We start from the raw sequence: 72089 nt of genomic DNA, 5'->3' as shown, positions 1-72089 counted from the left end.
TCACCAAATCTGGTTCCAGGAGCTGAAAGCTGGCAAAAGAACACTTGTTACCTTGTGTTCCATCGTCATTGCAAGCAAGTGAGGTATCAAGCCAAGAGGTGCAAAAGACGGTCCAAACCAGTTTCAAAAGACAGAAACAGATGTCAAAGCTAGGACACTGTGTGAGTGAAAAGAAAAAGATGCGAAAGCCAAGCTAGGAATCCCAAAAGCAAGCAAGAGCCTGGCTGTCAGCTGCAGAGGGGTGACTGAAGTTGGTCTGGTGTGCTTACTGTCAACTGTGTCGTGCATTTGTTTCTTTGCTTTGTTGCATGCATCCCAGGCTGGTCTCAAACTAGCTAACAACGACCTTGGACTCTGACTCCCCTATCTCTGCATCCCCAAAGGATTGTGCCTGTGCCATCATGCCTGCTTTATGTAACACTGGGGATCAAACCTGAGGCTGCATGCCTTTTATGTAGACATTCTACCAACTGAGTCTCAGCCGCAGCCCAGCAATTTTATAAATGAGACAGAGTTATGTGGAAATGACTTTAGATAGATAAGAAAGGATGAAGGTCAAGTGATAACAAAAATAAGTGAATGTAAGTGCAATGATTAAAGCTCAAAATGGACAGATTCCAATCAAAACAGAAATGTCAGACAGCAGAAACATTGCATATTGATTTCACAAAATTAAGGATTTGTATACATCAAAAACAGTCACACACTCACATATGATAATAGAGAGTCTGGGGAGATGGCTGAGACCTTTACTTCACCCTATAGAACCCACCAAAAGGCAGGCACAGAGTGGCCTATAAGCCCTGTGGTAGAGAAGACGGAGAAAGGCGGCTCACTGGGGCTTGCTGGCACTAACTAGCTGAGCCTTCAGTGAGTTCTTAATGCATTGAGACACTGAAAAAGAAAGGCACACACTCATGAGTACACACAAATGAAACAGACACATGCCAACAAGGAAGAAAAGAGAAAATAAAAGACTAGATAGTCATAGTCTTCCTTATTTGCCAGTGTGTAAGGTTGAGAGATATCAGAAGGTAGTTTTGGATGCTAATGCAAGTTAGGATAGAAAATAAATTAGGTACAACACTTTGGATTCACCAAGATAGGATAGATATGGAGTATTTGCTCTGAATTTGTCAAATGTAAATGAACTAGACATTGCTGATGTATTTAATGCCTATATATATTATGTATCGTTATTGTACTTATTGCATATAGTTTTCTTATATTAATTATAACCTTTTAAATTTTAGACAAAAAAGGGAAAATGTAGTAATATTTTGTTTATGATCTAACTAATAAAGCTTGCCTGAAGATCAGAGTGCAAAGCTAGCCAATCAGCCAGCCGTATAGGCCACTCAGTGAAGTCAGGGTTTAAATGAGTTCACCAAACCCAAGATAAAAGATAAATGGGTGTTTTCTTAGAGAAGAACTTACACAGATAAGAGTAAATAGCCACCGTGGCCTTCCTGCTCCAGATAATGTAGTCTCTGCTCTTCCAATGATCTCCACGACCCAAGAGAGAGTATCACACACACACACACACACACACACACACACACACACACACACACACACACACTTCTACCTTAAAGCAGTCAGTGAACTGCTACAAGTTCACTGGCAAGGCAAGATGCCACTACAAGGCAGGGGTGACACACATACTCTTAGCCATAGAGGCCAGGTAATGGTAGTGTACACCTTGAATCCCATTGCTCAGGAAACATGGGCAGACAGATATCTGTTAGTTCAAGGTTTCCCTGAGCTACATGAAAGTGATCCAGTCTAAAAGAGAATCAGAGCTCACACAAAGGTGATCCCAGCACTAGAGAGGAATGTAAGGCAGGAGGAGACAGGAGCACAGTGCAGTCTGAGGGTTGGTGGAGACCTATACAGTCTGGGCATGCAGTCTGAGGACAGGATCGACCATTTGGTCTGAGGATTGGTAGAGGTGAGAACTCTCTAGTGGTTGGCTTCTTTGCTTCTCTGATCTTCAGCTTGAACCCCAATATCTATCTCTGGGTTTTTATTATTAATACCAATTAGAACTCATGCTACAAGTGACCCAACACTGGAACAGAATTTACAAGTATGAAACCCAAAGTAAGGGTCATTCATCTTATTTGTATTGTGTGTTTGCAGATCAGTAAGAAAAACCTTAATGTTAATATGTATGTATTGTTCATTCTTAGTATCAAAGGAGTAGATGTAGTCTTGTAACTTATATTGAGAAGGTTACTTTTTAAATGACAGGCACTTCTTACAAGTTTCATTAATAAAACTTGTACAATGCTGGTAGGATATATTTTGAATAACTCTCCTGTAAAGCAATTATTTTAGGTACACCAGGGCCTTAAAACATCTCACAGTTTCTTGTAGTAGTTTCACACATAAACATCTGTCAAAAATGTGCTTTTTAAAAAGACATGAATTATGCATGTGGTTTATGTCTATAATCTCAGTAAAGGAGGATTACCATGTTCCTTCTTATGAGTTTCAGGCCAGCCTGGACTACAGAGTGAAGCCTTGTCTCCAAGAAAGAAAGGGAAGGAGGAAGGGAGGGAGGAAGGAAGGAAGAAAGGAGGGAGAGAGAGAGTAAGAGAGAGAGAGAGAGAGAGAGAGAGCAGGAGCAAGCCCAGTACTGCAAAACATTTTAAATAGAAAGGTGATTTTAGCATATATATAAGAGAGAAGAAATGTCAAATAAATCATCCTATGTTCAAGGTTTGGAACACGTAGATTTAAAACAGTATTGCTGAATCAGCCTCATGTTGTGACAGGATACTCACATTACAAACACCAAGACAGAAAGAGTAGACGTCAGAAAAGCCATGTGTGCAAGCACACACACACACACACACACACACACTTGCAATAAACAGTGTATCTTCGGTGATTTTTCCTTCTCTATTTTCCACCTTTTGTGTCTCGAGTTCAGTGTTCAGAAGCTTGTGTGTGGAGAACTGTCATCTCAATTTTCAGGAAGACAAAATTTATAATTAATTAATGCATGGATGTGATCTAATAAGGGAATAAAATAATCAAAAAGCTAACTTTGGCTGCTAATCTTCACTTCTGTCCTTCCTTCCTTCCTTTCTTCCTTCCTCTTTCTCTTCTTTCTTTCATTTATTCATTCTTTCCTTCTTCAAGTTTGCTTTCTTCTTCTATGGTTGTTTAAGTAAGATAGGATCTTGGCATGTAACCCAGGCTTCACAGCAATCTTCCTGTCTCTGGCTCCTGTTGCTGGAATTACAGATGGGCAATGCCTCATCCAGCCTTCTTTCTCTCTTTCTGTTGTTTTCTTGTATTCTCTGTTAGTGTTAGGGATCAAACCCAAGATCCCACACGTCAAGTAAGTGCTCCACAACTAAGATGCATCTTGAGGCCCAGGCACATTTTCAAACTTCAAAGTCTGAAACTTTAATAATTAATTGCTGAGCCAATAAAATAATATGAGGGAATTTTCACTTCTTTAAATTCTGCCTTTGGCCTGAGAGGATGGGTACTTTTAAATGCCTCTGGCTTCTAGGTTTTCTCTTTCATCCTTTGTAGCCTATTGGAAAAGGACCCAGCAAACTAGATGTCTTTGGGCACTTACTTGAGGGTCACACATCAGTACTTATTTGTATTTTTCCACTGGGCTTAGGGGAGACAAATGACTTGGTACCAAGAGCATGTGACTCAGCAGTTTTGAGGCTTGGGAACGCTGACTTAACTGAATTTGTTCCATGTTGAAAATGGGCCGTTCAAATCTACTCAAATATTCATGAAGTGTGTACTTGCCAGAGCTCAGTACATCTACACAGCCTTGCCCAAACGCCAGCCCTCCCCATAATCTCACTTGGCCTGTGAGCAGTGACCTTGTCTGGGTCCTTGCTGGCCCAAAATAGCTTCTACAGCTGCTGCATGCCCTAGATGCTCCCCAGAGGAAGGAGACCACAGTGGATCTCACATGAAAGTATGACCAGTCTCTCTGAATGAGACAACAGAAGCAGCAACCAGAGACTTACCTGGTAGCTTCCTGTGCCTCAGCCAGCTTGTGCTTCAGATTCTACGGGTGGTATGATTCCTTCTGACTGTGATGCCTACTTACACCAAAATGGTCAGCCATGGTGTCTCTAAGGGTCTTCCAGGACTGGGCCACATGTCCAGCAGTGTGTAGGAGCCAACTGTGCTAGAACCCAGGCCAGATAGCCCTCCTTGCACTCCATGAACGCCAGGCCTACCATGCTGACTTCCTTCCTGCTCACCCTCCAAGCCTGTAGAACTTGGAGCACCTTGCCACACATGCTGTACAAAACAGCGTCACTTAAACTGTTTTCATGGCTTGCTCTCACACTGAGATATAGAACTACTGAGAATTAATTGCCTGCCTGCCTGTGCTGCCATTTCCCCATCTGCAAATTTAGGCTAATAGGATTTTCTAAGACCCTTGACCACACTCATGGTAAAAGTTCATTATGCCTATTGCTATTCTTCTGGGGGAAGGGGTGGGCCTCATCTGTGTAGCCTTATGGAAATGGAAAGAGGATCCCTTAGCCATTGGCTAGGTGGATGAAAAGAAACAGAAAGTGAAGTCTGGAGAGAGGGCCCAGGGGTTAAGAGCACTTGTTGCTCTTCCAGAGGATCCAAGTTCTGTTCTTAGCCCCCACATTGGGCAGCTCACCCCAGACCCAAAGACATCCTGCTTTGGTCTCTGCCTGCACCCGGCGTGGATATACACAAACATACACAAAAGCAGAACATCCGTACACATAAAAAAAATTATTTAAAAAGGAAGGGCACAAAGCTTGAAAGGCAACTTGTGACAAAAAGTGTAGCTTTACTTGTTAAATGCTTCTAACAACCTTGTTTAATCCCATAAACATATTGGTAGCCCTACAGGCACTCACCTCTTTATTTCTATCTTCTTGACAATAAGCCTTATAAAGATAAAAGCTTGTTTTCTTCTCTCCTCTCGGGCTGCTCCTTCCGCTACATTGGGAACTGATAAGCAAGAATCCAGAAATTCTGAGAATAAATTCTCAGTTTCTTCAATTAAAAATACTTATTCACGGCCAGGTGTGGTGGCACATACATTTAAAAACCAGCACTCAGGAGGCACAGGCAGGTAGACCTCTGAGTTCAAGACTGGTCTATAGAGGCTAGACTGTCTACAGGACAGCCAGGGTTACACAGGGAAACCCCGTCTTGAAAAACAAAGAAACAAAAAACAAAAATAAATAAATAAATAAAAACCTTAGAACCTTATTCACACTATATTTCATCCACTAGGAGGACCGGAGTATTGAGACGACGTGCTATTGTGGCCATGAGTCATGAAATCATGATGCTAGTGAGAGCAAACAAAGCCCATTGTCTTCATTCTCATGAAGCACCCACAGTGAGAAGGGACACAGCACAGTTGGGTACAGGCGCAGGTGGGGAGGACAGGATTGCACTGACTGCTTAACATTTATGAACAATTATTCAGAAGTGGAGAAAACGTCTTGGAACCAGGCAGCTGTGCCAGGCTTGAGGAACATGGGAATGTTCCAAATGGGTCACTTTTAATATGGTTAATTTTATGTGATGTAGCTTTCACCTTCAAAAAGAAGAAAGAAAGAAAAGAAATATGGGAAATCTAGGTCTTAATGTGATGTCTTAGGGAGTAAAATGTACCTGCCACCAGCATGATGGCCTGATTTAGATCCCTGGTACCCCAAGGTAGGATAGAACCAACTTCCACAAGGTGGCTTCTGGTTGCTATATGTGTGCTGTGATACATACCCCTCTCTTTACTTCATCAAATGTGGAAAAAAAAAAAAGATATGGAAATATAGTAGTATATTTGCCTATCAGGTACAAATCCAAGAACTTGGGCCCCAGAACTGTGTAAATCTAACACAGGTGCTCACCTATGACCCCAGCACTCAGGAGCAAGAGGCTGGAGGGTAAGAAAGTCACCCTTAGCTTCCCAGTGAGTTCAAGGCCTCCATCCAGTAGGACGTCCAAACAAACAAAATGTATTTGATACATGTGATTCACAAATGACTGGGATAAATAGAATTTTTAAAAGATTTCTTAGTCCAGAGGCAGACACTTGGCCAAGTTCCTCTCAGTATAGCTACTGTCCATATGCTGCTTCTGCTACAGGCTGAGGCTAACAAGTGCCTTGGGCTTCACTAGCCAAATCTTACTCCCAAACAGCTCCAAATGCTACACTACAATATGGGACCTCCACTTTTTAAGGAAAACAAACAGATCTTTTGCAGAGGGGTTGACCCTATTATTTCACTGTATACGAATGCGTGTCTTGAATGCACGTATGTCTGTGTGCCATGTGTGTGCTTCCTGCCTGAGGAGGCCAGAAGACAGCATTGGATCCCAGAACTGGAATTACAAACAGCTGCATGTGCATCCTGGGAAAAGCAGCAGTACTAATAACCACTGGGTCTTCTTTGCAACCCCACTGACTGTGTAGGGAAAGCAAAGGGAATGGCTCACTTCATAAGCTAAAGGGCTGTTTGTGTTTCATCTGGAGGCAGGGTCTCTCTGTGTAGCCTGGCTTGGCCTTGAACATCATCCTGCCCCAGACAGGGCAGGAATTATTGGCAAATTGGAACACACCCAGCACAGCCTAGAGTTTTTAAAGCCATTGTCTTCCCAGATCCCAGGAATACCTTAGCTAGGTGTCAGGTTCATTGTTGAGGGACTACTGTGAGACTGGGACCCCAAGTTCAGAGACTCAGAAGCAAAAGCCTGAGTGACAGATAGACTTCTATTTGTATTACCATCGCAAAGTGCAATCCCATCAGCAGAGAATCTGTGGCTGATTTAGGAAGTAGAACAGAGGATTATCGGTTCCAAAGTGTATCCTGCTTCCTCCACTGACTAGATACAAAACTGAGTCTAGGCTCAGTTCAAGCTGGACTATAGAAGGACTTCTGGTGGTTAGATAAAAGCCAGCGTCCTCAGGAACCGGAGGCAGAAGGGACTTATGTCTCTCCTTTGGCATACCTGGGGCACCTAGCAAAGTCCATGCTGGCCTCCAGACTCCTTCAGCCTCTATTCACCCATGCTTGTTAGATACCCCAAAGCCCATGCTGGCCTCCTGGCCCCTCTCACCTCCCCCCGCTACCCTAAACTCCCAGGCTGCTCCATTTCATGGGCATCCTTCTTCCCAGCCACTCATCCTCCTCCTAACTGTAAGTGCAAGATTTGTCCATTCTCCCACTTCCTTAGCCACGGCCATGTCACTCCCCTCTGGACCCTTCCAAATGCCTCTAGATTCCTCCCTCCCTCTCTGCCTGTCTCCCTCCTTCCCTCCCTCCCTCTCTCTCTCCCTCTCTCCCTCCTTCCTTCCCTCCCTCCCTCCTTCCTTCTCTTCCTCCCTCCCTCTCTCCCTCCTTCCCTCTCTTTCTCCCTCTCTCTCTCCCTCCCTCCTCCTCTCCCTCCCTTTCTCTCTTCCCCTCCTCTCTTTCCCCCCTCCTTCTTTCTCTCCCCCTCTCTCTCCCACAATAAAACCTTCCCCCTAATCATGGAGCAGCCATTTGGGTGGTTTCTTTGCTGCACTTCTCTTACAAGCATGTACAAACCATTTCCTGACTTGGATTTTTGAGGTAAAATAACTAAACAAGGCAACTTCAAGTTTCTGGGTGGGGGCCAGGGAGTCAAGGAGTCAACCCCAAGACTCACCTAAATCAGCAATAGCTGATTATTGTTCTGTGGAATGTGAACTTAGAGGATCTGAATCTTGAGGTTTCCCAATAAATGGCTCACTTGAGATATGTCTGTGAAAGTTTTCCTCTATTAATGTTGGTGACTCATTTATAAAGAGATCACCATATGTGCCAAACACAGCAGGGTTACAAACTGGATCCCACTCACAGGCTGCCAGTTTGCAGCCCTCACCTTTAACCCTGAAGGATATACTCAGCAAAGATAAAATATTTCTCTGCATGAGAATCAGGTTATAGGCAGGATTCTTATCTCAAGATTTGGGAGAAAGTGAACAGTTCTAGTATTGATCAGATAGCTATTCTCCCTCATATTCCTGCGTAGGTTTGGGCATAATCTTGTCAAAGGCTTCCTTCCCTCTGGTCTCTAGGATTACTCTGTTTATTTTACACAAAGTGTGAGTGAGTGGGATGAGCCTGGCATTTGTGTGCAGAGCTCTGGATTTCTAGCAGCAACAAATGCTCTGATATGGCTTCTTCCCTCACCCATCTGGTCATACATACAGGGAACACTCTGGGGCCCCTTGTGAGTTATAGTGCTCACACACACACACACACACAGGCACACACACACAGAGTCACACACACACACAGGCACACAAACAGAGGCGCGCACACACACACACACAGGCACACACACAGAGGTGTGCGCACACACACACACACACAGAGGCGCACACACACACACACACACAGGCACACACACACAGAGGCACCCCCCCCACACACACAGGCATGCACTCACACACAGGCACACACACAGAGGCGCGCACACACACACACAGAGGCGCGCGCACACACACACACAGGCACACACAGGCTCACACACACACACACACACACACACAGGCACACACACAGAGGCGCGCGCCGCACACACACACACACAGAGGCAGAGGCGCACACACACACACACACAGGCACACACACACAGGCTCACACACACACACACACACAGGCTCACACACACACACACAGGCACACACAGGCTCACACACACACACACACACACACACAGGCACACACACAGAGGCGCGCGCGCACACACACACACACAGAGGCGCACACACACACACACACAGGCACACACACACAGGCTCACACACACACACACACACAGGCTCACACACACACACAGGCTCACACACACACACACACAGGCACACACACAGAGGCGCGCGCGCACACACACACACACACACACAGGCACACACACAGAGGCACACACACACACACACAGAGGCACACACACACACACACAGGCACACACAGGCTCACACACACACACACAGGCACACACACAGAGGCGCGCACACACACACACACAGGCACACACACAGAGGCGCGCACACACACACACACACACACACACAGGCACACACAGAGGCACGTTAGGCCAGGCCTGGGATAAGTAGATGATTAGATGTATTTACTGTCCTCCTGTGCATCTTGGGAGGAAGGAAGGGAAGACAGAAGTGCAGGGGCCTAGAATAAAGTGGGTATAAGCGATGGGGCAGTAAAGAAACTGCCAGGGTGGCTATTCTGTGATTAGGGACAAGATTTTTATTGTTGATGAAAGAGAGAGATTGAGGGGTTGGGGATTTAACAAGGTAACTGGCACACACACACAAAAGAGAGAGATTGATGTGTGTGTGTGTGTGTGTGTGTGTGTGTGAGAGAGAGAGAGAGAGAGAGAGAGAGAGAGAGAGAGAGAGAGAGAGAGAGAGCGCACCCAGAAGCATCTGGAAGAGGCCAGAGAGAAAAAGAAGCAGAGTGGACAGGCCAGAGCTGAGAGGGAATAGCAGCAAACAGCAGGAAAGAGAACAGTAAAGTCTCAGGAGAGAGAATAGTGAGAGTATGGGGGGGGGGGGGAGCGCCACACACACCCTTGCTGTATGGGGGGGTCTGGAACAGCGTGGGGGCTAGCACAGTGGAGGACGAGTGGGGGGAGGGGGGAGGCAGGAGAGCCAGGATGCTGGAGTGGGGGGGCTCTGAAGCCGGGAGACCTGGAAGCCGGCACGGGCTTTGATAGGCAAGCACAGGTATGTCAACGGAGAGCCATGTGTCCCTTCTGCCTCAGATAAGGAAATGAGTCGTTTTGGCAGATGGGAACCTATTTCACAAGTTCCTGAGGACTGATGGCATTTTTATCTAACGGCCAGAAATCCGCCTACAGTCTAGTTTGGGTGGGCCAAGACTGTCTTTTCTGAACATACACACTTCCTGAGACCTAAGGGGCAGCTGTGGAAGCTAAGGGCCTTCACCCTCAGGGGCTAATCCTGCAGCCACTGGCTTTAATAGGAAGGGTAAAATGTAAGCAATCGCTGAGAGGCAAACAACCACCAAGGCAGCAGATCTGCTCCCGAATCGAGGAGAAACACTATAAAGTCGGATGCCCCATCTTAGAAAACACTGGCAGCCTAAGTCCCAAGCTCCCCTCCTGTGGTCTCCAGCTAGGATTTAGATGATACCAGTGGTCCCAGGCTTCCCAGCATGGGAGAACAAATTCAGTCTTTCTGAGAAATGTGCACTGGCCACCTGGAGAGACCCGCGGAGAGGTCACAGCTCACAGTCAGCTTGGAAAGCTCACTGCTGGAAGAGGCTTGGGCAAACAGCAGCAGCCCTTCCCCCCATTTGTGTTCACTTACAGGTGTACTTTTCAACTTTATCTTCCTTTCAGGAAACCGTAGCATACACATCAATACATTTCTAGTGGCAACCCAGCTCTTCTAGAGATACCATCTGCTACAGAGTCAACCATCAACAGTACCACATTCTTCCCCATGACCTCCCATAAATAAGGGCCCGTGTGGACAATACCAACCAGCCTTGTGATTTTCTCCAGAGCGGGAGATGTGTCCTGGCCCTGCTGGCGTTGCTGCCAGCAGGAACAAGGGATGTCCTCTCCAATCTTGTCCCTCCCTTGAGGCAGGGCAGGGCCTTTGACATTTAGACTTGACCTGTAACCTGAAACTTGGCATTTCTCTTCTCATCAAGCAATGTTCGGGGTTCTTTCGTTTTTTTTTTTTTTTTTTTTTTTTTTTTTTTTTTTTTTTTTTTTTTGTGTGTGTGTGTGTGTGATCTTAAAACTATCTTTAAAAATCATTGTTTATTTTTATACTTTTCATGTCCCTGCCCTATAAGTGGCCCTGAGAGAATTCAACAATTTATTTGTGTTCTTCAAAAAGAATTTTTTTTTTTTTAAACTTGACAGGAAAGGAGGAAGGATAGAAGCAAACAAGAAAATGAGATAATATCTGATTTCAGCCATTTCTGTCTTCTCTCTCACGCAACTAATCCGTGGCTGACCAACTGGTTGGTTGATCTCATCGGAACCAGGGGCCCCTCTTGACTTCCCTCAGCTCTTTCCTGTCTTGGCTAAGAGGGTGCGCTGGTTCCAAGTAGGGTCTATTTTTGCCACAGACTCTCTTAATGGAGGGAGACAAAACTCGGCCTGACTCTCTTTGATTTCCTATTAGAGCAAGCAACGGGGTCTGTTCTGACCTCTTTAAAAGAGGTCAGACCTTTTTAAAAGATGTAGCTACTTCTTGTGTGCATGAGGGATGTGGTTGTGTGTGGGCCACAACACAGGAGTGGAGGTCAGAGGAACAACTTGTGGGAGTTGATTCTCACCTTGTGGTTCAGGGAATCAAACTCAGATTGTCAAGGTTGGCAGCAAGAGCCTTTACCCACCAAGCCATCTCAACTCATTGGGTCTAAGGAGTTCCTCTGAAGCCATAGGTCCACTGGTACATTGGACGACATTGCAGAAGGAGGGAGGGAATGGGTAGGATTCTGTTGCTCAGGCCATCACAGTGTTTGTGGAGGAAAAACAGAAGGAGTCATGGTGTACTATGAAGCTGCCTAAGTGGGAAAATGTAGCTAAGATAGGCTTCTTGGTCCTCACAGACACAGTGTTCCTATAAGGCTGAAGGTAAGTAAGAAAGATGCAGGAAGATGATCTTTTTGTTTGTTTTAACATGGACTGTTATAACATAGCCCAGGCTATCCTGGAACTTACAAAATAGCCCAGTCTGACCTCAAACTCTCAATCCCACCCTCCTTTGCCTCCCTGGGGACATCTGTGCTTCTACTTTGCCATACTTGTGTAAAACAATGCACTAGAGTAGAGCAATTGAAAGGCCAGACAAGGGACCAACAAGCAAATAACTGTCACCGGTCAGGATAGGTAGACAGTCTCAGCAAATCAGGACTCCTCAGTAGCACGGATCTGGGTTTAAATCTTGTCAGCCGCAAAGGATTCATCTGAAGATTAACTGAACCGTGTATGAAGCTGCCAAGGCACTTTCAAATGTAACTGTCAGTCATGGGGCATTGACTCTTCTGTGTGGCATTGCAAAATCTACCCCCAGGTGAGTAAGAACCTCATGGAATTGCATTTCCCAGGGACTGGGTGAGCCCCTGCTCCTATGGATGATGGGTGTGGCAGGAGAGCTCTATTCTGTTAACCTTCAGTACCAATCACTACACTTGCTTGATAGGCTGTTTGTCCCTCTCTGGAAGGAGAAAGGACTTGTTTGTGTTGATGGAAACTCTTCTATTTTCAGAGGTCTCACATTTCACCTACTCTTGAGCAGAATACTGGTTATTCCTGTTTGGCATGGTGCTGGAGGCTGGTTATGCAGGGAGCTCCAAGCAGACAAGGGCAGAGATGCACTATAAGGACACATTCCCCTTGAAGCAGGGGCCTGGCTCTCAGTGCTTCCCCACAAAGTCAGTATATTCCCTCTGCCCCCACTCAGTACGTACCCGTCTAGCAAACTCTCAGTTACCTAGAAGCCCAGAATGGGCAGAAAGTTCTCTGGAAGGCGGGCTCCCCTCTTACAGCTAAGAAGCACTACTTTTTCCTTTGTCATGGACTCTGAGTGTCCATGAGGTGCTAGGACCCAGCCCAGGGCTTTGCAGGTGCTAGATGAGAAAGGGCTCCTCAGCAGAACTACACCAACCTGTTTTACCTGTTCTTAGAACTAAAGCCACTCACAAACCCTTAACAATGAACTGTCTTTTGAAGACCTGACACATCCTGAGAAGTAGGATTTTGTAAGCTGAGCTATCCCGAGTGTGAGCCCTGAGTGCATTGACACTGGGATGTAGGTGACTGGCTCTGGCCCTAGGCTGACTTTATTTTCACTAAAGCTCACCAAGCTGGATAGTGTGGAGATCAGGGATTCTGCCTTGTCTACCTCCCATCTGGCTGTAGGTATACTGGGATTACAGGTGTGCACTACAGGGTCTGGTTATTACATGAGCTCTGGGGATCTGAACTCAGGTCCTTGGGCTTGTATGGCAAACACTTCCCCATGAGCTGTCTCCCCAGCCAATGACCGCAGGAATTTTTAGTAACCTTTAGTTATAGCTAACTTCATCATGTCATCTTGTGTCCTCAAGTGTTGTCCTCATCTCTATTTCTATTTTGGAACAATATTTTTCTTGTAGAACAAACTGTATTTTCTTTTTTAAACCCAAAGCATTTTCTGTTTAACTAGAAATGTGTTTCTACACTCCAGGCTCTCTTCCTTATACTTGCTAGTTCCTTTCTTGCTTACTTTCCTTTATAAAAATTCTTGATATCGTTTGGATTCTTTCCCCCTCCCCAAATGAACACACCTGACCACTTTCTGTATTTTACAAGACAGATCTAGCTAGAAGATGCCATTAAAGCTTAAATGGCCCATTATTGGTCATATGGATCTAACATCTAACTTAAACTGACAAGTTTCATTCATTGTACATATCCGGACCTTTTACTCTAGAGCATTTGCCCAACCATTTACAGAAGAGGTAAACAAAACTCAAATTCTGGGTCATAGTTAACTTTCAGTTTTTAAGGTCAAAATTATGATGGATGTATTCTAGGATGAAGAAACATGGATTGAAGGGGAGTTGCTCATCTTGTAGAGAAAGAATACAAGGTGCTCAAGGAGAACACACTCTTCCATTTGAGCCTTGTCAAAATGCCGGTGAATGACTGGGCCATCTCTAACCCTTCACGCAGGAGCCTTCCTGCAGGAAATCAAGTGTAACATGACTTACCTAACTCCAGATTTTCTTTGGCTGGCTGGCAGAAACCAAGCTTCACACAGACACTCAATAAGTGCCTCAAAAACTAAAGGACCCACCATTGAAAGTCTGCTAATACCCTTTAATCCAATACTGACCAATTTAATCCAATGCATTGACCTTATCACATGGCGATGTGGACACCCAGGAAATAGTTCATGAGCATAAGTCACTCCTGCCCACTTTAGAAAAGGACAGGTTAGCATGGATAGCAAGAGCAGGGGACCTGAGGCATATAGTATCTAAAATAGGAAAGCAAGGGACATCCAACAGGCGTGCAGAAATGCACTCCACGAGGGGAGCCGTGAGTACGAAGGAGCAGGGAATTGCATGCTCTCAGTTCAAGGAACAGAAAGCCATCCTTTGCCACAAGGAAATCCAATTGAAACCAGGAAGAAAAAGCAGATGCCACCAGGATCTATCCCACCCCTTCTCCCAGGTCTCTCTGAAGTAACTTTGGCTCATGGGTCTTGCCATCTCTGTCAAAATAATCTAGATGAAACACACAGAGCATAGTGTGGGAGAGAGGTGATTACAGGATGAAGTCAGCATTCTCAAGGGTAAGAGTGGACCTCTGTTAAACGGACCATTAGGTAGCACATTCTAGGTCAGCCTAGACACTGTATCTAAAGGCTCTGGAGCAAGCAGCTTTTCCCAAGGGTCTTTGTCCTGTGTGAATCACTGCCAGGCCTGCTTGGTTAGACTCTTACACAAGAGGGCAATGGGACATCTCTATTATTTATCAGAAAGCCTCCAACCCTATAATACTCCCAGCTTAGGCTCCTAATGCTAGTGCTAGTTGCCAGGTTCCAGGAATTATTCTGGGTATGAGTTCAAGACTGCATGTGTCCTCTTGTGGCCAAAGATGACTCAAGTCCTTAGACCGGTAATTGGTCATGCAGTGCCAACCTTTAAGTTTTACACCTGCTGATTATGAGGGGAGGGGTCCATTTCCTGCAGATTTCTAACTAGCTACCTAGGACCTTGTTGTGCAGATTGTATTGGATTCCCCAGGGCAGGGGCAGGAGATTTCTTACAAGAAAATCAGGAGGCAGGGGAGTAGGGACAGAAGCAGAGGCCAGGTGACTCAGGGCCACGGGACACATAGCCAGCCTCCTGGAGCTGCAAAGGACACAGACTCTCTCTCCTCCTCTGGACGTCCAGAGTGCATAGCAGTGCATACACATTTGTATCTTAAGCCATCAAGTTTGTGGTCATGTTAGAGTCATTGCAGGAAACCCACACACTGTGACATACGGAATAGTAAAAAGAAAGGGTCGTCAATGGCTTTTGTCAGTGATTCATTTATTTGTTGCTGTTCATGTTTCCGATTTCCATATAGATACGGAGAACTGTAAGTTGTTTTGTTTTTATGTTTAGAGCTGAACTCTTAACTACTGAGCTAAATGATCCCTTTCTACCTCCACCCCCCCCCCCCCCAAGTGCCTGTTAGTGTTTGGAAGTTGTTGGTAGCTGAGTTCTACCAGGTAGTTTGTGGTCAGACTCCAAACCTATGAGTGAATGGGCATTACAGATAGTCATATGGCCCCACTTTATAGACCAAAAGCAGGGTCTGGGGAGAGGAACTGATCTGGCCGGGGAACACAAGGAGTTCCAGGCCAGCAATAAAGCCAAGCCACAGCCCAGCCCTTGACTCAGCCCTCACTCTGCCCACTTCGCCTATCTCAGTATGGTTTTGTGTGCACTAAACACAAACATTTTCTATAAACAAGGTCATGGTTTGGTTACCATTTGAAAGGTGATACTTCCAGCTAGTGATGGTGCATGCCTGTGATTCCAGCACTTGGGAGGTAAAAGCAGGAGGATCAAAAGTTCAAGGTCACCCTCAGCCTTGAGTTTGTGGTCAGCCTGAGCTACATCAGGCCTCGATCCCCAGGTTTCAATAAACTGCTGTTCTTTGATGGGAGATGTCATTCTGTAAATATGTTTCTCATACTGGTTAATGAATAAAGCACTGTTGGCCAATAGGAAAGCAAGACAGATGGGACTTGGAGACAAGGAGGAAAGAGGAAGTAGTAAGGAGGAGTCAACATGTAGAGACTGGGGAGACCAGACGCCAGCCCTACTCCCCGGTAAGATGAGACCACGTGGAAATACTTAGATTAATAGAAATGGGTTAATAATTAAGACAGAGCTAGCCGATAAGAAACAAGTACCTGGCCAACAGCATTATATCAAATACAGAGTCTCTGTGTGTTAATTGGGGCGGTACAAGACCAGCGGCCGGCGGAAAAAAACCTACTCCTTACAGTTCTTGGTTAATAAAACCCATGCTTTTGGATGGAGGAGGGGCATACAAGCTCCCAGCTGGAGCTGAGGAGCTATTGGCTGCTGGGAGAAAGTTGGTTTCCTGTAGAGGTGTGTCCCTGGTAGGTGGCCCATCCTTAAATGGATGCCCCCCCCCCACACACACACACATCCCACACACATGGGCAGTACTAGTTGCACTCATTGAGCTATAAATTTTTTTTAAAATTAGAATAAGAGGTCAAGTAGGGAGGGGCATCTCGGGGCAGAATCTGGGAGGAGTTAGAAGGGAGAAGGGGGTGAGTATGACTGAAATACATTGTATGTATATGTGAAACTCTCAAAGAATAAATTAAAGAATCATATTAAAAACTTAAGCCCATGGTGTTACAACAGGTTTACTTGAGAACTGTGTATGTTATAAAAAAATTAGGTCAGTCTGCTGACCTTCAACATCTAGGCTTTGTACAGAAGTTCTTATGCTGGCAATAGTTTAAATATCTTCTAGCCAAAGCATGCATAAACCCATCCAGATTCTGACACACAACAGCAGAAAACAGGCCAAAGAACACACCTCTCCCAAGCCCTAAGATGACAAGCTTCACTGGGAAAACAACGGACCCAGAATTTCAGGGTATCTTCAATCCTGCCCCACCACCCTAGTAAAACTCCATGCTTAGTGGCCACAATGTGCTTACTCCTTTTTAGTCTGCTTTCCCAAATATGAGTCATTTTCTGTCTACTTGAGTGCCCACGATGTGTAACACTGATCGGTGTGCTGGAAATGCGAAAATGAATGGCTTCGCGGTCCATCCCTGGCCTGTGGAGCTCTTTCTATTTGTGACTCAACTGAAAATCCATGTGACATCCTGATCATTTCTCTAACCATTTCACCAGTGAAGACAGCAAACAGCAGTGCTCAGTGCTCAAGTAGGAGCCTGGAATGGTGCCACAGGCTGCCCAGGGCCAGGGCAGATTGGACCCCAGACCTTCCTTCTGTAAACTCAGTGGATTGCTGTGTCTAGAAACCCACTGCGTGAAGACTCTGAGCTCTCGCTTATAAAACAGAATCTCCGAGCCCAAGATGCTTGGGAGGGTGAGTGCCGTACGACCGAGTGACTGACGCAAGGTCAAGTGTTATCCTCCCAGGGACCCACTTTTCTATTCCCACTGTAACCTAAAACTAAATGGAGCTGAGTCCCAATGGCCTTCACTCTGTTAATCTGAGTGGCACATAGGTAATCATACTTCTGTAATGTTTCTGAAGTTATCTAAAGAGCCATCATAATCGGAAACACATGCCCTTGTGAACAGTGCTTTAGAAGACAGCCCTACAGCTTTGAGGCAGGGTGATCTCACCCTTTGCCCTTGCTGTGGTCTCTGGGAGGAAGTTAGGGCTTGGGCCCCTGAAAATCCCAGAGCTACAGAATGTCAAGTACATCCCATACATTGGTGAGGATAAAGTACCAAAGCCAGATTGGGGAGACCTCGGCTAACCTGTCCCCTCTTGCCGGTCCCTTGGGATATGTGTCAGACATCTACCTGAAGTGCGGATGTCAAGCAAAGTCTCTGGGGTGTTTCTAATTTGTGCACAGGATGAATCTTATAATTGGTTTGTTCCTTTCCTTGTTCCTTCTGTTGCGAAGCTTCAAGGTCGAGTCTGAGCATGACATTAGCAGTTACATAGCACTTGACGATCTGTGCTGATGATCTTACTCCCCGACTCACCTTTCCCTTCTTCCTTCTTCGTTTCAATTAGCCTGCTTTTTTTCTCCCCCAGCCAAATATTTATCAGTCTATTCTGACCTGTTATAAGTTAACAGATTAAATTATCTAAAGACATATCCATATGCTTGACAAGGAAGAGAGGGAAGACTGACTGAGAGAAAGCACACGCCCAATAACTATCTATACAAGCAGAAGGCTCCAGGTCTCAGCTAGTCGTCTCACACATATTTGAAAGAAACCCCTTTTATAGCCGAGGCCTGGCAGCTGACTGAGTCAGTTACTAGCATGCAGGAGGCACAAAGACAAATTCACTCGATTCTGGCTACATAGCAAGTTTGAGGCCAGTCCCACCCCAATTAAAAAGAAAGAAAGAAAGAAAGAAAGAAAGAAAGAAAGAAAGAAAGAAAGAAAGTGATATGTCTTTAACAACAGGGCAGAGCTGCCGACTAACTAGGAAATAAAAACATCCCCTAATTGTTAATGTTGCTTTGTGAGTAAGCTTAGATCAAATGTTGTAAATTCATCTCACTTCTTTCTTCCTTCCTTTTTTCGTTTTGTTTTTCTTTCTCTATGTAGCTTTGGCTGTTCTGGAACTCTCTCTGTAGACCACGCTGGCTTAAAACTCACAGAGATCCACCGGCCTCGGCCTCTGCCTCCCAAGTGCTGGGATTAAAGGCGTACACCACCACCACTGATTAGCCTTATGTTTCTTTAAAGTAAATTTTGGTGTGGATTTATGTGAGGAAAAGGTAGGCGTGTGTGTGTGTGTGTGTGTGTGTGTGTGTGTGTGTGTGTGTGTGTTACTGATGAACTCAAGGCCTCACAAGTGCTAGGCAAGTGTGCTACCACTAAGGTATACCCCCAGCCTTTAGGTTTCTCTTCTCTATTCATTTTGAGAATTTTTGCTTGGATTATGAGTAGACACCACAATACAGGATTTTATGTGGTGAGGACCAAACATAAATCTTCCCTCATGATGGGCAAGGACCCTGCCAACTAGACCCCAATCCCAGCCCCCAGAAACATTTTTTTTTTTTTTTTTTGTAATCTTATAAATGAAAAAGCCCCTATTTCAAAGTAAAAACTAAATTTGGAGGCATATAACTGTTTGTTGCCTTTGTCTAAGCAATACTCAACTAAGCAATGTCCAACTATAAGAAGTTACACATTAACTACATTTCTGTGGCAAATATACTAATTTTAAATACAAAGAACATTATAAGGGCTGCAGAGATGTCTTAGTGGTTAAGAGAGCTTCCTGTTTTTCTAGAAGGTCTGAGTTTGGTTCCCAGCACCCATTTCAGAAGACTCAGAGCTGCTTGCATTTTCAGCTCCAGAGGGTCCAGTTTTCTCTTCTGGCCTCTGAGAACACTCACACATTTGTAATGTTCTCCCCCCACCCCTCTCGGGCCAAAAGTGACACACACCTTTAACCCCAGCACTGGGGAAGCAGAAGGAAGTGGATCTCAGTGATTTCCAGATCAGCCTGTTCTGTAAAGCAGTGAGTTCAAGGTTAGCCAGAGCTACATAGAGAGACCCTGTCTCAATAACATTGTATAACACACACACACACACACTTTACAGATTTCTAAAATAACCTAATAACATTAAGGTGTATTTTTTGTTTGTTTTCTTTTGGATTTATTTATTTATTTACTTGTTTATTTAGTTTTTTTTTTTTTTTCCCCCGAGACAGTATTTCTCTGTGTAATGGCCCTGGCTGTCCTGGGACTTGCTTTGTAGACCAGGCTGGCCTTCAATTCACAGGGACCCACCTACCCTTGCTTCCCGAGTGCTGGGATTAAAGAACACTAAATTCTTAAGCCTGGGTAAGCAGCAGGTTTTCTTATGCTCCAACACTGGAGTAAGAAAGCAGCTAATCAAAGAAAAGTAGCTTGCAAATTTTAGGGATTTGTTTTTCATAGTTCTATATTTAGTGCCTGCAATGTAGGGGTGCAGCCAGCAAGTGTGTGGCGGTCAGACAACAGGTCTGCAAAGTAAGTTCTCCCCACCTTCTTGTGGGCCCCAGGAATAGAACCCAGGCTTGCTGGAGCAAGCACCTTTAACTACTTAGGCATCTCACCAGCCCCTGCTTATTTTTTTAACCTCATATTATGTGTGCCTTGTTAAGCTATCTCAGATCTTCGTTTTGAAACATGAAAGCCAAAAAAGATTTTGGAAGAGCCACAGAGGGATTATGTTCACCACCCCGAGGTGGAGTTTTGTAATTCAAACAGAATTAATCCGTCCATCTTTCTGACTGTAGGGAGACTCTTTTCCTCATCCTGTTGGTTTAGTGGCTGAGAGCTCAAAGTTAAACAGACAAAAGTTATACAACAGGAGGAAAGGCATCCACTTTATGTGTGTTAAGGCTTTTATCCACATGGGGCTTCCCAGAAAAGTGAAAAGTGGTACAAACATTTTCAACAAAGGCAAGTGATTGTGGAGAAGAAACTACACAAAGAAAAGGGCATTTGGGCCTCTAAAGATGGTACATTGCAGGAACACGGCAAGAAATGCACAGGGGCAAGAATTGTTTTAGGTTGTTTATGCAAACTTATCTGAAGACCAGCTCTTCAGCCCTGGGTCTTGGGCAATTATCTGGGCACAGATGGAGGGACATTTATATCCTGCTCTAGGGGAAGGGAAGACGGCAGAGAGTGCTCCCACTGTTTTTTCTTTTCTTAAGTACTTCCATCTCAATATCATCAGTATGCCAAAGTTGCATGTCCTGGGGTGGTATGTCCCTATCTGCTTCATGTTATTCTTGCCCTGTGCCTGAATTCAGAGAGACCTGACAATTCCGTGCCAAGCTACTACAATAGCCACACTTGTCCCGACAGGCACCGTGCTCCCTGACTAGGAAGCAGCCACATTTAGGCACAGGGCAAATCTCACATGTGCCCCTGTGACTCAGCCTAGAGAAACAAAGGCTGGGCAGTAGGTGCTAAGGGGGTCCTGGTAAAGGTTCTGAGCACCTGCTGAATGCATCTCCTTCTTCTGCTGCATACCCATTCTCCAGGAAGTTGTCTTCAAATTTGAGTGCACCTGAGAATCACCTGGAAGATCTGTTTTAACAGATCCCAGAGCCTTGTCCCCAGAGAGATGGCAGAAGTCAGATGCCCAGCAATGTGCACTCCTAATGAGCCCCCAAGGAGTGACTCTGTTGTGGGAGGAGGGTAACGTGTCACTGGAGACAGGTGGGAAGAGACAGCCTATGCTTATGTCTGTTTAAGTACACACTAGAAAGAAAATGGCCCATCTTTTCCATACACAGTCAGCATTAGCCGGGATTCTGGCTGGAAATAGATGGTGCACTTTAAAAAGACATGAAAGGCACTGTTTACAAAGGCGTGGGCTGGGATGATGGTGAGGCATCAAGCAGTGGAGGCTAGCAACAGTGGGAATCAATCACCACCCCTCTGCCTACAGGGACAAGGACAGAGTGCGGTATAGACAAAAGCACTGCCTAGCATATACAAGGCCTGCTAGGGATCGCACAGAAGCATGACATGATAGATGATAGATAGATAGATAGATAGATAGATAGATAGATAGATAGATCGATAGAGATCGATAGATAGATAGATAGATAGATAGATAGATATAGATAGATAGATAGATAGATAGATAGATAGATAGATAGATAGCAGATGGACAGACAGAGGAGGATGATAGTTAAAGCTGTGCCAATAGGAGCGAGCATCTTTTGGGGGGATAGGCTGAGTAAGCAGGTGCGCCCACCCTTTTTTGTTAATTTTTTAAAAATTGATTCTTTGTGGGTTTCACATCATGCTTCTCAATTTCATTTATCTCCCCAACTCTTCATATCCACCCTGTGTCCTTGCAGCCTTCCCTCAAAATAAAAGAAACCAAAATAAAACAGAAACCAAAACCAACTGATTAACACATGAAGAAGGAAGAAAGGAAGGAAGGGAGGGGGGGGAGGAAGGAAGGAAGGACCAGCTTTCCCATCTACCATAGGCAGTGAGGGGTGAGGATGTGGGAGGGCATCTCTCCTAAGATCACTCCACCAAATGGCAGATGGGAGGTGGTGCCCAACCTTTTGACATTGTGACATGGTGCTGTCATCTCTGTAGTTCACACTAAGGAACTGTACAATTGAGTTATTATTTTAAAGTCCCATAGGGGCTGGCTAGATGGCTTAGTGGATAATGAAATACCCAGTCTGACAACCTTGGTTCGATCCTCAGACACCACATGTTAAAGGAGAGAACTGACTTATATAAGTGTGCCAGGACTCATTCATGCCCTCCCTTTCTAAATAAGTGGTTTTTTTTTTAAATATAAAAATTGCAAAGCAAAAAACACCCACCTCACAATATTTGGAGTGAGTTTTCAGTTGTGTGTTGGGCTGCCTCCATATAAATCCTGGGATTTGTGCATCTGCTAGGAGTCTGATGGGAATTAAACACAGTCAATTCTCACTACTCAAAGAAGTTACAAAGTTGTTGAAGCACTGAATTACTCAACACTGGGCCATTGTTCCTAAAGTAAAAGCAGGTTTGAAGGTCTCTGATGCCAGCATGAAAACTGAGTGAGCTAAGATCAGTGAGAAACGTCCTGGAGGCAGAAGACTGTGGAATGAAGGGCTCTTAGCCAGCACCTGGAGCCCAGTTCAGGGCAACCAGGGATGGTGAGGGATGAAGCCAATGCATAGGGATGATTATATTTCATGTTCCAGTATGGAGACAGGGTGAGTGAGCACTCTTGGGGTTCACAGTAGAGTGGGACCACATGGAGCTGGCCCTAACAAGGGCTCTAGGGGCTGGAGAAGAGCTAGTCCAGATAGAGCGGTTGGCTTTCGAGCTAATTCCCTACAAATGCTGGGGCTCCTGTCATCCCTCCCCAGCCTCAGTGCAGGCCGCACAGTGCCGGGGACTTCTCCTAGTGCTCCTTCTGCGAGCCCACACCCACTGTATGTCAGGGAGGCCCACCTGCTCTTCTGGGGCATGAGTCCGACTTGTAGGGAAAGGTGTCCTTGAAAGCTGAACGGGGTAAAACTGTGCGGAGGCGTCAAATGCTGTGAAGGGCCCCATTCACATTGTGCAAAACGGCTGTCTTTGCCCTCCTTATGGTCCTAAGGCCAAAGATGTGTTCAGTATCAACACGTACCGTCTCCCACTCAGCATAAAGTGAGGCTGTTCGGTGGAAGCTGGAAGGACAGATAGATGCTGAGAAATTCAGTTCCTACTGCCGTGAGGCTGGGTGGCATCGGTGCGGGATGGAGGGGGGACAGGGTCATGTTGCTGAGTTCTCTACATCCTCCTTATGTACCCAGCTCACACTGGTCCTTCTTATAGCCATGACCTCATTTTATAGTTCCAACAACCCTGACGGGTAGGTGCTGACACTGTCCTGTGACTGAAACTGTGGGGCCTACAGAAACCACCGCAAACTCCATGTCTGGCAAAAGGCCTAACTGGGATGGAGCCTTACCTGGCACCTCTGCCTCCAGGCTGTGTCCTTCTCTCTCACTGCTTTCTCTTTTCCTCTTCCTCCTCTGCAGAAAGAAAACCTTTTTAAAAATGTTACTTCACTTTCTATTTACTTTAATGTAAGCGGGGGATGTACTTCATAGCCCTGGCATTCCAACCACTAAGCTCTGGGGACTGAACTCAGGGCCTCCGGTTTGCCTAGTAAGCACCTTTACCTGTTGAGCCTTCTCACTGGCTCAAGAAAAGCCATTTTGAGACCAGATCCTAGCCGGAGGCAGAGGCCAGCATGGTCCACAAGCGAGACTCAGTTCAAACCCCAAACAAAGAAACCAAACCAAACCAAACCAAACAAACAAAACCCCCAAATTCAGCCCAGATCCTCTCTGCCTTAAATACGCCTTGGTGGGACTGTCCTGCAGGCAGAGGTGGGCCTTTGGTTTTTTGGTGAATGATGGGGCTCTCGCTGCTCCCCCAGGAGTACCCTGTCCTGCTCAATCTTGCAAACTCTTTCTCATTCCTAACTGTATGGGATGGTTACATGAAATGACAGTCTGCTTCAGTCATGGGTTAACACAGGATCAGAGGAATTTAATGACACCTGAAAACTATGCAATCTTACCTCGAAACAAAATAAGAAAGAATTTCTCTACACTGGCCTCTTTCTTCTGGCCTGGAAGTAGCAAACAGTTACATCTTTTACTGAAAAGATTCTATGGCTGAAGTCAGGTTCTGTGGCAAAGGCCGGTGATCAGCTAGCAATGCCTGCCATGAGTCAGGAAAGATAAATGGAGTACTGTGTGCTTGGTGCTTCCTGCCCCAGCTTACCATAACTTTTCCAAAGCCTTAGAGAATTTCTTTAAGAACTATAACAATTTTCCCATGAGTATGGCCTGGCTCAGGGCTGATGCTCCATACAGAGAGCTACTAGAATTTATTGTGCAGCTATTATCCAGCAGGCATTGGGCCAGGCTATATAGCTACATTTGCAGTCATTCAACTTGCCGCTCAACAAGCTTTCAGACTCAAGAAAATTTAAGCATGGCCTTAGGTACATGTTGGGAAAACACACCTCCTTTGTACATGGGTCTTGATAACAGGATTTTAAAAATCCTAGCAAAATTTTTAGATATCTTTCTGATTCCGTGTCTGTGCCTTCAACACTTTCACAACGATTTTCTGCCCCTCAACAAGGAGGCACACCCTATCCTGTAACTGGTACCTGTAGTGTGCATGTGGTCACAGTAGGTCCTGGTGACTGCTTCTTTGCTTTAGACAATCTCATAGGGACACAAATGCCGGAAGTCTGCCTGGCTGCATACCACATGTGGATTAGGTGCTTTCTCAACCTTCTTAGTGTAAAGGTAAACAATCCTAGGGGTCCAAGACAGCCTACTTTGGTTAGAGGCTGTATGTATTGTAGGAAAGCCTACCATGGATGTCTGAGTCCCTGAAAGAAGAAAAAGAAACTACTTCTTTTGTTTAGTCCTCAGTCACTGTTTATTAACTGATTAGATTATTATGGTAATGCCATAGTAGATATCTTAAACATGAGCAGTTTAAATACCTTTGGTCCACAGTTTTTTTTTTTTTTTTTTTTTTTTGAGAGAGAAAAGATCTGACTTTGTGGCCCTGACTGGCCTAGAACTCACTGTGTAGACCAGGCTGGCCTCAAACTCACAAAGATCTGAGTGCCTCTGCCTCCCAAGAATTAGTCTGAGGATGAGTCTCTAGCCACATTGAGGAGAACATAGCAGTTTGAGTGAATCTGAGGGGCAGTGAAATCAGGAGCAGCCTGAGGATCGCCCCTTTGGTCTGAGGTAGAGGTAAGAGCTACTGGCCGGCTACTTTGCTTTTCTGAACTTCAGCTTGAAGCCTGGACCCCAACATTAGTCTCTGAGACTTTTATTTATGGTGTTATAGCCAAGCTATCAAGTGAGATGATCAGAGGACCACTGTGCTTTCCTCGGGCTGCCTGGGACCTTCAGATGAGCTCTGGCAGGAGGACAGGCAGCGTGGTTCAGGGACTTGTCAAGCACGAATGTGAGAAGTTTTGCAGTTCACTCCTATTTCAAGCTGGTTTCCTTGGAGTGCTGGGAACAAATCTCAGGACACAGACGCTCAATGCAGGCCCTGCTGCTTTGCCTCTGGCAAGTGCTGCTATAGGTGTCAGTTCTTGACTTCTGGCGCAGTCAGCTGGGGTTACATCTGTTCCCAGCATGCCCATTACCTGCTTTCTCCTGCTTTAGGGAAGTCGTTGGAAGGGTTGGCTGCCTGGACTACATCCACACAGCCTCAATGTCCTCACCCTATTTTAGGTTAGGAAATCTTTGGTATTAAAGGGGAGGTTTGGTTGCTATGGTTTGAATGAACCCTTCACTCCCACAGAAGCCCTGACATGATGGTACCTGCCTGTATGCAAAGCTACTCGGGAAGCTAAGGTGGAAAGATCGCCTGAAAACAGGAGCTGAAAGCCAGGCAGGACTACACAGGGAGGTCCGATAAAAAACACACAAACCTCATGTTGAAATGCAAGCATTGTGACATCATTAAAATAGACTTTTAAGAAATAATTAGACTAGGAGGGAAATCTGTGAGTTAGTCACGGGAGTGAGTTTGACACCCTCCATCTTGACAGTTGTTCAGGCAGTTCCAGACTAGAATTGTCTACCACTGGCAGATGCCAGCCCCTTAATGTTGCGCTCCTCAGCCTTCTGAACTGTGAGCCAACACATTCTGCTCATTCGCCAACTCCCAGTCTGTGGGGCTCTGTTCTAGAGGCATAGATGGCTGAAGCAGGATTGTCAGCAGCTGTGCACTGGGCCAGAGTGTTCTCATTTTCCTGAGGAGCAATGAGCACACAATAGCCTAGGGAATGTTTCGTGTGTGTGAAAGTATGTGTGTGTGTGATGTGTGTATGTATGTGGGTATATGCACATATTTATGTGTATAGATGTGTATATGCATGTGTGTGCATGCGTGCATGTATGTGTGTGTGTGTGTGTTTGTGTGTGTGTGAATGAGAGACAGACAGACAGAGACAGAGAAACAGAGAAAGATAGACAGACACAGAGAGAAAGAAGGGCAAAGACAGGGACAGAAACAGAGAGACTCTTGAAAAAAAAATACTGGATATTAAAAAAAAAATCACTACGTCAAAGGTTATCTCAATGATACAGGAAATTTTGGGGGTGTCCTTGAGAGTGACAGACCATTTCTTGGCTCTTGATGAACTAAGCCCAATGAGCCAGTGATTTTTAGGGTCTCACCCCACAAATTTGAAGAATGAAATTCATGAGGCTGAATTTTAGAAAGATATTTATTATAGATTCCTATGTGGGAGTTTAAGAGAGAGAGAGAAATGGGTGACACCCCTGTGCCATCGGAGCAGGTCCCTGGGAATGGGGGTGCCACTGGTTTTGAGTCAGTAAGGCTTTACTTGATGAGGTGCAGAGGGAGTCTAAACTGGTTAGTGTCCTTCCCAGTTACAAGGTGTCCGGGTACGTTTCAGTTTTGATCCTTACGTGTGGTTTCCAGGAAAGAGGTATTCATTTAAGGAGAAGGGCAATAAAACAGATCCCACACCCTTTCTGGTACCCTCAGCCTCTAGGGTAGAGCTAAAGATGTTTTTGGCTTTCACTTTCAGCATCTCTGGCCTCCAAGGATGGAGTTGTCAACGGGGACACGGACATTTTAGGTGTTTATTCAGGAGGTGGGGGGAATCTTTCACTTTTGGGGTCCTCTACCCTAAACTGCTTAGCAGTTTCTATCTCCTATTCTCACAGCTAGGATGCCATTATTGACATTTGCTGTGCTGAATTTGAATGAAAATTTAAAAAGAACAACACTTAGGAAAACAGTATAGCTGATTTCTAATCATTTTTTTTTAAAAAAAAAAAAACATGGTTGGGTTTTCAAAATCACAATTGCTACATTTTGATTTTAATTTTTTGGCAGGGTCTCACTCTGTGGGAAATCTTGCCAATAGAATGGATCAAAGAGAAGATAAACCATCTGAACTCGAAGAACAATCCAATGCAGACAACAATAAAATATTTAGAAAACACCAGTGGGAATTACAAGATAAACGTGATACTCAGAAATGACTAGATATGCTGAGCCATATCTCTATGTTTTATTAACTTTAAATATATATATGTACATATATTTATTATTTTGTCTCATTTTACATATGGATCCCAGTTCCCTCTCCTTCCCTCCCTCCCTCCCCATCCCCCCTACCCCCACTCCATAAGGAGGGTGATGCCTTCCAGGAGGGGTCATCAAAATCATTTGGAGTAGGGACTAGGGCCTCCATCCTGTCTCCAGGCTAAGGGACTATCCCTCCATGGGGAATGTGCTCCCAAAGTCCTTTTGTGTACCAGGGATACATCCTGGTTCCACTGTCAGAGAGGTTCATTAAATTACCCAGGCCTTCTAACTGAGACTCACATTCAGGAGGTCTGAGTCAGTCCAATGCTGGTTTCCTAGCTATCAGTCTGGGGGTCCATGAGCTCCCCCCTTGTTCAGGTCAGCTGTCTCTGTGGGTTTCTGCAGCCTGGTCTTGATCCCTTTTCTAATCACTCCTCCCTCTCTGCAACTGGATTCCAGGAGTTCAGCTCAGTGTTTAGCTGTGGGTGTCTGCTTCTGTTTCCATCAGCTACTAGATGAGGGCTCTATGATGGCATGTAAGTTAGTTATCAATCTCATTATCAGGGAAAGGCATTTAAGGTAGCCTTTCCACTGTTGCTCAGATTGTTAGTTGGGGTCATCCTTATAGGTCTCTGGACATTTCTCTAGAGTCAGTTTTCTCTTCAAACCTATAATGACTCTCTCTATTATGGTAGTTCCTTTTTTCCACTCTCATCTATTTGTCCCCTGACTCAATCTTCCTGGTCCCTCATGTTCTCCTCTCCTCCCCTTCTCTTTCTCCTAACACCCTCTACACTCACTGACCCCCCTCCCAATATGCTCTGGAAATCTTGTTCCCTTCCCCCTTCTGTGAGGGACTTTGTATGAATCTCTTAGGTTCCTCCTTGTATTCTAGTTTTTCTGATGGTATGAATTATAGGCTGGTGATCCTTTGCTCTATGTCTAAAATCCATATAGGAGTGATTACATACCATGTTACTCTTTTTGTGACTGGGTTACCTCACTGAGGATGGCTTCTTCAAGTTCCATCCATTTGCCTGTGAATTCAATATTCCATTGTTTTTTGTTGTTGTTGTTGTTGTTGTTGTTTTATACTGAGTAGTATTCCATTGTGTAAATGTATCGCATTTTCTTTATCCATTCTTCAGTTGAGGGGCATCTAGGTTGCTTCCAGGTTCTTGCTATTACAAATAATGCTGCTGTGAAAATAGTTGAACAGATGTCCTTGTTGCATGGATGTGGATCATTTGGGTCTATGTCTAAGAGTGGAATTGCTGGGTCCTGTGGTAGACTGATTCCCATTTTCTTGAGTAACTGCCATACTGATCTCCAAAATGACTGTACAAGTTTGCATTCCCACCATTTTTAAATGCCAAGGAGACAGGGACAATAGCCATGGAGAGAAATTCAATAATGGAAAAAAATTGCTGAATTATATCAGCCTGGATACTTTAAAGATGTGTTGACCTCAGAATAGAAACCAAGATATGTGTTATGTTAGGGAAGAGGTTTTGCTTTTTTTCCACAGGAGAAGAAAAGCTATGGATGCCATCAAGATTGGTATAAAGATTAGATTCAAACAGGAGCTTACTCTTGATTAGAAGAGGCAATATTCATCAAACAACATGACCATTCAACCTGCCAAAAAGAGAAACTTGCTAAAGTTAAGGTTGGAGCAGAGTTTTGTTTTGGTTTTCCAGGAAAAAAAAGCATCCCCCACCCCAAATGAATCTGAAGACCACTGGACACATGAGACATCTGAAGAAGGAGGAGGAATCATCCAGAGAAAATGCCACAAGAAAAAGAACAAATTGCCCTAATGGGTATATCACACTTCCAATAGAATTAAATATCATAAATCTTCCCAAATATTTTTCTCTACTGCACTTTACAGACACATAAGGTAAATGGTCTTTTTGTATTCCCAATTCAATTAAAAATTAAAGCTGGCTTTGGAGTTGGATTGTGGCTCTCTCCTTCTCTAAGCCCAATCATGCTTTTAAAGGAAAATCCAAAATCTTTGTCTCATGTCAGAAGAGCCACCTGGTATGGGACAGAAGAAAACCAAAATTAAGGGACTATTCTGTTGTCACTCATCTAATAATCCTTGGTTTTACTTTGACTATTTAAAACTTTTCTTATGGTATAAATATTATCTCAAAATGTATGATTAATACATATATATTTGGCCGGGCGTTGGTAGCACATGCCTTTAATCACAGCTCTTGGGAGGCAGAGGTAGGTGGATCTCTGTGAGTTTGAGGTCAGCCTTGTCTACAGAGCTATTTCCAGGACAGGTTCCAAAACAATACAGAGAAACCCTGTCTCGAAAAGCAAACAAACAAAAACAACAACAACAAAAAAAAAAAAAAAAAAAAAAAAAGAAAAGAAAAATAAAATAACATATATATTTAAACCTTCTATTGTGCTATTGTGATATTAACAGTCATATAGGGTATTAAGTGACTCTAAAAAGGGCTTCATCTAGCTTCCTGTACATGATTTCAGGTTTGAGTATTTATCAGGTAACTATGAATTAAGCTTTTGTACTCTGGATGTATATAACAAATATTGATCCTTTAACCCCTTTAAGATCTAAATGCAAATGACATTTAGCACATTTACATTTCCTGCACTGAACCATGACTATCCCTAACAGTGACCTTTGAAGTTTCCAGAAGGATATTGGGGGCCCCATAACAATGAATGTACCTGGACTGTGGTAAGGCTGCTAAGCTGACAAACACCACCCAAAGATCGGCTTTAGACTGCAAACTACCCAGGACAGCTTCAAAGCAGTTAGCTAGGATGGTCCAGCCCCATAAACTACTCCAGCTAGAACTTTAGATAACAGATAACACCAAGACTGGAAAGATTTTTGCCAACTACACATCTGAGAGAGGGCTAATTTCCAAAATATATAAAGAATTCATGAAATTAGATATCAAGAAAAATAATCAAAATAAAAAATGAACTATGGATATAAACAGAAAATTTTCAATATAGTAAACTCAAATGGCTGAGAAACATTTAAAGAAATATTCCTTAGCCCTCATGGGGGAATGCAAATCAAGTCTGCTTCAAGAGTTTTATCTTATACACGGAAGAATGGCTAAGATCAGTAAACAAGTTACTTCTCCTGCTGGTTAGGATGTGAAGTAAGGGGAACACTCATATGTTGTTGGGGGGTGGGGAGTGAAAACGTGAACACCCACTATAGAAACCAGTGTGGTGGTTCCTCAAGATGATGGGAATCAATTTATGTCAATAACCAGATATTCCACTCTTGGGCATATGCCTGAAAAATGAGTTATTCTATCACTTATCCAACCATGTTCATTGCTGTTCTCTTCATAATAGCCAGAGATATAAAGTAACCTAGATGCTCCTCTACAAAAACACGCATAAAGAAATGTGGTACATTTATACAACAGAGTATTATTCAACTATTAAAAATGAAGGACGCCATGAAATTTGCAGGAAAATACTTCAAACTAGAAAAAAAAATTATCCTCAGTGAGGTATCTAAGACCCAACAAGACAAATATAGTATGTATTCACTTATGTGTGAATATTAGCTATTAAGCCTATGATAACCAGCTATAATCCAAAGAATCACAGTGTTTAGGTATAGAGTAAGGCAACAGAGGGAACCAAGAGTTCTCATTAGGAAAGAGAAATATAGTAGATAGTTATGGATGGATGGGGGTGGGGTCTGGAATGAGAGGATCAGGTAGGGAAGGGATGCAGAGAAGATGTAGTGGGAGCTACAACTAAGAATATTTGGGGGTGGTACAGAACCCTAAAGCAGTAGAAGCCTTCCAAAACATATACATATATCAATTAGCAAACAAAATCATCAAATAATGGAGGAGGCAGAGACCCAACTGGCCATGTCTTGTCACCAAACGAAGCTTCTAGTATCTGAATGAGTTATTGGATAAAGGGGCCTCATGGAAATTCCCAAACAATAAAGATTGTTGCCAAGGCAATAGGTTGTTGTCCTCAAAGTGAAAGGAAGCTCCCACTGCAGAAGATAGCACCTACACCATCACTGAACATGGGGATGCTGAGCTGGTGCTTACATGGAGCCTTCATACATTTGTTCCAGTGTCTCAGTTGCAGGAAGGTACTCTGCAACTATCAAAAGAGAAATGTAAACAATAATCTGTAGTGATATATTATTTATGACTTATTAAAGCTTAGCCTAAGGATTCAGAAAGCAAAGTTAGCCACAAGTCATAGAAGCTAGGCACACACCTTTAATCCCAGCAGCCAGAAGCTAGGAGGTGGTGGTACACACCTTTAGTCCCAGGACTCAGGATTAAGAGGCAGAGTTCAAGGCCACCCAGATCTACACAAGAGTGAATCAGTCTAAAAGAGAATTATAGCTCACACCTTTAATCCCAGGATTCATGAGGACTCATGATAGGCATATAAGTCAGTACCAATTAAGCAAGAAGACATTATCTGGCACATCCAATTTCATAAAAAGCATATTACTTTAATTAACATAATAGATTAACAGCAACCCATGACAAATAGGTGATTTCAATACTCCACTTTCTCTAGAAGACAAGTTGTTTGGACAGATAAATAGAAATACTTCAGAATTTAATGGCATCATATATCAAATGGACTTAATAAATAATCATTATACCAAATGCTTGAGAATATACATTCTAGTCAGAAGATCATGGAAACATCTCTAAAATAGGACACATCCTTGAACACAAAATAAATCTTAACAAATTCAGAAGTGGAAATAACCTTACCATAATGCAGGGAACTTAAAGCAAATCCCTAGGAACCCCAAACACATGGATAGTAAACGAATCGTTACTGAATGATGAATGGGCCAGAGGAGAAATTTTTAAAAATCCTGTAACCAAATGGAAATGAAAACACAATACACGATCTTTGGGACACATTAAAAGCAGTCCTACGAGGGAAATTTATAGCTCTTTGTGCCTATGCTAAAAACCTAGAATGAGCCAAACAAATTACTTGCAACTCAATATTTCAGAAAGACAAAAACAAAACAAACCCATATATAGTAGACAGCAAGGAACAATTTTTAAAAAAATAGATCAGAAATTAGTGAAATAGAAATGAAGGAAACACTACAAGTCAGTGATCTAAAGGTTAGTTCTTTGAGAAAATAAACAAGATTGACATACTTTGGCCCAACCAAACAAAAAAAGAAAAAGAAAGTGAGCAAGGACCCAAATGAACACAGCTAGAAATGAGCAGAGAAAAAAACTCTACAAGAAAAGCCAAAGAAATCTAAACTATTACAAAGGAATACTTTAAAAGCTTGTAATTAAGTTGGAAAATATAAAAGAAATAGGCAAAATCAGAGCCTACCCCACAATGGACAGTGCTACCCTTGGCAGGTGGTCCTGGATTCTATGAGAAAGCAGGCTGAGCAAGTCATGGAGAACAAGCCAGTAAGAAGCATCCCTCCATGGCCTCTGTATCAGCTCCTGTCTCCAGGTTCCTCCTTGTTTGAGCTTCAGTTCTGGCTTCCATCAATGATGAACTATGATTTGGAAGTGTAAGCCAAATAAATGTTTTCCTCTCCATTTTTGGGTGAGGGGTATGGTGCTTACCATAGCAATAAAAAACAAACTAGGACACTAGGTGAACAAACAACAAAAAAAGAAAACCACAGGCCAATGTCCTTGATTAACATATATTCAAAAATCTCAATAAAATACTTGTAAGCTGAACACAGGCATATAGCAATAAATAAATAAATAATAAAAAAATCTTCCACCATGATCTCCTTGGCTTTATCCTAGAGATGCATGGATGATTCAACATACATAAGTCAATAAATATATTATTTATTTATATTATATATATAAAAACACATGAAATTAGACAATGGATGCAAAAGGAAGGCCCTTCACAAAATCCAATATACTTTTGTGATAAAAGCCCCAGAGAGAAATATACCTCAACATAGTAAAGGTTATGTGCAACAAGCCCACAGACAGCATCATCCTGAACGGAGAAAAACTTGAAGCAATCCTATTAAGTCTAGAGATGAGTTGGATGTCCACTATCCCCACTCCTTTTCAATACCGTGTGCTGAAGCACTAGTTGGAACAAGAAAGTGGGAGACAGAGGATACAAACAGGAAAAGAAGTCAAATCATCCTACAAAATATGAGGCTTGGGCTAGAGAGATGCTCGGTTCATAGAACACCCACGTTTAATTCCCAGCACCCTCATCAAGCAGCTTCCAACTGCCTGGAACTCCAGCTTCATGGAGCTGACCCCCTTTTTACCTCCTTGCAAACATATACAAACGCATGTTACATACACATAAATAAATAATAAAAAGTTTTTAAAATTTATAAAGCATAACTGACTTTGGGCAATTTCAACTTTCCCTTTCTTTCCCTAATAGTAGGCTTGAAATCATAAGATCTCAGCCTAAGAGGAAATCTTGTCTTAACCCCTCCAGGGTAGGGACAGGACGCTTGGGTTGTTCTCTCCATACATGGTAACTCTTCCTTTTTCTGGATGTTTTGATCTATTCACTGTCAGGGGCTGTTTCTCTAGATGCTTTAACCATGAACAGGAACTTAGAAAGGTTTGGGGCAGGTTGAAATGTCCCTCTTGCTGTGACAGTCAAAGTCTTCTGTTAAGTAGCCTATCCCTAAATTCTAAAAAAAAAAAAAAAAAAAAAAATCCACAAACCTCAAAATGCCTGAGTTTATAACTGGACGGAGAGCCAAGAAAAGGGCTCCCAGTGAGACAGGGAAGGTGAATTGCCTCATACTTAAAACGCTTGATTCTTGCAAATGTCTTATTAACCCTTTTTTTCTTTGATACCAAAGGTAAAGAGGTAAGTATGAAGAACACATCTATCCCCAGGGGTGCCAAGGGCAAGGCCATCTGCATGGCTGCACTCGGAAGACTCCAGCCTCTTCTGCAAATCCTATGCTGGGAGGAGCTATTTAAGGCTGTATGCTCAAGAAAGTTACTATACAATTAATGACCGTGGTGGGGTAGACCGTGTGTGTGTGTGGGGGGGGGTTGTTTTCTTTTTAAATCAAATCCAGAAAAAGCAAACAGAAGCAGAGGGCTGTTGCCCTTTCTATTGAATGACCGCGCCATTTTCCTTGATGGTGCAGATTATTTTAAAAGCCCCTCGAGATGAGAGTTGAGCAACACTTTGGCCTGCTAGTCTCTACCTCATTACAGTGTGCGGGGTCACGGAGGTACAGAGATTTATAACGCCGTGTATAGAATAACTGTAGTAGACTGCTAACGTGAGCAGACAGTGAGGGCCAGGCTGTGAGTATGAGCAGAGAGCTACTGGCAGCCGTCCCTATGCTCCCGCATGATGTCCATATATATACGATTCAGTTCCTTCTGCAGGGCTTTCTAAGAACTAGCCAAAGCTGGTCAGGGGCAAGTCCCGGCTTGATAAACCCGGTATAATTAGGGGCCATGGTCTGATGCAGAAGTAATCTAAACATCTAAAGAATTACTCCTTTCCCATCATCACCCTTGGCAGCTGATAACTCTCTCTCCCACCCCAAGTCACTTCATACAGCGCAGGACTGACCCTGAGACGGGAGTTAGTCAAGATTCCCACAGAAATGGAGTATTATACACAAAGATGAAGGCCCTAAAGCTGGTTTCACCGGGATGGCCGTGGGTTGAATGGTCTTGCTACGTGGTCCAGCCTGGCCTTGAATGCGCTGCCTTCTTGGTTCTCTCTCTCTCAGGTGCTGGTATCTCACATGCACACGACTAGGCCACTCCTAAGTTCTAGTTACTAAGTATCTTCAGTTCTGTGGTGATGGGAATTCCATTTCCCTCAGCAACTAGGTTCAAGTTTCTGCCGCTCAAAACCATCAGTTAAAAGAGTTTATTTGATGCTCACTGATCCCATCTACCTACCAGCCTTCCCGAGGGTCAGCGTCCCCATTCCCAGAGGAAATCTCTCCCATGCCCAAAGATGCAGAACAAATCAACGCTGGCTGGAACAAGCATTTAGCTCAGAATTCAGAGCCCCAGAGGTCTCCTATCTGCCCTTCACATCTCCAATCCAGTGTCCAGCCTGCGCAGGACAAGCAGCTTCCTTTTCACACACACAGGCAGCCCTCGCGCCCCCTAGTGGCGGGTGTCCTGGTGACTCAGAAAGTAGACTGACTCTCAACCTTAGAACTCCGTTACTCAATATAGCACTCAGTCTAACAGCCTTGTCTCAGTTACGGCTTTTATTGCCGCGAAGAGACACTATGACCATGGCAACTCTTATAAGAGAAATATTTAATTCGGGTGGCTCGCTCACAGTTTCAGAGGTTCGGTCCACTGTCATCATGGGGGTGGCGGCCAGGAATGAGAGAAGTGGCTGAGAGCTCTACGTCTTGCAGGCAACAGGAAACGGCCTCAGTGTCACACTGAGGGGAGCTTGAGCATAGGGGACCTCAAAGCCCATCCTCACAATGACACACTTCCTCCGATAAGGCCAAACGTACTCCAACAAAGCCTCACCTCCCAATGGTGCCACACCCTTTAAAGGTCATTTTCTTTCAAACCACACAAGCCTCGTGGCAATCCAGGAGCACTGAAGACCAAAACCTGACCTCAGGTTCCTTTGTCACTTTTTCATACGGGGATCTCTAGTCACAGAGTTCGCCCTCCACCAGTCCTCCCCGCGTCTGCCCATTCCCACCATCACCCCCACCTCTTCGGCCCGGGTCGCCGCTTTCGAGCCTGGTAAACCCCTACTTTACCTTTCCAGGCTCCAGAGAAGCCCATTTTCTCTTGGCCCTTTCCACCCCTCCTGCCCCACAGAGAATCAATACTCCTACTGCTGTCTAGACAAGAACCTGGGGTTGTCATCTGACAACCATGGGCATGGTTCGCTATGACCACGGGATTTCACGCTTTTTCTCTCTGCTCACCTTGGGAGCAGAGCTGTATCTCACCGGTGAGCAAGCTGTTTGCGATGGGCTGGGAGGGAAAACAGGCTTGGAGGGCTTCCAGTTAGGTACTGCCTGGACAGCTTGCATCACCTACCTCACACAATATCACAATACCACCAGAACCTAGGCAGTGACTTTTAACTAAAATGACACTTAGCTGTGACGCTGCGAAGCCAGGCATATCTGGCTTCTTCCTTTAAGTATTTGGGGATTCACAGGAAATTCAGAGGCAACAGCCTTCCTCCAGCTTCAGCCAGGCTGAGTTAACAATTCCGTGGTTTTTTTTTTTTTTTTTTTTTTTTTTTGTGTGTGTGTGTGTGTGTGTTCCTTTCTTCTAATTTTACAGATGAGGACGCTGAAGCTCAGAGCGGGAGATCACTTAGTGAGATGGTGCAAATAATAAATGGTGACAACTGGGATTCAGGACCATTCGCATTAGGGAATGCTTCTTTCCGCACCTACCCTGTCCCCACCAGAGCGGAGGGTCAAACGTTAGGAGTCCCTTCATGAAGCGGGCCTGGGGCGCTAGGGAGTGTCCAACAGGTGGCAGCAGAGAACCAGTCAGAGGCCTGGGAGGCCCAGGAAGCAGGTTCTCACCTGGGACAAAGGCAGGGCTGGAGTCCGAGCTGGGTGAGGGCAGTTTCGTGGCCAAGCACCTTCTGTGCTAGCACTCAAGAGCTCTGCCTCATTAACTCTCACGACCAACCTGTGCAGCGGATGCCTTTAGCCTCGGCTTTTTCAGATGAGTGAACTGAGGCGGTGGGAGCTCAGACTGAAGAGAGGAGGACCAGGCCGTTTGAATTGCAGCCCTAGCTGTTCCTTGGGGAAAGAAAAGACAATCAGAGCCTTGGAAGTAACAAATCTAGTGGTGGTTGGGCCTGGCTTGGGCTGACTCCAGTATGTTTGAGGCCAGTCCGAGGACAATGACTAAGACCTAATCAGAGAGGACTTCCCCGGAGGTTGTGTGAGTCCAAGAAACAGGATGTGGTAGGATTTTTTTTTTTCCTTCAGGCTGAGGTTCCCGGAGCATCCACACACAGATCATTTGGGTACTATAACTCTAAAGACTGGACACCCCAGAGGCTGCAAAGCACCACAGCCCCCAAAGACACGCCTGTAGAAGATCTGGTGATGGGTTTCACAAAACAAACGAGCTGGAGAGTGGTAACGCCATCAGCATGCTGCACCTGTCCATAGAGACCCTTTGTAGGAGGAGTTGATGATAGTTTCCTAGATGTCCCCATCCTGGAAGAATTATCTGAATCGGCTCAGGCCACCAGAGGATGCGACTGAAACCTGGGAACTACACTTTCTCCTGCTTCCTCTCTCCCCGATCACCCAGTAACCCCTCTTGTTTGTAGAGTGCCCCTAGGTGCAAATGTCAGGCCCCTAAGTTCAGAACTGCGGCTCTCTTTGTAGATCGTCAATCACCACTATTTAGACCACTAGACATAACCCGGAGGTTTAGACTGAAGTTGCTGCTTCAGATGTGAAGATACCGGAGACTTGCATCCCTCCCAACTTTCATACAGAATCTCCTGACACAAACTGGCCAGGGTACACCTGTTTGCAGTTGCCTCCCCTTGGCAGTGAGCAAGAGGATCAGGCGTTTGTCATTTTATATACCTAGTGAATTCAAGGCCAACTTGAACTATGTGAGACCCTGTCTCAAAAAATAAGGGGGGGGGAGGATAGGGCTGGAGAGAGAGCTCAGCAGTGAAGAGCACTGAGCATCCTACCAGAGCACCGGGATTCCATTCCTAACACCCACACAACGGCTCACACCCATCAGTTCCAGGGGATGCAACACTCTCTTCTGGCCTCCTTGGGTACCAGGTACACCTGTGGCTCACCCACATTCACCCAGACAAAACACCTATACTTGTAAATTGAGATTTAAAAAATAAATTAATTTTTAATATTTAGTTTTTAATATATTTTTAATTTTAATATATTATGTCTGATTGTTTTGAAAATTTACAATGTATTTCTATCATATTCACTTCCTATACCCCCTACTTCATCTAGATTCCCTCCACTTCCCTTTACCAACTTTATATCCCTTTTCCTCATTTTTTCTTCTGAAAATGGATTTTTCCATGCAATACATACTGATTGGAGTTTCCCATCTCTCTACTCCTCCCAGCTCCTCCCCATCTCCCCTCCCCTCCAGATCCTCTCTGTTTCTATCTCTCATTAGAAAAGAACAGGTTTCTGAGAGATAACAACAAAACATGGTGGAAGAATTTAATATGATGAAGGAAAAGCCATCACATCAAAGTTGGACAAGGCGAGCCAAGAGAAGGAAAAGAGACCCAAGAGAAGGAAGAGTCATAAGAGCAAGTACAAGAATCAGGGACCCAGCTGTTTTCACACTCAGGAGCCCCGTAAGAACACTAAGCAAATAGTTATAATATATATGCAGCGGGCTTGGTACAAACCCATGCTGGCCCCGTGTTTCCAGCATCTGTCTCTGTGAGCTCATACATGCCCTGCTTAGTTAATTCAGAGGCCTTGTTCTCCTGGTGTCCTCCAGCCTCTCTGCCTCTTATACTCTTCCTGCCTCCTCTTCTTGGGGTCCCCTGAGCTTTGAGGAGAGGAATTTGGTGGAGACCTATTAGAATCTCTTTCTACGTAGTGTTTGGCCTTGGGTCTCTGCATCTGCTCCTATCTGCTGCCAGAGAAGCCTCTGATGATGACTAGATAAAGCACTGATCTGAGTATAGCAGAATATTATTAGGAGTCATCTTAATGGCTTTCTTCTTCTTCTTTTTTTCAGACCAGTAGTGCTTTGTTTTACCCTAGGTCTCTGAGTTCTCTAGTATCTGGATCTTAGTCACCCACACAATGTTGGGTATGGGTTTTGTCTCGTTGAGTGGGACTTAAGTCAAATCAGACAGTGGTTGGTTGCTCCCACAAGTTCTGTGCCACTGTCGCCCTAGGACATCTGGCAGGCAGGGCAGACTGTAGGTTTTTAAAAATCTGCTGACCCAGCCCCAGTTCTGGGGCCCAGCCCACCCTCTGGTTCTGTTTCCATGACTTTGCATGGTTGTTCTACCTGAGATGTTTCTCTTCCTCTTCTTTTTCCTTTCCTTTTCTTTCTTTGTTAACATGGCCAGGGATTGAACCCAGGGCCTCACAATTGTTCTGCCACAGAGCCACACCCCTATTGCCCTAATGAAAAGCATGGCCTTCTCTCTGCCATTTAATTCTTAGTTTAAAATGTCCTTTGCAGAAAGGTGTAGGCAGACTTTTCTGTCTCAGCAGTCGCTCCCTAATAACAACACAGAGACTTAATATTAATTACAATTGCTTGGCCGATAGCTTAAGCTTGTTTTTAGCTAGCTCTTATAACCCATTTCTATTCATCTACATGCTGCCCTAAGGCTCATTTACCTCATGTATGTACTTCCCATCCAGCTCTGCATCCCATGGTGTTTCCTCAGACTCCACCCTTCTTCTTCCCAGCACCCTCCTAGTCTGGCTCTCCTGCCCAGCTATAGGCCAGTCAGATCATTATTAACCAATGAGAGTAATACATATTCACAGTGTACAAAGATTGATCCACAGCAGACAGGCTTCTTCTAGGATCAACTCTCTTCTTTCTCCGTTTTGTGTGTCTCTTGCTAATTCTCGTGATAGTCACTAAGTTTTCAGTAGGCTCATATTATCCACACATAAAGCATGCTCTTGTTTTTGCCCAGCACAGAAACTAGAATCATAGGCTGTGACAGGATATGGCCCTCAGATGTGAGGAGAATGTCTCTTTGTGGGGAGATCACCCAAGTCCTAGTTGATGAAGACTTGAACTTCTTAATCTGACATGGACCTGTCTGTGATGGTTAGGGAGGGTTGGTTAGCAAGAGTGACCACTGTCCCATTACTACATCTACAATTTTGATGGTAAGTAGAATTATTCCTGGTTTAGTGAGAGTCCAAGCAGGTCCACCTTGAAAAGGAAAATTTCATCTGTCTCTTGCAAGTGCATGGAAATTCACAATCCTTAGTGGACAGTTAACCCTAGGGCCTCCACAAACAACGAGGACACGGACTGTTGGGACTCGCTTTCCAGATGCCAGACTGCAAACTCTTCAATCCTCTGGGGTCCAAGGGCACCCAGTTAAGCTTGGACTTCAGATAAACTATGAAGTTATTTGGAAGCAGGTCAAGCTGGCCTTGAACTTGTGATCTTCTTGCCTCAGCTTCCCAAGTGCTGGCATTGTAGGCATTAGCTGTCATGCTCTGCTCAAAAAATAGAATTTATCCCAATAATATATGAGACATTTAAATTTTTTGATATATGTTTTTAAAATAACATTATTAAACATTTCAGAATTTCCTACAATGTGTTTTGATCATCTTCCTTTCCCACCTCCTCCTAGACACACCCACTCCACTCTCACCTCCCTACCCACCCAACTTTGACTTCTCCTCTTGCTCCTCCTCACCTATGGAGTACAGTTTGTGTTGCCCAACTACTCCTGGGAGGAGATTCTGCCCCTAGAGTGCGGTCAACTGTCAGAGGTCAACCCGGTTAACAAAAACCCACACTCTCTTCCCCAAAGCTACCAAATATTCCTCAGCTAGTCGTGGGCTTTGTCTGATTTGAGCAGGCCTTGTGCATGCCATCAGAATTTCTGTGAGCTCCTGGGTGCAACTGCCCTGTGTGTCTGGAGAAGTCTCCTTGAAGTCAGCCACCACCTCTGACTCTTACAATCTTTCTGCCCTCTCATCCTCAAAGATCCCAGAGCCTTGCATGCAGGAGTGTGACATGCAAGTCACATTTAGGGTGAGCACTCCAAGGCCGAGGCATTTTTATAGTTAAAAAAAATTACATTAGACATATGACAAAAATACTTGTTTATGTGAAATGCAAGTTTACCTAGACACCCTGTAGTTTACTGGGCAATTTAAAAATGCGTGGCTTCCCTGGGGTAAAGTGTTGGAAGTGGAGACAAAGGCCACTAAGAGCTCTCTTTCTTTCTCTCTCTCTTTCTCTCCCTCACCCCCCCCACCCCGTGTGTATGTGTGTGTGTGTGTGTGTGTTTGTGTGTGTGTGTGTGTGTGTTTTCCCTAGAGGGTAGAATGAAGTTAGTTTCTTTCATGCCAAATAAGCAATCACAGACAACCCGTTAGGAATCCAGACCCATGACTATCATGAGACTCAAGATCAAGAATGAAAAAAAAAAAAAAATTAGATTAATAGCCAGAGAAGCCGTCTTCACACACACAGCCAGTCAGCACGCAGAGGCTGTCTCCTCGGGAAGGTAAGAGCACAGGATTTCAGAACAGGGTTTGGGGGACTTCTCTGTCCCTCCTCAGGGCTTTCTTGGATCTCAAGTGTCAGCAGAGATCCTCCCTGTGAAACTCGCATTTCATGTAAACAAGTGTAATTGTCTCACTTCTGGAGCTCAGTCCCTTAAATTCTCTCTCAGTCATCCAAGGTTGCCAAGAATAGCAATTTGGGGGTGGGGAGGGTTGTTGCTAGTGACAGGAACCCCTTTACACTAGATATAGTCTGTCAGCCAAAAGGACTTCTGCTGGCTTGAGTGGGGTGGGGTATCCTTGTCTTGTAACTGTTTTCCAAGGCTCTGAGCTTGAGGGAGATAAATACAATGAAAGAATTAATACAGAATTAACCCAGTCTCTTGTTTGTCAACATGGGCTTCACACCTACTTACCCGAAATGATCCGTGAGATCAACTGTAATTTATTTTCACACCAGGGAAGGGCAAATACACACAAAATGTCCCCTGTGGAAAGAAGCCCCACGGTATAATGCTCTCCCATTCTCTCTGTTCTTCAAAATGGAGCTAATTAATGTTCCATGGGGATGAACACTGTAAGAACCCCACAAATATAGCGAGGAGTAAAACTCCATCATTGCTTTTCAATAAGCTCACTTTAGTTATGACCACTGTAGTCCATAAGATTTTTGTTGGTTTTAGGCTTCGCCTCTCTCTCTCTCTCTCTCTGTGTGTGTGTGTGTGTGTGTGTGTGTGTGTGCGCGCGTGTTGGGTGTGGTGGCAGCACACCAGCACTTGGAAAGCAGAGGCTCATACAATACATCTTTATGAGTTCAAGGTCAGTCTAGTCTACATATTAAGTTCTACAACAGCCAGGGTAGTATAGCAAGACTCTGTCTAAAAAAAAAAAAAAAAATTTAATTCCTAGCCATTAGACTTGGATAGATAGAAATTGAATTACATGTTGAATGGGAGGAAAAACAAATTATTAGACGAAATGAGGCCCTGGCCTTTTTAGGTTTGTCTTGGGTGATGTGTACTTAGCCAAAAAGGCCAGGTTCCCTTGTTGAAAGACGGGTTTGGAAGACACACTGTCACTGGTGCACACACCTGGGAACATCTCACTGAGCACTGTAACCTTCCGCCTGGCCAGAGACAGACGGCAGTGGTGATTTTGGAGAAATGCAATGCATCTTCATTTTTGTTCTTTGAAACAGAGTTTCTCTATGTAGCCATGGTTATCCTGGAACTAGCTCTGTAAACCAGGCCGACCTCGGCCTCAGACTCACAGAGATCCTCCTGCCTCATTTTCCTGAGTACCAGGATTGAGAGTGTACACCATTACCTAACTCCTTTTATTTCTTGTAAAATGTATACTATAAAATGTGTAGGGGTGTGTGTGTGTGAATGTGTGTCACAGTGGACGTGTGGGGCTCAGAAGGCAATGAATGCCAACGAGTCATCTTCCACCTTTACCTGAAGTTCTGGGGGTCAATTCTTTGCCAGTTTGTGTAGCAAACATCTTTCCACACTGACTCTCCCCTTCAGCCCCACCTCTTGTTCTATTAACTGCTGCCCGTAGACCAGTAAAGCTAGAGAAAGAACAAATAAAATCCTCCCTGATTTTATCCTAGAGTCAGACTGAAGGCCTGGGGAGGCACACTCCTGGATGATGGCTCGGTTTTAAAGTGCTTTGTTTCGTTTCTATTTTCTTCTTGGAACTTAAATTTCCAGTAATTAGAAGGTGTCAGAAACCTAAGCTATTTCTAAAGCTCTTGGAATTAATGGCAGGAGGTGTGGACCTCCACAGAGAGGACCCAGAGGGTATGCTAGCTGACACCCATCCTGGGTACAGTCTCCCTGTGTCCCTGTGAGATGTGTGAGGATGTTTTGGACACACTAAACAATGCCCACGTTTCCTTCCTTTAGGTGTCCTGTGCTCTGAGTCCACACAATGCCACGAGAAGAGGCCCACTTTGGTTACCCCAGGAAGGACCACAGCCACTCTTATGTCACCACCGAAGAGTAAGTTAAAAAACAGACCTTCCGGGGTTTCCAGTTTGCCATTTGCAGATGAAGCCTGCTGACTCCCACCCACACATGCCAACCACTGCCACCAGGAGAGCTGCTGGCATTATAATGGTCTCACTCACACTTCTCTGGACCCAAACTGTCAGGAGGCAGAAGTGAGAAAAGTTAGATATTGCTATTTTTGTCTGCATTCTCGGGCCTTGGTTGTTGGTTTTCGAGCTGGGAAACCTCTATCCGGGACCTAGACACTTCCTTCCTCAAGCTAGCCCATCAGCTCCTCTCAGGACTCCTGCAGGAATGTTGTAGACAGAAAAGTGTTAAATTGCGAAAGAGTGAGCGTGGATGAGGGGCATGGATGTGGGTCTCAGCCTACATGCAGACTCCAGGCTGAAGACGGAGGCCATGACTTTTGCACCACAGTGCCATCCTACAGAAAGATGTTTGGGCTTCTGAGTTAATTAACGATAAGCATTTATGCGATTATTACTTCTAAGAACTAAGTACATGGTTTAGAGATACTGTTCGGTATCTCTGAAAAGGTCCAGAGTCCACTGGGAGAGTTAGGCAGGAAGTAACTCTAGGAATGCGAAGGGTGTGGTAGGGAGGGAACCCGAGCATGGAGTCCAACCTGGCTTTGATTTAGACCTGTAGTTCTCAACCTTCCTAATACACTTTAATACAGTTCCTCATGTTGTGGTGATCCCCAATCATAAATTTATTTCCCTTCTAATTCATAACTGTAGTTTTGCTACTCTTATGAATCATAAAATAAATATCTGATTTGCAGAATATCTGACATTCGATTGCCATGAAAGGGTCTTTAGACCTGGGGTCGATTTAGACCATCTTTAAGGCCATCTGTTCAGAACCCATGCAGACCTGCTTCCCTTGTAGAAAGAGCTTCTGGAAAAATCTTACATAGTGTCAAACAGCAAACAAGGTACAGATTCCATCCATGGAGTAAAGCTGGGGGAGGGGGCATTTCCCAGGGGATTTTTCATATCACAGCATAGCCAACCTAAGTGAAGATGGATGCCCTCATCTTTGGGTTTCCTCAACGGAAACTGAGAACCCAAGGGAAGGCTGTCTCTATGCTCCACATCATGACCCCCGTGTCTGCCTGCTGTGTTGCTGTATATGGTAAAAGGCTCAGAGGTGATGTTGGGATTTAAGTGCAGCTCTGTTTGCCCATGAAGCACTAAGCTGGTGAGCTAACAAAGGCAAATGTTTGCATAGTCCCATTCAAAGAGAGGAGGGGCCAGAGATCATCGAACTGAACTGCCAAGCTGGAAACTGGAGGCAGGCCTTGTCAGCTCAGTAGGCTGACACCATTGTGGTGTGCAGCCATCATTCCCAGCCTGGGAAGCGAATAGCAGCCCCACAGCCAATGCAAAGTTACTCCCTGGGTGTAGGAAGGAAGATGGACACCAATAAGTCATTTCACCTTCAGTATGAGGAACTGGGTAAACAGGCAGGGCTCTTGAAGAGACAAAGGCACAGAAGTAACACGGGGGGGGGGGGAGAGCAAAACTGCAGGATGCTGCTCACGAGCTGGACGAGAACATGGAAAAGCAGGGGTCATCAGAGTCTAAAATGGAGGGAGACCCCACAGAATGGGGCCCACATGACTGAAGGGGGATTTCTGTCGGCTGGTTCCTGTGTGCTCAGGCCTCTGGCCAGGGGGATCAGCTGGTAGCAGCATGGAGAGGCAGGCTCTGGGAGCGGCCAGGAGAGAGCTGGCAACTGAGCTGACTAGCAGTGTGATGAGGGACTATGGGTGATGCTGAACAGAGCAAATGTAAATGGGGCTCTTCTGGGACATTCTGCAGGGGCCTGCGGGCAAAGCAGAAGTAAGGTTTGCAGGGTTCAGTGGCAGCACCCCAGAGCAGGGAGAGTATAGACGGGTGGGTTTGGAGTTGGGGGCAACAGTGTACAAAAAGGGCACCTCTGACTTATTAGCCTCACGTTAAGCAACCTCTTCACTGAAGGCTCATTCTCTCTTACATCCTGAGTAAAGTGCTTATGCAAGGTCAGGGGAGCACGGAAAGGTCCTGGGTTCCAGTACAGAAGAAAAACAGCCACTCCATCTTCATGTGTGGGTGCCATCATGCCCATTGACATCACCAGAGGGCCCAGCACAGTGCAATGACACTTTTCACCTCAGTCCTTGAAGGAAGCAATCATCGGGTACCTGAAACACCATGGTACGTGATTGTGTGCAGGGCAGTAAGACCAATGAAGAGCACAAGAAAATCACCGCTCAAGGCCAGCAGCATCAGGACCTCACTCATCTGGCTGCCTATTCAAACTAGAGGGTGGGACTCATGGGAAGCAGAGGCGTCTGCATTGAAGTAATTCATCTCTGAGATTCGCAAGAGGATATTTTTCCTCCTTGGAAATTTGCCAGGGGTATAATGAGGAAGAAAGTTATGAAGGAATTCCCATAACCAGTCAAAAAGGGCTATCCACCTGCTGACAGCTCTGTCTGAAGCCTCAGTAGACAAGGGTTCAGTACACTTGAGTGGGGATAAGCCATCCAGGGAGCTAGCTTAAATGCAGATTCCTAGGTGCTGCCTCTACAAAGACTCAGTTTAGGCCAGACATGGGGCCCCAGGATCTCTACTTTAATTACACCTCAGGTGACTGAGGGACCCTGTGTCCTCAGTGGCTTCCTCTGGCTTATCTGGCATTCTTTGATGTTTTATACTTTCAGTCACTCGTGTGTATTCTAAGCACAATGTGACTGTGCACAAAGAGCTGGAACAGAGCTCTGTCTGTGCCAAGACACTCAAAGAGCGAGCAGAGGGGAACTTCAGAGCACAGCCTGCTGGGGGTTGTGTCAGCTGCCTTCAATCATAAGAGCCATCGAAACCTCCTTGAGTCAGCGTCATCTTAGAGATGGAATTTTTCTACTCCCAGTAAAGTGCTGGACAGTGGACCTGGGTCTCTGGCCTGAATCCTAGAGCTTCCCTGATGGCTGTCTAGTACTACTTACTCTGCTAGTTCTGCCATGTGTTGGCTGTACAGCCTTGAGCATTTTGGCAGCCTAATGTTGGTTGTAAAATGCACTATGTCTAGGTCAGAGGATGGCTGTGAAGATAAAATGAAACACGGGGTTGGACAGCACAATGCCGGGCACAGAATGGTGTAGAGGATGTTCCAGTGCCCAGGACCTGGGTGTTTGGGTCATGCAGTTGATAGCTCTACATGTAGGTTGGCCTACACGACTAGGGCAGAGCTTCCCTAGGAGAGACACCTCCCGGGTCTCTCCATCCCATCTAGAGTTGGACAGATAAAGCTTGATGCCCTGGCAGCCTTAAGATGAAGGTAGGTGGTAATGACACAATTCCCTCCTTCTCACACTTGCACCCTGCAGCCACTCAGTGTAATACACATCCCCCAGCTCGGCATTTCTTAGCAAGTTCAGTCTCAGACTGTGTCTATTCCTCAGTGTGGCTCACGCTGAGTATCAGGCAGATGTCAGCTGACTGGCAGTGGCGGGCAGAAACACACGCCTCTGTTCCAGGGGCCTTTGCAGCAACTGTAATGCTTCACAGGGAACTCTGGGCACAGGTCACAGAGGCTGGCCCAGAGCCCCGGAACAGCACGCTGATGCCCAGGACCAGATACACAGATAAGTGATGGTGGCTCACTGCACTAGGTTCAGCTCAGACTCTCCCCCCGGGCCTACAGGGTACCAGAGAGGAGTGCGGGGCAGGGATGGCCTCAGACTCAGACTCCAACTCTGCCTTGTGATAGCTCTGGATGGCAAGTCACTGGTCCTCTCAATTTCTTTCTTCCTCAGTGAAGTGGACATGATGATGGCTTCCTTGCTGTGGGGTCATGACAGCTGCTCATAGTCTGTGTTCATTTCTACTTCCCTTTTCTGGATCAAGTTGGAAAATTGCTTTGAAAGAGCTGTGTTGTGAAGAAAAGGCGATTCTACTTCAGGAAATAAACTGTCCCTTTTAGGCTCAGGTGCCAGGGCACCCTTTATGCTTGGGACTTAGGTGCTCCATACATAAAGGTTCCCAAACTAGGACCTGTCCTTAGATACTGGAGCTGGGAGTCTCATTGGGCACCCTGTGTAGAAAAGGGCAAACCATTTGGAGACCGGAAGATGGTTTTCTGAACCATGAAAAGGGAAAAGTTGTTGGTTGTTTCGTTGCCATCTGGAATGATGCTTCTGAGCTGTGTTGGACATGTTTATCTCTTGGTCCAGGGCTCTGGGGATTGGCATTCTGATTGTGGTCCTGGGAATTGCGCTGCTCTTTGGCTGCTGGTACTGTAGAAGACGAAGTGGATACCGAACCTTGAGGGTAATGGTCCCCGCAGGGTCCCATTCTTCCTCCGAACCTCTGGCGATGAGCATGCATTATATGCACGTCCCATGGTATGGGTGTGGAGGCTAGAAGACACCTTTTTTGGAGTTGTTTTTCTCCTTCCACCATATGGGGCTTGGGAGCAAACGCAGCTTGTTAGCCTGGGTAGCAAACATTTTTTTCTTCTCTGCTGTGCCATATCCCTGCTGAATTCCAAGTTCTTCTAACTGTCACACTAACTCTGTCGTACCATGACATCCAAGGTCTCCCTGATGATGATCACATCAGCATGAGAAAGCCACCTTCCCGCAGCATCAGGGTGTACCACTGAATATTATTCCTTTGGCCATTTGTTCATCTGTCTATAGGTCCTTAAGGAGCATATGCTTCCGTCAGCTATTTATCCATTGTCTATTGATCTTGTAAAGAGCATGTATGTGCAAACCTGTCATAATTCTAACATTAGAGGGTGGCCTTAAAAACCTGAACATGTGTGTAGGTTCCAAATGAAGTTTGGGCGTTTTGGGGCTAGCAAGGTACAGCAAGGTAGAAAAACATGTGATCTCAAAGGAAAACCAATTGCTAAATAGTAAAAACGTATCTTTAAAAGCGAAAGCCACTGGATGGGAGGGATGGCTCAGTGGTTAAGCGTACTGGCTGCTCTTCCCGAGGACCCAGGTTCAGTTCCCAGCATTCACACGGTGGAGACAGACATACATTTTGGCAAGACACACATAAACATAAAAGTACATAAATAAAATAGAAATTAAAACCACTATCTAGGGATGGTGGCGCCTGTATGTAATTTATACACTAAGGAAGGCTGAGGCAGAAGGGCAGAGTTCAGGTCACCACAAGATAATAAAGCACCCCTCCCAAACACATCACTTCAAAATTCAATTGTCATAGAATCATCAGACTACGTTGTCATAGAAATGGCAAAAGTATACTAAAAAACAAAGCACCGAACACAGGTGGGAACCCTCTGCGATTCTGATCCACACTTCTTATGGCTGCAGAAAAGCTTCTCTCTGTTCTCTCTGGAAGAAGGGAGACCCTAACAAAACTCCACCAGTACCAGCCACAGCTAGAGCTCCCTAGAAGACATTTGAGCTCCAAGTTCCAGCCCTGAGCCTAGGATGCTTCCCTGGCATGTCCACGCCTCAAGTCCCCAGGTTTGGACTCTACTCACATTCCTTTTCTCCTCCTTTCCTTCTTCTTTCTACATGGCTTCTCTATGTATCAGCCTTGGATGTCCTAGAACTCACCTTGTAGACCAGGCTGGCCTTGAACTCAGAGATACGCCTGCCTCTGCCTCCTGTGTGCTGGGACTAACCATGTGCGCCACCACAGCCCAGCCACACTCGTCTCCCAACCGAATGTTCTGTTTTTTCTAGGAAACCGGGTGCCATCTGTGTCTCTCTTTCCCTAATTGCCCTTTTTTGGCCAAGGGTCCAGAATGTAAACCAAACAGGCAAGGCACATTGGGACCCACACTTCACCAGAGTCTTCTGGTGAATTCACACTCAAGTATGGACAAGAAGACTACAAACAAACTGCAGGAAAACCCAAGATTGGCCTAAGTCTAGAATTCCTGCCCACAGGATACTGCCACTGTCCAGGCTGAGGGGAGAGATCCCGCCTTCCACCACCCTACTCCACCCGTACACCTCTGGCATGGAGTGATGAGACCTCAATTGGTTCTTTACTGTTTGGTTCTCTCATTTAACAGTCACATAAGAGTCACTTGGTTGTAGGGCATCATGATTTGGCTTTATTGTCCAACACTGACTTGCTTAGTGACCTTAGATATTAACTTTTCCAAACTTTATTGTCTCTACACCTAGTCATGACAAAGAATGACAGAAGACAATGTTTATTGATTTTTACTTAGCACGTCTTCATCTTTTGTATTTATTCTTATCTTAAATCGTATGTACGTTTGTGTCTATGTGTGGTTATGATTTAGAGAGTGCCCGTGTCCATAGAGGCCAGGGAGCAGTTGTCCCTGGGGTTACGGGCCACCAAATGCAGGTATAGGGAATTGAATGTAGGCCCTTTACGGTAGTAAATGCTTCTAATGGCAGGCATCTCTCTGGCCACCCCCACTCTCTACTACGAGTGTTTGCCTACATGGATGAAAGAACATCACATGCACACAGTACCCACAGAGGCCAAAAGGGGGCGTTGCGATTCCCCGAAACTGGAGTGATAGGTGATAGTGAGCCACTTAAGCCAGTGCTGGGAACAGAACCCAGTCCTTTGCAAGAGAAGCAAATGTTTCTAACTCCTGAGCCATCTCTCTAGCCCCATCTCATCCCCACCCCCAAATTGTTCATTTTGTAGATTGTCTTCCCCTTCTCTTCAAAACCTCCCAGTGAGGGACAGTTGGTACCAGGCACTGCCTTGGCACTGTCTTTAGTTAGTCCCAACAACTCTGAGAAGTGGGTTTAACCATCTTGCTACTACAGATCTAGCAAGGAGGATTCACAGATGTAAAGGGACTGGCCCTAGGAAACACAGCAAGTGACAGAAGGCAGTTAGTGTCCTTTGCTTTCTCTTTTCTCTAATGGACTCATTTCTCATTGGTTTACGTTTTCAATGACTACACTTCAGGACAAAAGGCTTCATGCTGGTACTCAGAATACCCCAAAGGGAAGAAGCCCTGGTGAGCAATGCTCATGTGACAGTCTTGCTCATGAGGAGAAAAGCCATCAGCCCGTGGTAGGTGGGAAACATCAGCTGCTTTCATCTCCAGTGAATGATGTGATTTTCATTGAAAAAACAATGTAAATATACTTAATGTCACTAAACTCTTCATTGGCCAATAATGGTCACAATTAGGGCTGGGACCACTCCTCAGTGAAGAGCACTTGCTTTGCATGCACGAGGGTCTAGATTGAACCCACATGACTGCCCCTCCCCCACAAAGGCCAAAATAACAATTGTTGTTTTGTATGTTTTATAATAAAAGCAAACAAAATGGGAAATAGGTTTTGTTAAGTTGCATCTTTTTATATTTAGATTTTACAGCCAATAATGAGAGTCCTATATGGGCAAGTGAGTTGCTTCAGTGGGTACCTGCTGTCAAACCTGACAACTTTGATCCCTGGGACCCATCTGGGAACCAATCCCCCAAATTATAATTATTCTCTAACATTCACATGCATGCCGTGGCACAGGTGCTGCCCCCATGAGCAAAGTATGTAAATAAGTAAAGTTAAACAAATGAAAAAAAAGAATTCTTTGGTTAGGTCTTAGAAATTCTGACATGAATAATCTAGACATAAATCCACTTTCAGATTTTTGGAAGCCTCTCATCTCTTATTTTCCCTTCCCACCAACATTTCAAAATATGCTTTTGTGAAATTTAACAATCACTCCATTAGACAAGAAATATGTATGAAGGTTTTGCAAACTGCGCTGCCCTATACCCCATCCCTCCCCACAACATACACACTGCTGACAAGCTCACTCTACCTGCCTCATCCTCACAGGTTCCCAATGCTCCACCTGCTTATGAGAAGCTCTCTTCGGACCAGTCGCCACCACCGCCACCACTGTACTCACCCTGAGCGCCAGCCAGCCAGCAACTGATGATTCCCCTCCCACTCTTGCTTTAAGGCTGGTAGACACCCATGTTTTTCTTTAGAATGCTACATAATGTGCACCTCTACTAACAGGCAGTGCTGAATTCTTGTTAGAGGAACACTGAGAAATAGAAAGCTGGTGAGAAATAGAAACCTTGCAAATGCTTCAATAAATACTTCAATGCATGTTATCTGTCTTGGAAGTAATGCTCTTAAACCATCATCGTCGAGGGGTAAACTCACATGGATGATCTGGGAGCATTTGATTTCTTTGTGAGAAGATTATTTTAAACTTTTTATTTATTCTGTGTCTTTCACATCACGCATCTCAATCCCATTCATTTCCCCACCCCTTGTATCTGCCCTTTGCCCTTGCAAGCCCCTTCCCCAATAAGATAAAATTTATTTTATTTTCAAATGACTTGACAGATTTACATGACCCCACCTGGATGGCATTGCCCTACATGTGGAATTGGGGTGGGGGGTGGGAGGGGAGGGTGGTCAGGGTACATGTGAGCGGGGAGAGAGGGTAAGAGGGAGGGAGAGGGAACTTGGATCGATATGTAAAATTAAAAAGTCAACCTCCCCCCCAAAAAGTCTCATCATAGAAGCTGTAGCATGACACAGTGAGTCGAGCAGTAAACCTTTTATCCATATATCTTTACTTGTCAGTGTTCATTACAAAAAGTCATTGGTCTGGTCTGAGGCCTCTGCTTCCTGCTACACCATCAATACTAGCCCCCCCCCCCCACAGGAGAGCCACTCTCTAGCTCCCCCTTTTTTTAATAATAAAAATTTATCTTAAGATAGTATTTATTTTGTGTATGTGTGTGTAGAGCTCAGTGAGCAACTTGCTCAAGCCTGTTCTTTCCTTTGATCATGTGGGACACAGGAATTGAACTAAGGTCTTCTGGTTTGGTGGCAAACACCCTTACCCACTGAGGCCTAAGCCTACTCTTTCTACTATTTCAAATTTTAGAGCAGAATGTTGTGATGAGGCTTAATATTTTAAGTTGAATGTATATATTGGTATCTTAATAAGGTAACGAAGCTCCAGTAAGTACAAAGCTACCTTTTATTTACAACGAGGCACATTCTCAAGCTCTACAAAGTCAAGCCCTGAGTCAAATTAACTGAGCAACAGAATTGGCTTCGTATTACAATTTGAGCAGTTGCTCTATAATCTGAGTGAAAGGAGAAAGAGCATTAATCATTTTGCTCACTTTTCATTTCAAATGACAAAGAAATTCATGTACTTAAACATAGTTTTGGAAAATCATTAACAATGAACCAAGACCTCAGTTTAAACAGAAATGTGAAGAAAGGTGAAGGGTAACACCACCACTTTGGATTACTTTTGCAACCTGTTATGAACCCAGATTATAACAAATTAAGTCTCCAGAGGCATGGCGGTACTTGTCTCTAATCCTGGTACACTCAGGAAGCTGAGGCAAGGCCATTCTGGGTTATATGGAAAGTTCCAGGCCTATTTAGGGGCATAGAGAAACCTAAAAAATAAAGAAGTTTTAAGGAACATGTTTTGGATGTGGAGACATAAACCAAATATTCTTATCTGAAAACAACACACGTTCTGGTCAATACAAATTTTTGTGTTTTTTTTTCCTCTATTTTTTTTTTTTAAATGTCTGGAACCATAAAATCTTGAATGAAAACTTCAAAACAAAAGTCAAGTACAACTACTGGGAGAGCGTGCGTGAAGCATCAGATTCATGCCCTTGCTCCACTCTCCACGAACCAGGTAAATTTGGACATGTCACTCAGCTCCCAAGATTACTGTGGAAATAAAATAAGATACATGAAAGGAAGCTTCATCAAGTATAAAGAGTGTGCAAGTGCTATTATTTCTATAAACTTCCCAATTTTAACACATTTTTAAAGGACTGTTTTCATTTATATCATGTACTCTTTCAATGGACAAGAACACATTTTAAAAACGGTATTCAAACACAGAAATACAGCAACTCAGTTTATTATATGCAGATTCTTCTGCATTGTTGCTAACAGTTCACTGGTCCAAAATTACTAAAATACTTAAAAAACTATACATTATGTAAACAAAACATAAATAAGACAGCATTGTTCTTTGTACATATATTTAGTACAGATTATTAGGAATTTAAGGAGTATGTACAATTTTACAACATGGACTGCAGTTTCTTAATGCATAAATATATATATGTATATATATATATATTCTTTTTACAGAAACAAAAATGAGATGTCACCAATGACACAGAATACTATACTGTAGATACACCACAACAGTCCAAATTTAAGAAAAAACATCAATATAATTATGAAAAGGCTAGCTTACTTAAACTAGTCAAACTTGAGTTTGTTCAATTTATGTTATATAGACAGGTAAATCTTGATGACATATTTTTGAACAAAGAACCTTGGAAAACATCTTCACACCAATGAGTAAAATGGTAGACATCCCCCCCACCAAGAAAACAAAGTCTTGTGCAAGTTAATGAAGATACATACACATACTCACACATATACCACATACTAATGAAGATACATAACACACACACACACACACACACACACAGCACACATCCTAATGAAGACATATACACACACTCCACACCACACATACTATTGAAGATACATATACACCCACTCACACACCACACATACTAATGAAGATACACACACACACACACACACACACACACACACACACACACACACACACACGTATGAACAGCATGTTTTCAACAGAATAATAAACAGTTAAATTTTTATGGGAGTTAAAACAATGCCCCATTATTTAAAAACTGGCTCATTTAGTCTAAATTCAAGATGCAGCTTTGTCAGGTTTCTCTGAACCAGATGACTGAAAAGCAGGGAAGACAGAGGCAGGATTTTGACTAGCAGATACAACAACTTGAGGAAGAGATGAAGACATTGAAGATACTTTAGATGCTGGAGTATTTATGGTATTTAAAATGGCTCCTTCTGGGCTAACCAGTAACTTTTTGACAGAGGTATCCAAATGAAATACCGATGTGCTACTTGGCAGTGGAGGATTATTGGAGGAAATGGCAGAAACCAAAGATGTCTTTGCCAAAAGAGTAGCTGGAGAGGACCTAATCACTGAAGTCAATGGCACCGTTGGTGCAGGTGGGACATAAACTTTAGCAGGTGTGTTTACCATCTGTGGTGTTGAATGTACTGCAGGGAAAGAACTTGGATTTCCAAGACAGTTTACAATCTTTGTAGAGTTTCTCACAGAATGCTTTAAAGGCGGGCCACTTAGAGAATGATTTGATGTCTGTATGATCTTCTGGACAGGATTATCTACTGGTGTCGTCGGTATACCTTGGGGATTGTTAAGAACTAAGGGAGGCCCATATTTTGGATTAGTAGAGATAAGGAGGACATGGCTCCCTGCTCCAAGACCCTGTGGTGGAACAATAAACCGGGCTCCATTCATCATGATTTGAGTACCTGGTGCCAAAGGTGTACTGGTATTGATAACTATTTTTTGCTGAATACAAGGTTCACTAAAGGAGGCACCTGCCAGACTAGTTATATTTAATGGTGGTGTACAAGTGTGAATGGTAGAGCCACCTGCAGCAGAATTACCAGAAGCTGTTTTTACTAACGAAGGGGACATAAGCTGGTTTGGCATAGAAGCAATGTTGGAAGTAGTAATTATTTTACTTGGACTTGGTGAGAGAGATGGTAATTCAGCTTGAGGTTTATTTGTGTTTGAATTTGTTGGCACTGTAGTTGAAGTCCCTGGGGACTGAAACTGTCTTTTGGAAAGAGATACAGGGCGTGTGGCTCCTGGTACTGTTGCTGAAGGTGGAACCGTGTTGATTATTTTTGGAGATGTAGTCACAGGTGCAGGTAGGGTGACAGTAACAGGGATTTGCAAAGCTGATGTCAAACATTTAGGAGACACAGTGGGTTGTGTAGTTGAAATGAGAACAGATGATGCAAGGTGTCCTGTTTTCACAGTTGATATAGCTACTGTGTTTCCAAGATTTGATGTGCAAAGTCTATTTGACAAAACAGGCATAATTCTTGAAGAGGTATCAGTTCCACTGACTAAAACAGGAGGTCGAGTCCCAGCTGAAGCAGAGGATGAGGTCACTGAAAGGGAACTCAAAGGTACATTTGCTCCTGTTCCTGAAAACATGTTTGTAGCTCTTGCTGCAGAAACCACTGACTCATTAACAGGAGGAAGATTCGGACTCACAATACTTGAGCTTGCTAGGACTGAGTTACCACTTGTTGACAAGGGTGAAACATAGCCCTTACTACTTTTGTCTTCTCCTTTTGGCATTATACTTTGCAATATATTAACTGATGATATAGCTGGCAGATTTCCTGGAGGGTTAATAATTGCTTGTCCTATGTTTAACCCAATTTTCACATCTTTAATCTGAGACACGGTTGGTGAAGAATTGATTTTTATTGGTGTTCCTAATGTAGACGGAATTAGTACTATTTGGGGTTGCTCTGGAGTCTTAACGTAAGTTTTATTCAAGGGAGAAGGAAGTGTCTGTTTTAATGATTCTGCAACAATAGCTGAGGCTGAAGTGCCACTAGGAACTGGAGCATTAATAAAAATGACTTTTTGGGTGGAAACACTCGTAGATGTTGGTGCTGGTGCCATATTAACTGAAGACGCAGTGCTGGAAGGAAGAGCCGACGGACTTGACACTAGCATGAGTTTCTGAACAGGAGTCTCACTGAGAACATCTCCATTTATTGCTTCCGATCTTGTAACTTGGTAACTTTTTGTGAAATAATCTACTTGTTGCGCTTTTGTGTGAATGACATTTGTATTGGTTTGCCCGAAATTCCCTGGTGATATGCTAATCACACTAACTGAACTATTTGTTGTTGATGGTAGCAGCGAGCTGGGAGAAATGGAGGGTTTCAAGGGTGAAGAGGGCTTGTGTGAGGTGTTTTCTGTCACGGGGTCCACACAGCCACTGCTGGAGGGTTGGCCTAACACGGGTTTGAGATTTTTCCCCATGGATGGATGAAAGCCACATGAAATAGAAACACAAGTAGGCGTTTGGCTGAAAGATGGGGGAGTAGATGTAGCAGTCATTCCAGCTCCTTGTGAAAAAGCAGGGGACGGTGTCGATTTTGGCACCAGAAATGCCTGAAGTTGAGGTGCGAAGGTGAAAGGGGAACTTGAAGATAAACTGCTGGGTGAATTTTGTTCTGGATTAGTTTGTACTTTGACAACTCCAGTGTTCCCACCTCGAGTCCTAACAAGAATTGACTGCTGAATCTCTGATACATACGGTTTTGAGTTCTTGCTTTGCCTCAGAGGAATCAACAGTTTGCTGGGAGAAACAGGTGAGGGAACTGCCAGGATCTGTGCATTCACTTAGTGTTGTTGCTGGTAACAGAGGCTGAACTGTTGAGGAAATGGTGGGTGAAGTAATAGGCTGGGGGAATGTGGCTGGTGAAACTGCACTCTTGCCTTTCCCTGCTTCGCAATGGCTAGTCTTAATGGGTGATGATAATGTATTACTTACAGAGGTTACAGGTGACAGGGGCTGTGATCTAGCACTCACATTTGATGAAGGAGCAATTGTCTTACTGAAAACTGTATTAAGCAGTTGGGTAGAAACTGTCCCTCCTGAGGTGACAGGAACAGACACTAAGGAACACTGCTCTGCACCCTTCTGCTGAGGTGCTGCTAGCTCTTTTGCAACTGCTTTTCCCCTCTTTGTGCTGAATCACAAAATTCTTAGGCAGAATAAGGACTTGCTGCATGATCTTTTCTCCTGTTTTAGAATCCACCACAGGCTGCATCTGAATCTTGACAGAACTACTATGAAGGTCTACTGGCAGCCACTGACCACAGGGCATTTTGTAAACCATCTGTAAAGGTCCTTTTGTACTGGTGAGGCAGCTCGATGCTGGCTTTATAGGGCTTGTTTCTGCAGGAGACTGAGCTGGCTTTTCCACAGCAGGAACACTTCTACCTGTGAAAGGGGGCAGTTGATTTGTTAAGGTCACTTTGTTCCCAATATTCTTTGCAAGCAAGGCCTGAATAGGTTTGGTCCCTTTCTGGAGAGTAGACACTGGTACTGAATCCTTTGAGGCAAATGACTCTGAAAATGGCAGTTCTGTATGCTTTGACTCACTCAAACAGTCAATCTGCATATCATCTTCCAAGTTCTCAACTGATGTTGTGCTTAGCTTTGCTTTCTTCCTTGGGGAAAGCTCCTTTGTGCTATCATCCAGATAACTGCTTTGTTTGGACTGTCGTTTAAGGGCTTTAGGCAGTGTCTTCACTACATCTTTAGAAGACAATTCTTTTTTCAACAACTTGTTTCTGGCCAAAGGATAGCCTATTTCTGATAATTTCATATCATCTGAAAATGATAAAAACAAGCATTTTGTTTACAGAACACAGTTTTTGAGTAACACCAATTATAAAAATTAAAGTCAATCTCTAAACAGGCAATTTAAAAAAGAATACTGTACAGTCTTCCTCTTCCCAAAGCTTCAGCAATGCTGACGAAGGTAGCAGTGGCCTCTGACATGCTGACTTCCCACATCTCAGCTTAAGAGCAACCCATTGCTGAGATCAGTCCCAGATTAAGACTGCTGCTAAGGTGTGAGTGTTAAGGAAAAACCCAGTTTCTAAAAAGATACTGAGTTTAATCTGGCGAGTTTTCTTTCTTTAGCTAGGGAACCCTTTACGCCATAGAGGAACGGTTACTATTCTATATTTTAGTCTTCAGAGACTGAAAATGAACACCAATGTTTAGCCTTTCTTTTCTTAATCCTTAAACAACTGTGGTCACATCTGGTCAAAAGAAGTTCACTCTTACAATTCTTATGAGATAGGAACTATGTTAACATATCACTAACTACAAGTTTTCAGATTAACTTCTTATGTAACTGAAGAACGCCATTGATGAGCTGAAATGACTCACATATAACTTGGTCTAGTTACCCATAATTTACTAGAGTGATATGTTTACTTAGCTCCCAGTCAGCCATCAACCTTGGTCACACCTCATTTTAAAAACCTTTCACAATCTTAATGATTTCTCAAATTCATTTACAACAAATTTTACCAACAGAACTTTAATAGTAGTAACAATAAAAAAGATAATCAGTGAATTCCAAATGGGTAACTGATTAGTAATATATGGTCTGCAACAGGCAATAGCACATATATAACTTAGGGTTAAGCACTGGCTTCAAAACTCTTAGAAATTTAATAATGACTGTCAAGAAATTGCTTATAAGAATATGGACAGTATTTCTGCAAATTATTGAATTTTCTCAAGCAACATTCACTAACCCGATTACCTTTTGCCTTCACAACAAACAGAAAGTTCTCTTTGTGCTTATATTTTAAAAGTTTGAATGCCTACCAGAATCCACGTGTTCTTTCTCCAGGTTGTCTAGAGGTTCTGCTGCATCTACAGACTTACTGATTTCTGCTGTAGGAGGATCTCTCTCAGGGTTCCCTTCACATTCTTCAGAAGTCCACAGTTCTCTAGTGAACTGACCATAATCAGGTTGTCTTCGGAAATCATCATAGTCTTTCTTCAGGCGGCTCCTGAAATAATCATTGTAATGTGGAACTTTTGGAAGCTAAATTAATTAGCATATTAAATTGAATCTTGAAATATTTTCAATTATCATTAAATTATGTTTAAAGTGTATCTAAGATGCCTTTAGTCTTGCCAATTATTAATTGCCCAAGAAGACAAAACTTATGATATATGCTTAAGAAATTAAAGGTTATATCTTAAAGCTGGGTGCTGCCTTTAATCCCAGCACTTGGGAGGCAGAGGCAGGTGGATTTCAGGAGTTCGAGGTCGGCCTGGTGTGCAAATCAAGTTCCAGGATAGCCAAGGCTGCACTGAGAAACCTGTCTCAGAAAAAAAAAAAAATGTGAATAAGAATTGAATATACCACCCATTTGTCTTTCTGAGGGTTGTCGTTAGTTAGAATTATTAAGAAAAGCAATAAATAACTAAAGTTTTCTATTTGAATTGAAAAATGAGTTGAGTCACTCACTAAGAGACTGGCCAGCAAGACCCAGGAATCTTCATGTCATATACATGCTTGGCTTAAAAAAAAAAAAAGCCATTAAAAAATTCCCCCCAAGACAGGGTTTCTCTAAGTAGCCCTGGCTGTCTTGTAACTCTCTGAGACTAGGCTGGTGTTGGATTGAAGTCTCAGCATTGCAAGCAAGCAGGCAGGCAAGCAAGGGGGCAGGCGGGCAAGCAAGCAAGCAAGCAACAGAAGCACAGAAAACATTCTGTCTCTTTAAAAACCTTTCAAAAACTTTTCAACTTGGTCCATGTAAATTCTTAAAAGATTAAGTCCTACCTGACCTGGCTACCTTGACTTCTGACTTTTATGTCCTACCTCAATCTACATCAATGATTTTTCTTTGATTATAACTGATTCTCACTCAGTGCTTCCTCTAAATGCCAAATACACGTATACACTTTTTTAAGTGTGCCCTTCCATTTCGTTTCCCCTCTAGCATGCGCCTCATTTCCTTTGTGAGTAGCCTCCACAGTCCCAAACAAGAATTTCACATCCTCCGCCAGGGCCCTCCCACTAGCAGTTACCACATTTGAGCGGGCATTCACTGAGAATGTTGTTTTGTATTTACTGTACTCAAAATGAATGGAAAAGCCCCAAATCATAAAAGAAGGGTCTCAGAATAAGCTAAATACACCATAAAGCTTATTACCTGTTTCTCTGAAAAGCCTTCATTAACTTTGGTTCCCATGGCAGCAATTCATTTAAAAGGCGTATCAGTGTACTATGCAATTCTTTTACAGCTTGCCTCCGATGGTACCATTTGCCCTAGAAACATAAGTTTTAAAAAATAAATTTCTAAGACTTAACCTAAAATCAGTATCAACCAAGTTTCAGCATCTAATTAAAAAGTAACAAAATGCCAATATCATCAAAAATATTTCTTCCACAGGAGTTTACAAGAGGAAATATCTTTTAGTATGTTTAGTGATCTCAACTCTACAGAAGAAATCCCAAAATGCTTATCATTTAAGTAGGAAATACATATTAAAAATAGTCTAGTTATGTCAGTTGTAAATATCTTAATAAATCATTTACCAAATGTATGTAGTCTTGGATTTGATGTCCAGTGCCAAGGCGGGGGGACCCCATGAACAAACAAACATAATCATGTAAAGGTACAAATATTTAAATACATTCACCAAATACATAAGCATAGTTCATGAAGAAAAGTTTTCTGTAACTTCTAAGAGAGGAAAAATAAGAATTCTTAACAAACTTCCTTAGGAGTTGTTACAATCATTTTAGCAGTTTCTGGCATAGAAAAGCAACTAAAACAGTTAATGTTGTTTTATTTTCTGTGTGGTGTTGTGTGTATGCGCATGTGCACAAGGATGTAGAGACCAGAGGACATTAGGACACCAGTCCTCCTGCTTCTATAGCAAGGAAACATCTGTAACACTGAGCTACCTTCCCAAGCCCAACCAACTGCTTTTTAAAACCTACTCACTACACTAACATTAATTATTACTGGTGTCCCTCCCATTTGCTGGTATTACAGGTACTGACTGTCTGTCTATCTAGAAATGACGTGTTAGCAATTTCTAGCACAGAGAAGCAACTAAATAGTTATAAAACGAGGAAATATCTTGTATCATATAATCCATATGTATTATTTCTAATGAAAGATAGAATTATATATTATTAGATCACATTTAACAGCCATAAAATCAGACTTCATCCTATAAACAACTGTTGAGTTAGTCTGCCCGTATGTAGAATAATAAGGCCACTATCTACAGCAAAATATATTCTAGAGTTGTACATGGAGTTGCCAATTTTTTATATACTCACACATACACATGCACACACATAAAACTTTTTGCTATTTTAAATGACAATTCTGTAATCCAGTCTCTTTTTTTTTCTGCTGGGTTTTCTTTTTTTTTGTGGACAGGGTTTCTCTATGTAGCTTTGTAGACCAGGCTGGCCTCGAACTCACAAGAGATCCTCCTGCCTCTGCCTCCAGAGTGCTGGGATTAAATGTGTGCACCACCATTGTCCAGCACCAAAGTCTTAATGGCATGCTTGACAAAAAGAGTACTCAGCAACCACAGAGTGTATATTTGCACAAACACAAAGAGCCATATTTCTTCTGAGGTTTCTGAATCTTAAAGAGGAACTGTTTATTAGAAGAGTAAGAAACGTAGGATTATATGCTATGAACACACCAAATATGAACCCTATGCTAATTCATGTCTTAAAAAAGATTATTTTTATGTGTTTGAGTGTTTGCCTACATGTATGTAAGTGTACCACATGTGTGTAATGCACACAAAGACTGAAGAGGGAGCTGAACCCTCTGAATTGCACACGTCCATGTGGGTGCTGGTAACTGAATCCAGGTCTTCTGCAAGAACAGCACATATTAACAACTGTGGTCATTTCTCCATCCTTAACTTGCATCTTAATAGAATGTCAGATCATGGTATTAAGGAAAGTTTTAAGAAAAACTCCCTTTCTCCCCCAAGGCAGAGTTTTTTTGTATAGCCCTGGCTGTCCTGGGACTCTCTTTAGACAAGGTTGGCCTTGAACTCTAAGATTCACCTGCCTCTGCCTCCTGAGCACCACTACCACCCAGCTTAAGGAAAATTTTTATTTCCTACCACATAGTAGTTCTAAAAGTTAGTTCCTCATGTGTGGTGACCCCCAGCCATAAAATTATTTTCATTACTCATAGTGTAAATGTTTGATGTGCAGATGGTCTTGGGTGACCCCTAAGGACTGTTTGACCCCTAAGGTGTCATGACACAGATCGAGAAACTGCTATAACATATTAAAGAGTCTTATTTCTTTTTAAATGACTTCTAGGAAAAGCACAAGTCAGACCAAAGTAAGCAGTGAGCTGTATCTCAAAATTTAAACTTTTTTCAAAAGAATTGATGAATCAGTATGAAGTGATTATTCTAATCCATGAAAGAAAACTATTAAATGAAATAAATAAGAAATAGTATTTATCCAGGGCAACCATACTTCTCTTGGTTTTCAGAGAGGATCTCACCATGTAACCTTTGACTTGTTACGCAGTTCAGGCTAGTCTAGAACTTTTGAGCTTCCTGCTTCAGTCTCCCATGTGTTGAGATTACAAGTGCCAATCACACACTCAGCAACTACTTGGTGGAAAAATGAAATTGTGAGAAAGCAGAACCCAATTTTACTTAAACTTCCTTATGCGAAGGAAGAAAGATGAAAGAATATTCTCTATGTGGTAGAATTCACTAGAAAAAGGATTATTCTTGAGAGAACTAGTGGGGACCAAAGGAGAAATGTGACACCTGTAGAACTAACCTTGCTTGCATAGTTGCTGAATGGATTAGTATAGCTATAATAGGATGGGGAATGCAAATGATGCCAGTTAGGTCTCTGTAGATGAGGAACAGGAAGGATATACGGTACACCTGGAAATCTTTATATCAGAACATTGCTGTACTGGTATCTGTGGTGATACTTTTGTTTATGATCTAATAAAGCTAGCCTGAAGATCAGAGTGCAAAGCCATAGAGGCCAGGCAGTGGTGGCACACACCTTTAATCCCAGCACCCGGAGATAGAGGCAGATGGATCCCTGTTAGTTCAAGGCTACCCTGAACTATACAAAATTGAATCAGTCTAAAAGAGAAACAGAGCTCACAAAGCTGATCTCAGCACTTGGGATCCCAAGCCTTTAATCCCAGCTCTAGAGAGGAATTTAAGGTGGGAGGAGACAAGTCCTCTGGGGTTTGGAGGAGCAGTGGAATCTGAGGCAGAGATAAGAGCTGGTGACTGGCTGCTCTTCTCTGATCTTCAGCTTGAACCCCAGTATCTGTCTCTGAGTTTTGATTACTAATAACAATTAGAGTTAGTGTTACAGATATCTCACTTAAATTACAACATTAATTTTTGCATAAGATTTTTAAAATAAGAAGATTTTACATTTAATTCTGATTAACTTTTGATTAATTAACATCTACAAATTATGCGACTGAACCAAAAGACTATATACAAGGGAACTCAAATGTTTAATCAGAGAACAGATTATAACTTTCATACAACTGCCTTTCCCATTAACCTGTTGAAATCTATGGTTGTCTATCATAGAAGATTAATAAAATATATAAAAGTATAAAAAATACAATGACTCCAGGAACCTTATACACTGCCACGGGATGCGAATCTATAGTCTTGAGGTGATTAAGAGGGCAGAATCATTGCTTGTATTGGTGTTTAAAGCAAGGCTTTTCACCCAACTACTCAGACTGGAAGGGAACTCATAGCTTTGTGTCATCTGGATAAAACATGAAGCTTACAATCCAGATGCAATTAACATAATGACATCTTGTGCCCCACACCACTGGTGCAAAGGACTGAATCCTGATCCCTGCACTCTATCACCAAACTAACTCCTTAACTAACACTTGTTGCTTTCTGCTGAGTAGTGACCTCATTTTCACAGAGGAGCCATTACAAGAACCATAAAAGTTATCAATTTTTAATAAGCAATTAAGAGTTAGTAACAATCTGCTTTACCTTTGGTCCAATATAAAAATTTACTTCAAATCAACAAATATTTATTGATGTTTAAACTAGCACCCCAAGCCAGAAATAGCTTTTCTAACTGATCAACTTTACTGATTATAATACAGATATGAGGAAAAACAATTTTTATATTTCTTCCAAGATGGATTTATTAAAATTTAAAAGCCATAATTTTCTAGAAGAAAGGTGTCTTAAAATCTCCTCAGGAATTTCTTGTAAAATGGAACTGACTTCAGACTAAACTTCTGGATCTCATGCATGTTTAAATTTACTCTCCTCAAACACCATGTTGTCTCTCTGGTCCTCAAAAAAGCCAATTCCTTAACAATTATAAATAAATAATATTGTGCAACTACTTATTCCTAAGTAAGTGCTAATAGGTTATATTGTGCAGACACCCTTGTAATGCTAAAAGTTACATAACTAACAATTGTGTTAATTTAAAGTAGAATAGTAATTAAAATAGTGACATATTTTAAAACAAAGGAAAACAACAATTGGCATGGTGGCACAAGCCTGTATTCCCAGCACTCTCAGATTTAGGGGTAAGAGGATTGCTGCAAGTTTGAGGTGAGCCTGGGCTACAGAGTGTATTTCCAGCGAAAATAAGAGCTAAAAAACCAGTACATTCGCTTGTTTTACTAATATAAAATCCTGTATTTTATTTTTAAGAATGTGTGTACTGATTACAGAGCTAAAAATCAAACTGGCAGATTGGTATTTGGGGCAACTAGTTAGGTGCTACAATGTGCTACAGCTATTTAATAAAACTTACTTGGTTTAATATTTAATATAAATTATGCACATAGCTCTTGGTTATTTTAAAACAAGTTAAGTGAATACAGGGAAATTTTAACCTTTTTTATCATCACGGATTCTGATCATTTTCAGGAATAAAACAATTTTAAAATAGAAACTAAACGCATTATATACATTTAGTATTATGAACATCAAAAGTTCACTTTAATGAAAATAGAGTAGTTCTAAAAAGGATTTATTTTATGTGTGTTTTGCCTGCACCATGTATGTATTTCTTAACAAGGAAGGCCAGAAGAGGGGTGTCAGACCCATGGAACTAGTTATGGTGACTGTGAAGTACCATGGGGATGCTGGGAATTGAACCTGGTCCTCTGCAAAAACAACTGCTCTTAACCACTGAGCCATCTTGCCAGCCCAAAGAGTAATATATATATATTTTAAAATTAACAGATTATAAACTTCAACATGAACAATGAATTTCAAGCATGCAACAGGAAATAGTTTAAATTTGCAGCTTACCTTGTATTGCTTCTCATCCAATGTCCACAGCATCTGCAGATTGCCAGCTCCCTTTGTATTAGATGCTCAACTACGAAACCATGGAGTTTTTTAAAAAGGACCCCTCTAGGGATTATTATTAAAGAAGCTATCTATGGCCACAAGGTAGAGTCCTTTATTATATTATATAGTTTTCTAAGTTTTTGAGTATAATGCACCAATAACCTAGGGAATCACATGAGGAAAGAAAACTTACAAAACTATACAATATTGTAAAATGAAAAACTGCATCTCAACGAGTGTGAAATGAGCATGGGGGAACTTACCTTATAACTAAAGAACAACTCCATCTGCTGCAGTAATCTGGGATGGGTTTGACAATGCCAGCTTAACACTGGCTAGGGTGCTGTAAAGAGGGAGTTGGCAATCTACTAATGCTGGGGACATTGGAAACCTAAGGGAAGAAAAGGAAAACAAATTCTAGACTTAAGTATCTCATTGTTATGGATATGTTTACATATTAATAAATTCAGATGTTTTGTATGGCAAACTCACTTTTACAAACCATCCAATTTCATACGCAGATTTTCTTGTAATGTATATAATCACAAAAGGTTACTAGGAACCATGTATTAACAAAGTAAAGTCTTATATAGGCAAGAATTTCTTTTTAAATGCTACTTTTTAAAATGCTTCTGCTTACAAACACTAGTGCATAGAAAGAAACATCCATCACAAAGCAAAGTACTTATAGGCCTGATTCTTCCTACAAACAGAAATCCTATGTTGGAAAAGGACTGCCAACTTATAAATATGGTTGTATTGTAATTTTCAAGAGAAAATTAAATGGTCAAAGTGTCAGTGACCCCTGATGATCAATGGTGGTTAATTCAAACCAAATCCAATCCAAAGGTGGCTTGTAAAGAATGCAAACTCCTATGAAATGAAAATAGCACAAACAAAATTGAATCATTTTAGCCAAGTATAGTGGTGCACTCCTTTAATCCCAGCACTGGAGAGGCAGAGGAAGGTAGATCTGAGTTCCAAGACAACCAGGGCTACACAGAGAAATTCTGCCTTAAAACAAACAAACAAACAAAAAAAAACCAACCCCCCCAAAACACAAACTATTTTAATAAGCTGTATGATATGTTTTATAGTCTAAGTGAAAAATTAATTCTGCATTCATTAAGTATTTTCTGCTTTCATAATTTCTTACCTAGAAAACTACCTCCAAATTTCCATGGTCCTGCATATTCATTTGAGAAGATAAAATAGCACCTTAATCTCACTGTCAGAGTGCCTTTTGAAAAATACTAGTTTTGATATTACAGTGAAAACGACTGTACATTACTATGGAAAAAGTTGAAACAGTGTTTTAACAATGCCAGAGTAAAATTTTCTCTTGATACTCTCACCAATTTTCATCTAAGTCTCACATTGAACAGTATATATCACATTTCATTATCCTTCCAAATTAGCATTAAAATCAAGTAGAAAAACACACAATCACCACTGTGATAACATCACTGCTTTGTACAGAGAAATACAGAGATCACATTCCCTAGTGAGGGCAGCTCACATTTCTTATTTTTTTTTTTAATGCTTAATCTTTATGCAAATCTTTGCTGGAAGGCAGATGCCTCTTTGAACAAGCTATGATAAAGCACAACTGGAGTAAATATGATTTTTAAAAAACAGGCTCACATGAAAATTTTTTAAAAAAGGGTACCAAAATCTTTCATTTTTTTTTACTACCTAGAATACAGTATGTGTAACAAACCTCAAATATAGTGAGAGACTGAGTAAATGTATTAAAACATTCCATACTCTTAACTTTCAGGAAAACTTAAAAAAAATTAGAGTACAAAAGAATGTCTTCCAAACAATTCAGCAGAATGGAAATATTATTTTAACTAAAGCCACATGAACTCAAGGGAGTAAAAAGGATTCCTCCTGGAAAATACTAAAAACTCCTGTGACCTAAATTATGATAAGAAAAATGAAAGGTTTTGTCAAATTTCATCTTAACCAGATCTCACTATAGACAAAGCTGAGGCAGTAATGAGGTAAAGCTTTATAGAACCCAAAGGAAACCACCGAGACTTTTAAGAAACTATAATCTTCCATTGCAACAAACAGTTCAACAGCACAACCCGAGGTATTTAGAAAAGCCTCTAACAAAAAAGTGCACTACAGCATAAAGTCTGTTAAATTAGAAAACAAAATAACCTTTTCAATGCAATGTTTACTGGATAAGAAGGTATTACAGGGATGCATAGGGTGCCTGGCTTTGCTTGTTGTTTGGTAGATAATACTATCAGGACAGACCTCAGAGAAGAAACAGCAAACACTTATTATGAATTATTACTAAATCAACATCCCATGTGCAATCTCTAACTTTAGTAGTGACACTTATGGGGAATGAAAATTTACATCTTCTTTGTTATTCATTGTTATTGAAATAATAAAAGTCATTATTAACTGAAAACTTGTTTTGATTCTAAATACTCATTTTAGTCTTGACATTAATCCTCAGGGGATAAATATTAATTTTTAATTTATCACAAGATAAGGAATGTTTCCAGACAGTATCTCTATCATGAAGTTCATACATTTTATTAGTAAGAAAAAGTCTTCATGCAATAAATAGTCTTTACTCTAAGCCCAATTCTAGTAAGTATGGCTTTTTAATCACAATATTCCAACTAGGGCAGATAAACAAACACAATTAAGAAATGATAACTGGCAGAAAGCCTGGCAATGAAAAAAAAAAAAAAAAAAAGACATGAAGCAAACACACCAAAACAAAATAATTCTTCAAAATATATGGATGAATCTTTAATAAGAACAAGTGATAGCAACAGATTTTTACAATAATAAGACAGCTGATAATTCACAACAGTGATCCTGCAGTCAATTACAAGGCTTAAATTGTACACAGATGGTAAGATGCAAAAAAAAAAAGTTCAGAGTAAGGTAAGGATTTTGATATAATTTATGCTTACTAATGTTTAATAAGAGTTCTAGTTCATGTAAAAATTCTGTTAAGGAAAGCATATTACTTTTTAATGATAGCAAACAAATACAAGCTGGCATTAAACAGTAACAAATACCCAATTTGTTACTTTCTGCAATTCCTACAGAGATCACATTCCTCACAGATTTTGTAAAGGAAAAAGGTTATGTTGGGGCAGGGGAGAGAGGAGAATTCTAAAATGAGAACTTTCCCTATTTGTTTTATGCTCTGTCATTTTCAATGGCCCAGACAATCATCTATGTAATAATCTTTTAGGCAATTTCAGTCAAGGGGAAATAGTTTAAACCCTATGTTGGTAATTCAGTAAAATTATTCCTGGTAAAGCACAGTTCCAAGAACTTGCAAATACCAAAGGATGTCGTTTGGACACACAAAAGGTAACCCATCAAATGCTATATAACCTAGAAGCTTCTAACAAACATTCTCAAAGCCTATGTTGTCAAGCACCTTCAGTTTGCTTTCTTCACTTTTTCTTCTACTTGATCCTATATGCTTACACTGACGTCCACTCACTAAGAAAATAAGGAGGACGGCTTTGCAGAGAACCCTAGCACCTGTAATATGTGCTGTGAGTATTAAATCATGCTTAAAACTATGCCATAGGAACAAAACTTTTTATACAAACAGAATAAAGTTAAGTGTAAGTGAAGTACATAAAGGTTTAGCAATTTACAGACTTCTGCTCAGTTGTGAAATATGAAAACAGCTTTCTGATATAATAACTAAAGCAACAGCTTCTGCATAAGTTATACCCCTGATTTTAAAGAAAGATATCATTTCTTACTAAAAGAATCAGCCTTTTTAAACAAAAAATTTAAATAAGATAAAACAACTTTTGTCTGAAAATATTTTCACATGAAATTTTTGTATAACACATTACTGTAGGAAATTTTAATAAATCAGCCTTCCACATCAAGAGACTTCCCCAGATAGCTAAAGTACATATGAAAAATCAAAAAACGTCTCAACTGTTTTTAAATGGAAGTTTCCCCACCCTTTAATAAGATAAGGTCTTTATTGTTAACTAATGACTGTTAAGATTGTTTTTCTTTTGTTTTGAGACAAGGTCTCACTAAGTAGTGTTGGCTAGCTCTATGGCAGAGTTGGAACTCACCATACAGACCAGGCTGGCTTTGAACTCAGAGATCCTTTAGGCATTGCCTCCACTGAGTGCTGGTACTAAAGATGTGAACCACATGTGGCTGAGGACTATTCAGAACATTGTTTCACCTTGTAGGTTACAGTGATCTTCTCAGAGGTATCATGTGACAGACTACTGAAATACTGCATTAAACAACTTCAGAGTCTAAAGTTTTCTGACACTTCAGTCTGCTCCTTCAAAGTACTTCTAACATATCATTCCTAACAGCATGTAAAATGGCTACTGTAAACCTGCTGAATCAGTCATCATATTTAGACACATTTATATTAACAGTTTTAGGTACAAAGCAAGAGGTTTCATGATAAAACAAAGTTTTTATAATGATTAATTTTCTTAAATATTTGATATTTTCCCACATTTATCTATTGGTATATAACTGTTTCCATTATGCCTATAATCCAACTATAAATGCCATTTAAGTAGGTGATGATCTATTTAATAAAAAACAACATGGAGAACTTTACCAAGTGAGAGCACATGTATGTATGTATGTAATGTATGTATGTATGTATATATGTATGTATCTCATATATAACACTCTCATACTGTATCGTCTTCTTAACAATGAAAAATTCAGGAAATTAGTTGTCAAATATATAGTAAAACTTGATCTTAAGAACTTAGGAGTCATTTGGTAAGAATTTGGGGCCTGGTATATGTTTTATATTACACATAATTAGAAAAGCTTGTTACTAAGCAATAGGCTTCCATTAAAGATATGCAAAGAATATGCAAAATCCAAAAAGCTACTAGTTAGAAAACAATTAGCATACTGAGTAATATCTAAGACTATACTTGTTATAAACCAAGCAGACAGAGATACCATCTTTTTGATTTAAAAATGAAAATTAGATCACATGGGAGAAATGAAAGACACAATGCTTCTATCTTTAGTTGTAAATTTTCATGTAATTAGGAGAACAAGATTTTTAAAAACTTTGGAAAAAAGCAGGAATAAATTTTAATGCTGACAATAATAGATAGAACTTTTTGATAAACACCTACCGATTTTTTTCTACTGTTTTCCAGATCTTTGAGTTCATTCTCGATTTTGGAGATTAATTCCTGAGTTCATCAAGATTAGTGCAAATAAGCTAAAACAAAACACAAAAACACAGCTTGATAACACATAATATAAAACACCAAAAATGTGGTAACATAAATTGTTTAACATATACTGAAATTAAGATTACTTTTCTGCAATAATAAAAGCAAGGAAAGGTGCACATACTATCTAAGAAATTTACTTGTTATGATGTATGAATTTCCAGGCTTCATATAAAATAAACTTAAATTACAACATTGGTAGTCTTATCTTACATCTCAAAGTTGGCATTATAATCCCATTACTTTTTTAGTATTATATAGCTTTCATCCCAGAATGACAAAGATCTGGAAACTCATTAGAATTTATAGGTTACTGGAATCACCTGCAAGAAATCCTTGCACCAGGCATTCTGAGCAGGTGAACTACAGTCCTGTGACAGTAGCCATTATCCCTTTGCTTTGGTTTGCTAACTATATAATTCAACAAACTGAGTTATTGCTGCTGGCAGTGGTACTAAAGGACCCAGAACTACATGTAACATATTTAAAGATCCTGAACAAAATTAAGTACACAATCTTTTCATGAGTTTAATAGTTTTTAACTGTTGCTGTTTTGAGAAAGGTCTTACTATGTATGTTCCTGCTCAGCCATCTAAAGCTATTTAGACACATGTGCCACCTTGCCCAACTGAGCTTAATAGGTTTTTGGTTGTGAGCCTAGCCTTTAATGGCTTAGCCATCTCTAAACCTGTTTATAAATTAAAAACCTGTTTATAAAGAGTATGTCTGTAATTGTGTGGCTCATTTTATTTTACCGTTAATTCTGGTTAATGAGCAAAATGATGAATTCTTAGTTATTAACTGACCTAGCCTGGGTTACTATAGTTTTCATAAACCGAAGCATCAGAAATACTAAGAAAAATATTTACTATTCCATTTAGTTCCTGTAAAATTATATTGAATTTTTCCAATGAGTTTAATATATTTAACCCTTTTCCTAAAATACTTCAAGCAACCAAAGAACATCAAAAGTAACAGAAAATCCAGAAACAAAACTGCATCCACACAGACAAGTTTCAGACCCAAGAAAATCTTGATGTTTATACCATATAACTTAAAATATGTTATATATTTATAAATTATCACTAACATTCATCACTGTGCTCATTAGCATTCATTAATGTAAAGTTACTGGTTTTCTGATGGGATACTTTCTTTTATTAGAAAATCAGATAAAATAACAAGCAAAAGTGGGTCACACAAGGGCATACATGTGCTAGTTGTTATGGACTGATTAAAAACAGGAGTCAGAAATGCTTTAAATTTGGCTAAAACTATAAGAAATTCTTAGATACATTTATTTACAAAAAATGACAATATGGTTCAACCTAAGTGATTAAGAAAATTTATCAGCTAGATACTATACCATAATTAGTATTAGT

At 42.4% G+C, this 72089-nt stretch overlaps 2 protein-coding genes across 2 annotated transcripts; one reads left to right on the top strand and one right to left on the bottom strand.

Annotated features, from left to right (window-relative positions):
* Positions 1–43528: 43528 nt before the first annotated feature.
* On the top strand, positions 43529–51530 carry LOC127214681 (melanoma antigen recognized by T-cells 1). Its single transcript, XM_051174988.1, has 4 exons — positions 43529–43627; positions 47856–47952; positions 50572–50679; positions 51453–51530. Exons 1-4 carry the CDS (start codon positions 43557–43559, stop codon positions 51528–51530), a joined length of 354 nt encoding a protein of 117 aa, XP_051030945.1. The 5' UTR covers positions 43529–43556.
* Positions 51531–54253: 2723 nt separating this feature from the next.
* LOC127214671 (uncharacterized protein KIAA2026-like) lies at positions 54254–70694 on the bottom strand (the record flags this gene model as incomplete). The annotated part of the gene is given in 7 exon segments (XM_051174986.1): positions 54254–56823; positions 56825–57268; positions 57270–57925; positions 58940–59127; positions 60280–60395; positions 70606–70667; positions 70670–70694. Coding segments are annotated over 7 exon segments (3945 nt in total), but the record flags the coding sequence as incomplete, so codon positions are not given.
* Positions 70695–72089: the final 1395 nt, after the last annotated feature.

Source organism: Phodopus roborovskii, unplaced genomic scaffold (assembly GCF_943737965.1).
Source record: "Phodopus roborovskii unplaced genomic scaffold, PHOROB, whole genome shotgun sequence".
NCBI lineage: Eukaryota > Metazoa > Chordata > Mammalia > Rodentia > Cricetidae > Phodopus > Phodopus roborovskii.
This window is presented reverse-complemented; position numbering and strand designations above follow the sequence as displayed.

What these genes read in the sequence shown, in the direction of transcription:
- LOC127214681 (XM_051174988.1), top strand. Translation starts at nt 43,557, where the DNA reads ATGCCACGAGAAGAGGCCCACTTTGGTTACCCCAGGAAGGACCACAGC. An exon ending in GTGGATACCGAACCTTGAGG is followed by an intron (nt 47,953 to 50,571) that starts GTAATGGTCCCC and finishes ACTACACTTCAG; the next exon opens with GACAAAAGGCTTCATGCTGG. An exon ending in AGAAAAGCCATCAGCCCGTG is followed by an intron (nt 50,680 to 51,452) that starts GTAGGTGGGAAA and finishes TCATCCTCACAG; the next exon opens with GTTCCCAATGCTCCACCTGC.